The sequence below is a fragment of the Lissotriton helveticus genome, chromosome 1_1 (assembly GCF_964261635.1).
Source record: "Lissotriton helveticus chromosome 1_1, aLisHel1.1, whole genome shotgun sequence".
NCBI lineage: Eukaryota > Metazoa > Chordata > Amphibia > Caudata > Salamandridae > Lissotriton > Lissotriton helveticus.
The window spans coordinates 655,058,815-655,125,386 of record NC_136057.1 but is presented as its reverse complement, the minus strand read 5'-3'; the positions used below and the strand labels follow the sequence as shown (position 1 = coordinate 655,125,386).

General features: G+C 45.9%; 1 protein-coding gene across 1 annotated transcript; it reads right to left on the bottom strand.

The window, feature by feature from the left end:
- Positions 1–14,351: 14,351 nt before the first annotated feature.
- Positions 14,352–62,027, bottom strand: LOC144762614 (uncharacterized). Its single transcript, XM_078647845.1, has 7 exons — positions 61,865–62,027; positions 31,110–31,208; positions 30,242–30,397; positions 29,250–29,637; positions 14,945–15,023; positions 14,476–14,684; positions 14,352–14,388 (listed from the first exon to the last, which is right to left on the bottom strand). The coding sequence occupies exons 1-7, from the start codon at positions 62,025–62,027 to the stop codon at positions 14,352–14,354; spliced, it is 1,131 nt and encodes a 376-aa protein (XP_078503971.1).
- Between the last annotated feature and the right edge of the window lie 4,545 nt (positions 62,028–66,572).

Here is a 66,572-nt window from a genome sequence, read left to right as displayed (position 1 = left end):
TACTGTTCTTCCATTTGTGTTGCATGGTGCCCCTGCAAACTTTCGATGGTCCATGAATCTTTTCTGAAACAATCACCATGAATACTCCTCTGATTACTTAGATGACATTATCATATTTAGCACAACATGGGAGGAACACCTTGTATACCTCCAAGTAGTTCTCTGGGAGCTAGAAAAGGCTAACTTACAGATCAAAACAAAGAAATCCTGGGTTGACTATAGCAAGGTGCAATACTTGGGCTTTGTTTTAGGAAATGGGTATTGTGCTCAAATTGAGAAAGTTAGGGTAATTACTGAGACACCTTTTCCCTGAAGCAAGAGAGAGAGGTTAGTGTATTCCTTGGCCTATTGGTGGATTCCAGCAGATGTATTCCTCACTACTCAAACATAACTGGCCCTTTAACTGATTTTCTCAAAAAGAACACAGTAGTAGAGAATTACAGCAACCATCTACTGGGGTTCTGTAGGTCTTCAGGTGACTAAAACAGGCCATAACTTCTAGCCCGGTATTGAACTTGCCCAATTTTTTAAACCTTTATTGTCCAAACTGACACCTCAGATATAGGCATAGGCGCAGTCATGTAACAATGCAATGATGAGGGAGTGGAGTTACGTGTCTTGTTCATCAGTTGTAAGCTGTTTCCCAGAGAACAAGCTTATGCATTTATTGCGAAAGAGTGTCTGACCATCAAACTGGCCATTGACAAGCTACAGTATTACCTCAAGGGACGCCCCTTTGTTCTCTATACCAATCAAGCACTACTAACCAGGATGAGTAAAAATAAGAGTAATAATCCCCTGAGCTGAGGTAGTTCCCCTACCTTCAACCCTTCCAATTTGAGATGCATCAGTGAAAAGGAAAAGATCAATGTAACACAGATTTCTTTCCCATTTTCCTATTTTCCCCGATCAGAGAAAACCTGGGTTGGGGATGTGTCATGACAAGGGGTGTGCAGGAGAGGTTAATGAGGAGTTACCGGAATATCCCCACTGGTCACTTGTCCGCACTGCACCTGGAATGATAAACATAGACACAGTTTTCATCTTACTGGCTTTTAAACCAGAGATGGAAATAAAAGAAGGACAAGGTCAGTCATATGAGAGAGACATAAAGGGAAATGATGCAGACCTCAGGTATGAGACCCAGAAGGAAGAGATTTCATTCAGCGTCGGAGATGAGCGCTCATGCGAGAACACTGTGGTGAACCCCAGAAGTCCAGTGCCCTAAACCCACCGGCGGACCATGGTTACAGGATGACCAACAAGAGGCTGAGCGTATTCCACTGGTCCTGGGTAGAAGCCAGTGGGACACTTCTCTCTGCCGCGCTCCAAGAGCAGTGTGGCTAGCACAAGTGCTGGACCGATTACAGTCCTAGTAGGGGAGGTAGGAGGGAACCACAGGTGGACTAGGCTGGGAGCTGTGATAGCCTTGGGCCATATCACTCTCCCACTAGAGTGTTGCTTTTGAGAAAGTCAGTAAGAGAGAGTGAAAGAGAGAGATTTGGATTTTATTTTATTGGTATATGCACTCTTGGAAACTGCTTCCATATTTCCATGTTTTCCACCCGAGGAACCCATATAAAATACAATTGCTGGCAGTCGTTATGTTCTAGACCTTCTCAGAGAGAGAGCGAGGAGATATAATTTTGCCTAGTTCTTTTAGGGTGGGTTACCCTTTTTTAAATCTATATTTTCCGTGAGGTCTGGGATGTTGATCTTGGCCCTCTTTGCAGGGTCATCCCTAAACTTTTTGCCTTTCTCCTAGTCTTTCTTTCTGACATGGTGTTGGTGGTTTTAGGACTCTAGGCACTTTAGCACTGCTGTCCAGTGTAAAGTGGGTGTGCTCTCTATGTTAAATATGGTAAGATTGGTCTACACCTGTTTGGCCTATTTAATTTACCTGTCAGTCCCTTGTAAAGTGGTATCCCATATACCCAGGGCTGGTAAATTAACTGCTACTGATGAGCTTACAGCGCTGATTCAGCCACCCACCGAAGTAGCCTTTCAAAACTTTCCCAGGCCTCTGCCATTGCAGGGCCTGTGGTCGCAGTGTTACTGCCGCTGTGACGTGGCACCTACAGTGTGTGCCATGTCCATGACCCCCCTTTTATTACATGTCACCCTAAGGTAGGCCTTAGCTAGCCCTAAGGGCAGGGTGCATTGTAGGAAAAAGATAGGACATGTATTTTAAGTGTGTGACATGTTCTGGCAGTGACAAAGAGCCATTTTGGTTTCTCACTACTGTGGGGATGTCCTCCCATAGGAATGGATTGGGGATTCCTGGATACGTTTTTCAGTGGTAATTCCTGATATGAGAGGAGCAGCGTGGTCACCTTTGATATGTTTGAAATAGTAAATTATTTATTTATTTTTATTTATTCAATTTATAGAGCGCACTATCACCTTGCAGGCATCCTGGCGCTAAGCAGCTCAAAGGCAGAGGTGATACAGAGAACAGCGACCGGTCAGCTAATTCTTGGGGAATAGACAGGTTTTTACGCGCCTCCTGAAGGGGAGAAGTTCCCTGATTTGCCTGATCTCCCAGGGAAGACTGTTCCACAGTCTAGCTGCTGCCACTCCGAAGGATCTACCCCCTGACCTGACTTTCCTAAATCTAGGCACCTTCACCAGTCTAGCCGAAGACGAGCGGAGCGGTCTAGAAGGGGTGTACCAATCAAATTTTATACGCAAGATCATAGGACCAATCCCATGAAGGGCTTTAAAGACCAGGCAAAGAGATTTAAAATGCACTCTCTGTCTCAATGGGAGCCAGTGAAGTTTTGCCAGAGCTGCCGAAGCGGAGGACCTTCTAGGCAGCCCTAAAAGTAGCCTGGCTGCTGCTGACTGGATCCTTTGTAGTCTATCCAACAGGAAGTTGGGGGAATCCAGCAGGAGGGCGTTGCAGTTGTCAAGCCTACTGAGGATGGTAGATCTTGCCACTTGAGCGCGCGCCTGAGAAGGTAGTAACGGGAAAATTTAACGAGGGACCTAATAATCGCGAAACAGGAAGCTGTTGTTTTTGTCACCTGGGCTTCCAAGGTAAGCTTGCTATCAAACATGATACCCAGATTACGGACAGTTTTTTGCGGCCGGACTGAGGTAATAAATCCTGGATGCCAGAAATTGCCAGGCAGGAGATAAGGGATCCTTTTGCAGCACACACAATCACCTCTGTCTTGCCTGTGTTAAATTATAAGGAGTTGACCTGGAGCCAGCAGGCAGTGTCCTGCAGGCAATTGTGAAATGCCCCCACAGACGTTGAGTCCTCACCATCAAAGGAAAGGATCATCTGAGTATCGTCTGCGTAATTCACAATATCAATATTATGAGACTTAATGACCGCAATCAGAGGTTTTAAGTAAATATTAAATAAAATAGGACTGATTACCGATCCCTGAGGTACATCATGCAACGCAGTAGAAAAGGCGGATTGGAACGGAGGAAGGGACACTGCCTGCTGTCTATCCTGCAAAAAAGAGCAAAACCAACTTAGGGCACAGCCTCTCACCCCGGCCTCACTAAGTCTCTCTAATAGGATTTCGTGGTTTACCGTATCAAAGGCGGCAGACAGGTCGAGCAGGATCAGAGCTGCTGCCTGCCCCCTGTCTGCCCGCCTCTGAAGCTCGTCCATAACGGTAACCAAGGCAGTCTCCGTCCCATGAGCCGGCCTAAAGCCAAACTGAGCCTCTTCTAGCCAATTGTGTTTTTCTAGGTGCGTGGAAAGTATGATGGCAATAACACGTTCCACAATGTTAGATGGGAACGTCAGTAGGGAAATTGGTCTGTAGTTTATGGAACATTCAGGGTCAAGAGATATTTTTTTCAATAAAGGGGACACTAGGGCTTGTTTCCATTGTCTGGGAACTACACCACTCACTAGAGACTGATTACAGATCAGGCAAAGGGTGGGGAAGAGTTCATCCTCATACTCCTTCCAGATCTTATGTGGTACTGGATCCTAGGGTGAACCGGAGGAGATACCCTGTGTCAGGCGACTGAAGTCCTCCACCGATAACGGCAAGAACTCCGACAGAGTTTCAGAGTCCTGCCATCCCTGGCCGTTATCCACCCCCTTCGACTCCTCCCTCGCAGGGGCACTCATTCTCCTAACCTCAGAGCCGGTATTCCCGGCTGCCAGCTGACTACATGCAGGATCATCAATAATCCGCTGGATCTTTTCCTGGAAGAAGCTAGCCAAGTCCTTATAACGTTCTTGAGAAGGAGCTATTTCATTCCTGGAGCAGTCAGGGCTGGTGAGACTGTTCAGAATATTAAAGATGCATCTGGAACTATTAGATGCGTTACAAATTGTGGAGGTGAAATAGTCATCTTTGGCCCTTCTGTTCTCATTTTAATACTCTACTATTTTTTGTTTCCACAGCAGCTTGTCTGTCTCCTTATACCCCCGCCTCCATCTCCTCTCAGCCTGTTTGCACGCGAGTTTCAGTTTTTTTAATACGGTATTAAACTAAGGGGCAGAAACTTTACCTTTGCCTCTATGTTTTTTTAAAAGGGGCACAGGAGTCCAAGATCGAAGTGATCCTTAGACACAGTGAGGCATAGTTCTCCTCAACCAACTTATCAGGGGAGAAACTTTCAGTGACTGTGAACATAGAACCACCGCTCCTTAGGCGTACAAGAGCCTTCCAGTTTCCATTAATGTATTCAGTCGCCGAACGCAGGGCCTGGGTTTGAGTGGTCTTAGATGTGACAGAGAATTTCACCAGAAAGTGGTCCGTCCAGTCCATTGTTAAGATTTCACTAATATGCAGAAGATGGTAGGTAGGTCAAGGAGGTGGCCGACCTTATGGGTGGCCTTATAGACCTGCTGATAAAGGCCAAGACCTTCGCAGGATTGGAGCAGGTTGTGAAGGCCTAAGTCAAGAGAGCCATTACACCACAAGTTGAAGTTCCCCAGGAGAATCAACCTATGGTGGGTGGCCGCCAGGATGGTAAGGGTGTCAAGCAATGAGTGTTGTTGCTGAACGCTAAAAGCCCCGGGAGGCCTGCAGCAGATAATCCCTGTGCAAACGAGGCCCAACTCATTTTTTATAGTCACGCCAAGTAGTTCCAGGCCGATAACCGCATCAATGTTAAAGACCCCAATCTTCCAGGAGTCTCTGTAGATAATTCCAACCCCGCCCCCCCTTCCGTTAGACCTGGGTTGGTGAAAAATGTTATATATAGTGGAGAAGCGTGGCTCAGTGGTTAGAGGCGGCAGACCTGGAAGCTGAGATCAGCCGTGGACCATGGTTCGATTCCCCGCCTCGGCGGGTCTCGGGCTCAAAAATTCCACGGACTCGATAATTCTCGTTCCGGTGCCTACTCAACTCACAGGGTCACACTCTGCGACTCTGGGCAATAGCTTGCTTAATCTCCACTACGGCCCCTCGCGGCGGGATGCCTGGCTTTCACCTTGTGGACACCCTGCCGGGGTATCTCACAGGGGAATACCAGGACGGGTTCCCTAAGCAAGCGCCGAGATGCCTACGGGTAGTCGTGCGCTATACAAGAGTGTAATCAATCAATAACCTGGTGGACAAGCCCAACCCAGGTTGACCTCGCAGTCGGGGCTGGTTCAGGTTTCAATCATAAACAAAACATCGAGCTCGTGCAGTTGCACAAGCAACTGGATTTCGACACTGTGTTTAGGCAGAGACCTTACATTGAGGAGCCCACACATCAGCAGGCCTTCATTAAGGAAATCTCCTAAGGGAGAAGCTGAGTCAGAGTCAGTAATAATAAATGCTACGCAATGGTGTGCGCAGATTTATTATAACTATTTTAGAAATGCCACTTTTAGAAGCTCCGTCCATCACCACCCCTTTTGTACTGCTGTGGCTGCCATAAGTGTGACAGGGTATGCTCAGACGTGAGTCCCTTGCTCACTTTGCCACTGGATTCAAGCAAGCCGGGCTGAAGACGGCTGTAATGCCAGAAACCGGTCCTCGGAAGCTTGTTTCCGGTCTAGGGAAGGCATGGCTTGGCAGTTCGGGCTGGACTGTTCCCATGAGGCACAGGGTCAGACTGATTTGCATATAGCCATGTCTGAACTGGGGTGACAGAGTGGGCTAAAGAACGGTGATGTATCAAACCCAGATCTTTTGACTGGGTGTGAGTGCTTGATTGGTTCAGATGGTCCGTCCATCACCACCCCCTTTTGTACCACTTTTAGAAGTTGGCATTTCTGTGTGCTATGGGTCTGCCTGCCTGATGTTAATTGCATGTCTGGCTTTTGAGTGACAGGGGCTGGTGAGGTGTGTGGGGCTGCAGGAGGGGCAGGGTGAGTCAGCACTGGGCCGAAAGGTACATATGCATTTGGAGTGGTGGGAGGAGAAGTCCCTGGTCCCTGAATAGGATTCTGCCTGCCTTGTACAATGCTGGCTCTGCCCCCTGTGGTGTGTTTGATCACCGAGCCCCCACCTGACAAAAGGGAAGAGGAGCCTGGTAAACAGAGTGCTCCAATTCCCCCCTGAACCAGTTTAGGCTGGTTCCCCCAAACCCTGTGCTGCAGACAAAGAGAAAATGTCATAAAAATATAGGGGCTGTGACCCCATGAGTGTTGTTCCTGTGCTTCTTCTGACGCTGGGGGCTGATGCTGCTGGGCTCCAGGAGGAACCGCCATGAGGGCCTGCCTCCTTGCTAGAGGGCCCTGTGTACTGGCCTGCCTGAGCCCAGCCTTGTGCCCCCTGAACTTTACCCAGGACCTAGCACCTCGTGTAGCGCTTCTATGGTGGATTTGCAGCCCTGGGCTGTGACCTGGAGCTTCCCCTGCACAGCGTGGGGAGCGGTGGTGCCCACCCTGCGTTTTTGCCTGGTTCTAGCGGGAGACCACCCCACTGTTTGGTGCCGCCGTGAAGAGTGGCTGCCCACCCTGCGTTTGTGCGTGTCTCTGGGCGGGAGCTCACCCCACCTTTATGCTGTTGCAGGAGCCTACCCCTTGGATTGATGCTTAAAAACCAAGCAGGAGCCCACCCCGCATTGGTGCCTTTAGAGCGGGTGCCCACCCCTCATTGTGTGCTTCGCGGGAGCCCACGCGCACTTTGAAATTTCTTTAAGAGCCGACGCTACAGGAGTGATCCGGAAGCCAGGCGGCCGTGCCTTGTTGTGGGCTGGTCTGTGAACCAAAAGCAGGAAGTCCGGAGCCTCGCGGGCTCAGCATCGAAGTCCCGGGTCCCAAGAGGGGGCCCAGGTGAAGTGAGGAGAGGCCCAGAGCAGAGGACGGCAGGCGAGCAGATACTGGATGTTCAGCGGGCTCCCATGTCTGGAGAGAGCCCCGAAGAGAGGGAGAGGTGGTGCCCGGCCGGAGCTTTCAGGTCTCCCAGTACAGAGAGACTTTCCCCCCATGAGTGGAGAGCCCCAGTGAGTGGGGGCTCAGATTGGGCCCTGTCCCTGTTGGCCTCCGGCCATGTGGGAGCAGAGTGGTGTTTAGGAGTCGACCCACCGGATTTAAAGAAATACCGACCCATCTGCCTCCTGCCCTTCGACGCCAAAGTCTCAGAAAGAATCGTCAAGTCCCAGCTGAACACGATCATCGAAGAAAACTGCTTCCTGGACCCGTCCCAATCCAGCTTCCGGAGCAACCACAGCACCGAGACGGCCATGATCGCCGCCACTGATGACATCCGCATGCTACTAGATCAGGGAGACGCCGCAGCCCTCATCCTCCTGGACTTATCTGCAGCTTTCAACACCGTTTCACACTGCACCCCAACCATCAGACTAACTCCACACCGCCGGGATCCATGGCAACGCCCTCAAATGGATCCGCTCCTTCCTCTCCGGAAGAACTCAGAAAATCAGACTCCCTCCCAATCTCTCCGAACCGACAGACATCATCTGCGGAGTTCCCCAGGGTTCCTCGCTGAGCCCCACCCTCTTCAACATCTACATGGCACCCCTCGCCAACATCGTCAGGAAACACGGACTTATCATATGCTACGCCGACGACACTCAACTCATCCTCTCCCTCACCAGGAACTCAGAAGACACCAGACTCCAGGAGGCAATGAAGGACGTCGCATCGTGGATGAAGGACAGCTGCCTCAAACTCAACTCTGACAAAACCAAAGTCCTCATCTTCGGCACCCGCCCCTCCGCCTGGAGCAACGCATGGTGACCATCAGCCCTCGGTCCGTCCCCCACCCCTACGGACCACGCAAGAAACCGTGGCGTAATCCTGGACTCCTCCCTCTCCATGAATCGCCAAATCAACGCCGTCTCCTCCACCAGTTTCAATTGCCTCCAGATCCTGCGTAAGACTTTCAAATGGATCCCACCCAACTGCAGAAAGACGGTCACCCACGCCCTCATCGCTAGCAGGCTTGACTACGGAAATGCCCTCTATGCAGGAATCAACAAATCATCCAGAACGCTGCCGCAAGGCTCATACTAGGAACACCACACCACAAGCACATGACCCCGCTCCTGCGCAGACTCCACTGGCTCCCCGTCGAGAAGAGAGTCACTTACAAACTACTCACAAATGCCTACAAATCACTCAACAACATCGGGCCCAAGTACTCAAGGACAGATTGAGTTTCCACTCACCAGTGAGGAATCTCCGCTCGGCCGACCTCGCACTGGCAGAAGTCTCCCGCATCCGCCGTAGCAAATCCGGAGGCAGGGCCTTTTCCTACACCGCGGCCACGGCCTGGAACTCTCTCCCGTTGGAAATACGACGTACACCAACCCTGCCGGCATTCAGGAGTGCACTCAAGACTTGGCTTTTAAACTGACCTGAGCTGACCTACCCCCCTCTCCTCAGTGCCTTGAGACCCTCACGGTGAGTAGTGCGCTCTACCAACACCTGATTGATTGTTTAATTGAGTGCCGGATTGGGGCTCCAAGGGCACAGTGGTGCCCAGGCTAAGTCTGCATTAAACTGCCCCGCTTGACAGAGGACAGCTGCAACGTTGGGGGGAATCTTGGCTCCACCGAGGCACATTGTCGGTGTCTGGAGCCGCGTTGGTGCTGCCAGGTGGCCCGTAGTGCCAGTGCTTGTTTTGTTTCCTTAGCTGCGCCGCCGTAGCGGGCAGCTGAAATGTGGGGCAAAGTTTTATTTTCCAAGTCTCAGAGTGGGGCTCAGTAGTGCCAGTGCCCTTTTCGGTTTGGGGCCTTTTGTTTTTAATGAGAAGAAAGGAGTGAGATACACTCCCACGCATCTGCGCAATTGCGCGCTTAGCTTACACAGCCAGGGGCAGTTTAGCACCCTGACATTTCTAGACAGAGGGCATTTTGAGCCCCAGAGTGAGGCCAGTTAGCCTGGGGTCATTGCAGATACCTGTGTGTTGATAGGGCGCAAGGCCCTAAGGTAATGCCTGCAGCGGTGGCATCATGTGGTTAGGCTTATATGACGATTGCATATATGCTTTATGCCTAATGTGATTGCGTTATGTGATTTATGCTTGTGATGCCTATGACATAATGTGTTTATGTTTAGGATGTTTAGACGTAATGTGATTTATGCTGGTAAGACCTATTGCGTAATGTGTTTATGCTAATGAGGTTTGGGCCTAATGTGATCTATTGCCTAATGTCATGCTATGATATTTCAGGATGGTGTCTAATGCTAATGTGATAATGCTTAGGTCATTATTTTACCAGTAATATCTGGATGTGGTTTGAATTTACTCACCTGTTCTCATGGTTCTGACCGTGGCCCGATTGGCCTGGTCCTGTATATAATCCCCTGTGATTATTGCCCTTGCCAGTTGGCACAGTGTAAATGTGTGACTATGTTTCTAATGTGTTTATGATAATACAAAGGCTATTTTTGATGTAACCTGATGTGGAGTTTCTTTTGTGTTGTACCTAGTGTGTTGCTGCTGTGTGTGTGTGTGTGTGTATGTGTGTTGTACAAACGCTTTATACATTGCCTCTGGGATAAGCCGGACTGCTCGTACCGAGCAACCAAGGGGGTGAGCAGGGGTTATCTTCAGCTTGTAACTCCCTTGCCCTGGCTAGAGTGGTGGTTTTGGTCTGGCTTAGGCGCAAGCCCTAGCAAACCAGATATCCCATTTCTAAAACGGGTCATATGTGATCTCCTATTAAGGCTAACTCCTTTCTGAGAAGTGTAAAGGTGTCCCAAAGGGAGGGGGGGATGACTCAAAATAAGGTAACCTGAAAGAAAGCAGACACTATATCAGCATCAGGAAAGACTTTATTTATTCAAATGGAATAGGACTTACTTGTGTTTCTCCTTCTATTGAGGGTGCTGGCGGGTAGAGCCTCAGACGAACCTGTGAGAGAGAAGAAGAGAAAAGAATTAACAACAAAGACTTAGGAAAACCCTGTAATCCTAAGTACAGAAACAAAACTACATAGATCAAATACTACCACAGAAGTCTGCGTGTTCTGTGCCAAAAGACACCCCTGTTTATGCATGGGTTGAAATGGTTTAACACATCAAATAATTATCGGATGCGTTAAATTACTCAACCTTCATTACATTTCGGCAGGTCAAACCTGTTGAAAGTTAACAGTGGAAATTGTACTGTATTTACCTTACTATGGTGTTTGCTTGCTTTCCAACATAAAACAACACAATGCGAGTCACCCAAAACCACCTTACATGCATCCTCTTATCGACCGTGGAGCAAACTCAGTTTGGAACACTAAGAAACACAACAAACATCTAATACAGATCTAGACACAATAAGTTCTATTTAACAACTTTATGAGTCACTACAGGAAGCTTCTAATATCCTTATACCACTAAAAACTACAAAACAGAACAAAAGAAAACAGGTACTATGGAGAAGTATAGAGATAAAAGAGATAAAACATCAAATCAGAAAGCTGCAATGTGCCTGACTCAAAACAAACACCAATCAAGACAAACTTTGCCTAGAGAAACTTAACAGATTATACAAGTCTACTATCAAACAAGCTAACAAAGGGAATTTTGTAAACCAAATTGCCTAGAAGGGGCTCATCCTATTACTCGAGTTTTCGCAGACAAACTGGCAAATCATTACACGGCCAAAGTAGACAAGTTTGACTCATATTTAAAACAAAGCACCAGCACTGACCGTTTCCTAACTCAAAAATCCAAAAATACTTTAACCCAGCCTCTCTGTTCCTTCCGACAAATTTCCAACGATGAATTTATGGACCTGGTCAAAGCAAGCAGGCTTGCCGGCAGCCCTTCCGGGCCAGTGTCTACGACAAACCTTCAAGACAATTCTTCTAACAACCTCTGCTGCCACGCCATAAAGAAGTATCATCAACAATTCCTTAACTACTAAAAACTTCCAGATGAACTCAAAAAGTCATACATACACCAATTACTGAGGAAAACAAACCTGGACCCACTGAACCGCGACAACTACAGACCGATTACAAATGAACATTTCCTAGGCAAACTGATAGAAAGAGCAGCATTCGCCCAGATGTCTCAATTCATTGAAAATAATGCCATACTTTCTGACTTTCAAATGAGATTCTGCCCAGAAAGAGGCAGAGAATCTAACCTCACTGCCATCTGGGATGACTTGAAGAACACAATTGACTGCAATGGGGTTGCTGTGCTACTTCGTTTGGACCTCTCGACTGCCTTCGACATGGTTGACCATGACACTCTAAAACAAAGATTCTACGAAGCAATCATACAGGGAGCTGCTCTAGACTAAATCACATCCTTCCTTCACAACAGAACTAATGTCATCCATACCCCCCTTTCACGTCCAAACCACAATTCGCAAAAGCAGGGGTCCCTCAAGGCTCTATCATCTTGCCCATGCTTTTCAAAATCTACATGAATTTATTACCTGCACTGATCAATCAATTTCACCTCACATGCTATAACTATGCAGATGACAAGCGAATACTCCTTCAGCTGGAATGCCCGAAAGACATTGGAAACTCACCAATTTTCAGTTGTCTCAGAGCTGTGGATAAATGGATGACGTGGAGCCATTTCAAATTGAATGCTTCCAAAACAATAATACTCACATGAAAAGAAATCCAGTATTTGTAAAGCAGGCAGTTCAGTTACTCGAGGGTGTCAAGGCGCTGGGGGCCGTCGGGAAGATTAGGCAAGCATTGCCCACAGTCACATGGTGCTGGACTAACCTGCCACCAGCAATCGAACCGTCAACCCTCTGGTCCAGAGTCAGGTGCCCTGTCTGCTGCGCCACACCTCTGCCTCACAAGTGGTGATTGGAAAAATGATGAGCCTGATGATCTGGGAACACTGCCTAAAGTAGTGAAGAAAGTAAGAAAACTCTGAATGCCCATGAACTCCAAGCTATCAATGAATGCCCAAATGGACAAAATAGCAAGATCAAGCTTTGTTACTATAAAAACTTGGCGTAAAATCTTCCTCCATCTGGTATCTCCACACAAGGTTCAGGCTACCATCTCTCTTGTTCAGTCCAAATTTGATTGCGCCAATAGCCTCTACCACAGATCACCTATAATGACCATGAAAAGACATACAATGATTCAGAACTCTGCTACCAGACTACTCTTATGTATAAAGCCACAAGCTCACATCTCCTTGAAAGCCCCACATTTGATAGTGATTGCCATAAAATCCACGTTTAAGCTGCATTGTATCATCCACAAAGCGATACATGGAACAGGGCTGCTCTTCATAAGGAATAAAATCACAAAATACATTCAACAAAGGAACCTCTGCTATAGAGTGGCACCTCACCTCAAAATCCTATAGTACAAAAAGAATAATGGGAGGCACATCCTTCTTTGTTCCAGCAGCCACACTATGGAACTCTTTACCTTGGAAGTTTATTTCCTGCATTCTGTTTCAAAGACTTACTTGCGGCTGCAGTTTTCGGTGGCGGTGCAGGGCTGGTGACGAGGGGGAGCAGCTGAGGACATTGTGGCTGGTGGTGCGGCACGTTTGGGTCGGGGGTACGCGACCAATCAACCCCAGCCTCGGCCAGTCTGGAGGGAAATGAAGGGCTCATCGCCCCCCCTACCCCCGACGGCTGCCGTAAGGAGTGTGGAAAAAAAAGTAAAACAGGATTTAGGCGAGAAGATCCGGCTGGCAAAAGGAGGTGAGGAGGCGAGGAGGGTTTGACTTTGGGTGTTATCTGCAACATAGCGACAAAGAGCAAATAAAGCAGACTTAAGTAAAATTGAAGGTAATTGAAGAAGATAAGGATACGTGGACAAAGAGCAAGAAGACTTTTTTTACAGGTTGTGCAACAAGGAGTAAGGGGAGGAAAAGATGGGTAAATCTCAGAAAGACGAAAGTATTGTTGGTAAACCCAGCAAAACTGAAGTGGCGGCCCATCTTAAAGTAAAAACACATCAAGCCTTGGTGAAGAAAGCTGCACGTCAGGCTGCTAAGAATAAGGATAAGAGCAGGGGGGATAACTCCACTTACCCGGGTTTGGACACTACAGTGGAGAGTCCGGAGGATGAGCTTCCCCTCACCTCTACTTCCTTACAATGTGAAGGACAGGTTGAAGTTACAGAATCAGGGGTCGAACAGGTGAAGAACACATCAGAATTGTTGGATGCCACGGCGGTTTCAAGAAGTCCGGTTCAAGATGGCCCGAAGAAAACTACGAGAAAACAACGGATAACTGTGGGTCAGAAAAAGGAACAATTACTGTGCGTATGTGGCTATCAGGAGTGTGTATACAGTGAAAACAAACTCAAGGACAATCACCCTTTGTGAAAGTATGTCCATCAGTTACGAATTCTGTACCTCCCAGTACATCATTTGGTCTACTCCACAGTAGGTAGTCCTTCTAGTGCCTCCACAGAGGGTAGTTGTTAGGTAACGATGTCTGGTGATTGTTGGTTTGGTCGTAACTTAGAGCAGTGCAATAGTGATAAGTGAAAATTAAATATGTGTTCATCTAAAATTTGGATAATGCAAGCAATGTAACTTTATTCTGGAGACAAGCACATCCAATGTTAAAATCAATCAAGTGCAAAAATGAGGTCATATGGTTCAAACAAATAACCACTGACTGGGTAGTTTGGTCGACATGTTTCTGCGGACGACTAGAGGTCACTCTGTGCCTGCCGCTTCCTCAGGACCCATTCACTATTTTTGCTACTGCTTAAACGTGATGTACAAAAAATTATATATACGAAAAGGAACATACATGAACAGAAATATTACATTTCACCTGTTCATCTCTGGTTTTCTTCCTGGACAGTGTCAAAGAGCCCCAGATTATAGCCGCCACATTACAAACACATAGACAAGAAAGAGAAAAGGAAAAATATGGATAACACACCTTCATTAGTATGAGCTACCACATTGCTTTCATTAAGCACTTCGCACACAGGTATAATAACCCTTTTGTGTCTCCCATCTGAAACTTAAACATGGGCTCACCTTATTTTTAAGGAGAGAAAGCCTCGCCTCACCTGGAAAACAGCTCAGGAATACGGAGCACCGCTCTGTAGTACAGAGAGAAAAAGTAGAAAAAATATATACAGATAGTAGTGAACATCAGCCCTAAGAAAACTACCCCAAAATCCCTATACCTGCAATCCTCCTCCTTGATTTCAGGTATAGTCTCCAAGCCGTCTAATGTTTCATTTCCAGACGTAGGACAGGTCTCAACAGCATTAATATCTTCCAGAGACTCGGGATTAATTCTGAAATGAACTGTCCGGGGGTTCAGCAGCAGCAGACGGACCAGATTCAAGCACAGTTTCAAATACAAGTTTCGGTAACACCTCTCATAGCCTCCCTGAATGATGCAGCAGAAAATTGAATATCTAATCTGGATTCCCCTTCAGTGCAAGATATAGCCGATAAAAGCAGGGAGACCATGACAGAGACTTCAGTGAATCTGGTGGCATTACAACCAGTGGTATTACAACCCCTTATAGCTTCAAAAACTTCAGATAAGACCTCAAGAAGACTACCACCAGAGGCCCCATCGGTCTTATTAATTCCATCGGTACAGCTGGAATCCAAGGGGGGAAGTAAGAGTGTTAACACCGATACCTTGTTTGAAAACTCCAGCCAAAGTTTAGAAACCGAGGGGAGGTACCAGCTAGACATCTGGGATATGCTGAATTTGATCCTAGAAGAAATACAGGAAATGAAAAAAGCACAGCAAGTGCAGATCGTTGCCCTGCATTTGAGATTGGAAAAGTTCGAAGAAACAATGTCTGGGATGCTGAGTAGACTACAGGAGGCTGAGGCTAGAATTTCCGTGTTAGAGGACCAAATGAATATGGCTATGGGTGAGGCCAAAAAGGCGGCAAATAGAAGAATTTTCTTGGGAATAAATTGGAGGAACTCCAGTAACATTCGTGGAGTCTCTGAAGGTATAGAAGGTTCCCATCCTCTTCAGTGGGTCAACTCATTTATTCAATAGAATGTACTGCCAGAGTTCGAGGGCGACCTCACTATCACAAGGGCTCTACGAGTTCCTGCCCAGCGCTTTCCCAATTCTACCATTCCCAGGACTATCTTGCTGAATTTTGCGGATTTCCGGATCAAGGAGAGGATTCTGTCAAAATCCATTCAGCAGAGACAGTTCTCTGTGACAGAGACAAGCAAATGTCATATATTTTCGGACATGACTGCCGCTGCTGCACGGAGGAGGAAAGAATTTGTTAAAATTCTCCATTTATTTACATCTCATGGTGCACAAGCTTCAATTGCTCAGCAGTCCAAGCTGAGAGTTTTGGTGAGAGGGAAATTTTTGTTTTCAGATCTAGAAGAAGCACAATCCATCTTGAAGGAGATCTCAGCAGGGGCTAGTATCTGAATAAACATATATGGATAGTTTCAATAATAGTAATAGTTCAGGATTCCCTCCTCCAATATGCAAGCTGGTCTGAATGCTCCTTAGATTGGTCTTATGATACCGAAGAGGATCTTTAGCCCGGCAGATTTATTATTTGGTAGCTCGTGTGCTTTTTTTTTTCCTCAATATTTGTAGTGCCTGCTAGTAAATTAAACAACTAATAGTGATAACCTTGCGGGGGGTTAGGGATTATTGAGGACACTTGGGTGTGACTTCATGACACCCAGAGGGGAGGGGCGAAATGTGGTCTGCGTGGCTGACAGGGGTTTTTCCATATTTCGGAAGGGCAGGCTTTCTTGTTAGCGGTAGGACGGGTGGGACAGGGTTCATAGCAGTAAAAAGAGTAAGAGCAAAAGGTTCATTTATTATTCAATCAGAAGTTTGAGGCTATTTACAAATAGAAACCTTGATGGAAATTAACAAATGTAAAATCTTATCAGTCAACGCTAATGGTATTTTAAATAAACAAAAATACGGTGCCCTTATAAAATGGCTGATATCTTTTAATCCCCAAGTGGTGTTCTTTCAAGAGACACAAATTAAAATCAAACTCTCCTAAAGTATTTTTATCCAGGTTTTTTTCTCATGTATTTTTTGCATCGGCTGGTTTGGCCTAAGCATGGGCGTAAAATCCGTTACGCTCGCGGATTTTTTGTATTTTCGGAGAATCCGCAATCCGCGAACTCTCGCGGATGCGGCGAGAATACGCAAAATCCGCGCGAAGCGGATTTTTTGTTTGTGTTCGCACTGCTCGCGCTGCTCGCGGTCCGCGGCGCGGGCAGGAACAATCTCGCACTAGCGAAAGTACAAAAATTAGTAAAGGAAGTGGCCCAGTCTCCAACTTCCTGTTCCTGTCCAGCAAGCTCCTCCCATAGGGGTGGGGTGAAGGAAGTGCCCCAGTCTCCAACTTCCTGTTCCTGTCCAGTAAGCTCCTCCATTTCCTGGCCACTTTGATTTCGATCTTGACTGGGAAGGATTACTTTTTGTGGTTGCTGCTGGATATTTGGATTTGAGGCCTTTTGGATTACTTTTGGATTCGAAATTTGATTTCACAAAGAAGTAAGTTGATGTTGTTTGTTTGTGGTGATTTTTGTGTGTGTTGCTTTTTTTTCGACTTTTTGGGGGGAAAATCTGCAAGTTCGCGAGCTGAGGATGTTTTTGCTTGTGTTCGCACTGCTCGTGTCCCGCGCAGCAACAATCTCGCACTCGCGAAATTGTAAAAATTACAATTCTGCTGCACATGAATAGAAAACCACCAGGCTTATTTATGGGTGCATGCATGATACAACTGTTTTGTTGTTTTTTTTTTTAACATGATTCTGGCCAGGGCATGGATGGCATTGGATTGTGCTGATTTTTGAGTGTTTTAGGACTTTTTGGGGTGGTGTTGGGGGCTTGCTATGTGGGTGGGGGCCATTTTATTGTCTGGTCCCGTGTGGGTGGGGGTCTAGGGGCCATTTGTAAGCCAGTTTGTGTGCTTTGTGCCATAGGCCTGCACCCACTGTGCTCTGATGTCATCCATTATGCCCAGGGGGGCCCAGAATCGGTCTGTTCGCGGTTTTTGCGGGTTTTTGCCACGTTCGCACCGTGAAGCAACAATCTCGCACTCGCGAAATTGTAAAAATTGCAATTTTGCACCGGAAAACCACCAGCAGGCAGCATAAGCCTTCTGAAAATGGATGGATGGCATTGGATTGTGGTGATTTGATTTGTGTTGTGTTTTTTGACTTTTTGGAGTAGGGGTTGGGTGCTGGCTATGTTGGTGGTGGCCATTTTGAGGCATGGTATTTGCCATACTCTCTCTCACCCTTGAGGCGGAAAGCCGGGGGCCCTTCAGCGCTCTTGCTGTCTATTTCGAAATACTGATATTGTGCGAACTGCTGGCTAATGATTTAAGACTACCTGCAATTTGTACTAACTGTTGGTTAATGATTTGAGATTACCCGTTTTTAAAATCTGTATATATTTTAACCGGATAGATTTTACTTATCCAGTTAGCCTACCTGGTGTGAGACTTAAGTCGCCCAGGGCGGCCTCCTTCCCCCTCCTCAGCCGATCAGAGCGCCGCTATTACCAGGCGCTGGGCGCTGAACTCACTTTGGGCGCCATCTTGGGTAGGGGAAGGATCGCGGTCTAGATGATCGTCGATCCCGCCCTCCCAGGTTACTAAAGGAGTGCAGCCCCGCCTATTCGAGGTATTTGCCATACTCTCTCTCACCCTTGAGGCGGAAAGCCGGGGGCCCTTCAGCGCTCTTGCTGTCTATTTCGAAATACTGATATTGTGCGAACTGCTGGCTAATGATTTAAGACTACCTGCAATTTGTACTAACTGTTGGTTAATGATTTGAGATTACCCGTTTTTAAAATCTGTATATATTTTAACCGGATAGATTTTACTTATCCAGTTAGCCTACCTGGTGTGAGACTTAAGTCGCCCAGGGCGGCCTCCTTCCCCCTCCTCAGCCGATCAGAGCGCCGCTATTACCAGGCGCTGGGCGCTGAACTCACTTTGGGCGCCATCTTGGGTAGGGGAAGGATCGCGGTCTAGATGATCGTCGATCCCGCCCTCCCAGGTTACTAAAGGAGTGCAGCCCCGCCTATTCGAGGTATTTGCCATACTCTCTCTCACCCTTGAGGCGGAAAGCCGGGGGCCCTTCAGCGCTCTTGCTGTCTATTTCGAAATACTGATATTGTGCGAACTGCTGGCTAATGATTTAAGACTACCTGCAATTTGTACTAACTGTTGGTTAATGATTTGAGATTACCCGTTTTTAAAATCTGTATATATTTTAACCGGATAGATTTTACTTATCCAGTTAGCCTACCTGGTGTGAGACTTAAGTCGCCCAGGGCGGCCTCCTTCCCCCTCCTCAGCCGATCAGAGCGCCGCTATTACCAGGCGCTGGGCGCTGAACTCACTTTGGGCGCCATCTTGGGTAGGGGAAGGATCGCGGTCTAGATGATCGTCGATCCCGCCCTCCCAGGTTACTAAAGGAGTGCAGCCCCGCCTATTCGAGGTATTTGCCATACTCTCTCTCACCCTTGAGGCGGAAAGCCGGGGGCCCTTCAGCGCTCTTGCTGTCTATTTCGAAATACTGATATTGTGCGAACTGCTGGCTAATGATTTAAGACTACCTGCAATTTGTACTAACTGTTGGTTAATGATTTGAGATTACCCGTTTTTAAAATCTGTATATATTTTAACCGGATAGATTTTACTTATCCAGTTAGCCTACCTGGTGTGAGACTTAAGTCGCCCAGGGCGGCCTCCTTCCCCCTCCTCAGCCGATCAGAGCGCCGCTATTACCAGGCGCTGGGCGCTGAACTCACTTTGGGCGCCATCTTGGGTAGGGGAAGGATCGCGGTCTAGATGATCGTCGATCCCACCCTCCTCCCGCCCCTTACAGTGGATATAAACACCAGACACACCCGTCCGCGCAGCGGGCGGGCGCAGCGGGCGCGCCCGTGGCGCGCCGAAGGCGCACCAAAGGCAAGCCCGTCTGCGCCCGTCCGCAACCGGACGGGACCAGGGGCCACCCCCCCTGTGCAGCGTGGACCAGAGGGCAGTCAACCGATACGGTATGATACAGCCACATTAAAAAGTTTTATGTGGCCCATTAGTGATGCCTGCCGGCATTCCATTCATCCTAAATCCACCACGGGAATCTGTTCCCACTGTAAATTTACACTTTCTAGTCAGGAGGGTCAACTCCACCCTGCTAAAACCTACAAAATGTTTCTTTTAAATTGCCGCTCATTAACCAAACATGCCCTGCAAATGTCCCTCCTGTTAGAGGAGAATGACCCTGATGTAATGTTTTTAACAGAGACATGGTTGAAAGATGCCTCTGACATGGATATTACCTCTATTTTAAAAATGAGATACATGTTGCAAAGGCAAGATAGACCAGAAGGCAGAGGAGGTGGCTTAGCCATTCTTTCTAAAAACCACTACCTCTGTAGGGCTTCATCGGCCGTCATATCTAACTGTGAAAGTTTGCTCTTTACTTTGGACTTTTCACCCACAGTCTCATTCTCTGGTGCTCTTATTTACCGTCCCCCCAACCAAATAGGTGAATTTATTGACTCACTCCAATCTAAGATAGCCGACTTAGTGGTTAGTAGATCCTATTTCTCGATATTAGGGGACATAAATATTCATTTAGATGACCCTAACAACTCTACGGCCAGGGCATTTCTGGACAGTCTGGCAGCTCTTCAGATTGTACAGAAGGGCTTTGAACCCACTCATGAAAAGGGCCACCTCCTTGATGGGGTGCTTAGTAATGATCACAGATTGGAAGTAGGGAGTCCGCTGCCTCTTACATGGACAGACCACTACCTAATACCTATACAGTGGACACCAGCTATGCCACTACAGCCCTCGCCCCGCGCTATCCCACAAGGGAGGGACTGGTCCAAAATTTCCTCTGATCAATGGGCCAACTTGCTCTCCTCTGCTCTCCCTCCAAATGAGACAGACCCTGCATTGCAATACGAGAACTACAACAACTGGCTGTGTACAGCCCTGGACTCTATTGCACCTATCAAAGCCCTCAGAGAAAAGACTAAATCCAAGGATTCGCCTTGGTATACCCCCCAACTTAAAGAACTAAAGAGAGTGTGCAGGAAACTTGAAAGAAATTGGAGGATCTCCCATAGCAATATAGACAAAACCACGCATCTTGAGGCTATCAGACTATACAAAGCAGAAATTAGATGCACTAAAACATCATATTTTGAGGAAAAAATTAAGATCGCCTCCAACTCTTCTAGAGAAATTTTTCGGATAGCTAAATTTATGATTGATACCCCTTTGACCCCACCTGACCCTAGTAAAGCTCAGGCTCGCTGTGATAGTCAAGCTGAATACTTTCACAGCAAAATACAGAAAATTGCCTCTGCTTTTGAACCACCTAACTTATGTCAGGACATAGGAACCAACTCACCTAACACCAGCACTCCAAAATTAGAAGAATTTCCACTGTTGGATACTAACTCACTTGGGGTCATCATGTCAAAAATAAAATCCGGATCTCCTGCGGATCCTGCTCCCCCCTGCCATTTAATAACAATTGAAAATACCATCAAACCAGTTATCCTTAATATTTTAAATGCCTCCATTACCACAGGCCTAGTGCCCACAGCGTGGAAATGTGCCCAAGTTAAGGCTCTACTGAAAAAGCCCACCCTAGATTCTGAGGATATGGCTAACTACCGGCCTATTTCTCTCCTTCCATGGGTCAGTAAACTTTTGGAAAGACATATTAACATGTCTATCACCCAATTTTTAGAAGATTATCATCTTCTCCATGACTCCCAAGCCGGCTTTCGTCCCAAATTGGGAACTGAGGCGGCTCTTTTGGCGGTAACTGAATTGGCCAGGAAACAAATGGATCAAGGCGGCACTACAGCAATTATGCTGCTCGATCTTAGTGCCGCTTTCGACACTGTCAACACCAGCATTCTTCTTCACCGCCTCTATAAAATGGGAATCTCAGGGAAGGCCATGGACTGGCTCCAGTCTTTTCTGGAGAATCGCTCATTTAAGGTTGTCGAGGGTACCACCCATTCAAAATGCTGGCCCTTGGATCAAGGTGTGCCCCAGGGCTCTGCCTTGAGTCCAACACTTTTTAATATTTATATGCAGCCTTTGGCTGATATAGTGCACTCGTTCGGCCTTGACATAGTGACATACGCCGATGATACGCAATTAGTCGTATCTATGAATCAGGCGGACTCCTCTTCTTCAAACTTAAGCAACTGTCTAGTAGCGGTTGCTCACTGGATGGCTATCTCGCACTTAAAATTAAATGGCGAGAAAACGGAGCTCCTGATGTTAGGTAACTCAGCCATTCCCAGCCTTCTCACGGATTGGCCCCTGTGTATGGGGCCCCCGCCACAACCCAAGCCCCATATAAAGAGCCTAGGCATTTGGCTGGACACTAACCTTAACTTCCTGCAGCAAGCTACTACTCTGTCCGTCATATGCTTTGGGCTCATGCGTATGCTGAGAAAGGTGTTACCACTTCTCCCTTTCGAAGCCCGCAGAATAATGGTACAAGCCATTATTCTGTCCCGCCTGGACTACGGGAACTCCTTATACTTAGGGGCTCCTACCTCCACAATAAGGAAGTTGCAGGTGACTCAAAATGCTGCAGCCCGCCTTCTATTGGGCCTCAACAAACGGCAATCAGGTACCATGGCCCTGAGGAAACTGCACTGGCTTCCTATAAAAGCCAGAGTGCTGTTTAAATCCCTGTGTCTTATGCACAAAGCCATGCGGAAGACCGCCCCCACTATGATCTGCTCTCTAGCGGAATCCTACCTCCCTCACAGATCTCTGCGTTCAAGCACTGCCTTTCTAGCTACTGTCAATAAGATCAGACGCACTAGATGGGGTGGACGCTCCTTTTCCTGGAATGCTGCTAGGGAATGGAACTCTTTGCCCACTCTCCTTCGCAGTGAACCGAACCTTTTAAAATTTCGGAAGAATCTGAAAACCTATCTGTTCATCTAATTCTCCTCCTCTCTCTTTAGTATGACGGTACTTAGCGCTACGAGGCCTCCGGGTTGTTTGCGCTTTATAAAACCCGGTTAATAATAATAATAAATAATAATAATAATGGTCCTGGCCATGTGGATGGGGGGGTCAAGCGGCCATTTTGAAGGCAGGCAGTGAGCTTTGAGACATAGGCCTGCACCCATTGTGCCTTGCTTTCACCCATTGTGCCCAGGCGGAGTCAGGGGTACATGAAAGTACAACCCTCTGTGTGTTTGCTCTCTTGGATCAATGTTAAATTCCTGTTTCCCAAAAATGTAGCAAATCCTAATTTTGAAATTTCCATATTGTGTGGTGGTGTGCAGTGTGCACGTGTGTATTCATAAATGCCTACTTGCAAACTGTTTATTCAAGCGCTACATATGCAACATTTATATTTACTGATGTTCCTCTGTCTTCGTTTGCGTTTAGGTGCACAAAACTCCGCATCATCGTTGAGCATCAGTGCCAGGAAGAAGTGCTGCTGCGGCCTGTTGTTCCGACATCTGAAGAAGATGGCTCCAAAAAGAGGTGCCCGTAGGTCCTCTTGCAATAAAGATGTCTCTACTAAGGAGAAGAAGAAGCAAGTGGCACCACTTACCAAGGAGACTGGTGGCTCAACCAATACATTTTTTGGGCAACAACAACAAAAAAAACAAAGGCCACCATGAGTGCTGCACAGGTAGCCTGTTTAGTTGTTGAATCACCAACGACCAGTGATGTTGGTTCCTCGCAAGAAAGTAGCAGCACACCATCAACACAGGTTGTAACTCATCTCACAAGTACTATTCAACAACCAAAGCCGCAACAACAACTGCATGGGCTACTAGTACAAGCAGAAGTACATGCGCAAGGAGCTGTCCAAGAAGGAGCTGTCCGAGAAGGAGCTGTCCGAGAAGGAGCTGTCCGAGAAGGAGCTGTCCGAGAAGGAGCTATCCGAGAAGGAGCTGTCCGAGAAGGAGAAGGCCGAGAAGGAGAAGGCCGAGAAGGAGAAGGCCGAGAAGGAGCTGGCCGAGAAGGAGAAGGCCGAGAAGGAGAAGGCCGAGAAGGAGAAGGCCGAGAAGGAGAAGGCCGAGAAGGAGAAGGCCGAGAAGGAGAGGTCCATGGAGACTTGCAAGTAGAGGTCAGAGAAGATGCCCATGTAGCGGCGCATGGAGCGGTGCAAGTGCCCACAATGGTTGTTCTTCCAGAAGTAGGGGCACAGGAGGAAATTGACTTTGGAGCCGGGGTATCATGTCAGGAAGACGAAGCCACTCCTCCTGATGATTCATTTTCTCCCAGCTCCCCAGCAAGGAAAAGATCAAGGAGGGTGTGTAGAAGTTCCTCTTCAAGCCCCGCTCCATCAGATGATGATCTGGATCTAGATTGGCAACCATCTCTGACGTCTGAGAGGGAGGCACACCATGAGCTGCGAAAGGTATCACATGTTAAAAGGAAGGGCCCCGGAAAGCTCATACTTATGGATCCGAACGTCCGACTTGATGAAGTGGTGCATTCTGATGTTGTTGAAGAGGATGACAGCAATGATCTATTCATCACACATGTCAGTCCAGCCACACCGGCCATGCAGCAGACAGACATTTACACCCTATCCCGACGTCATGCTGAGCGTGACCCTGGCGACGTGCCACTGGTAGCACCACCAACGCAGTCAAGTAGTACCACAAGTTCAACAAAACCTACAGCTCCCATATTTTCTCCCCAGAGGGGGACTCCATCCAGCTCGACTCCCTCAAGTAAGGTTGCTGCAATAATTGCACAACCCAGTAGATGTCTGCAAGGCTCATCCACCACTGCTTCATCTGGCATTGGCAGCAGTATCACCTCGTGCGGCAAAACCAGAAGTTTCCAGTCCCCAGTTTGGAACTTTTTTAGTGTCCATGAAAAATATGATAACATAGCCGTTTGTTGCATTTGTAAGACTAGCGTTAGCCGTGGTAAGACTGGTACCAACTATGGAACCGGAGGCCAGATAGCTCATCTTGAAAGAAAGCACGCTGTCGAATGGTTTCCGCACCTAGCAAACGTCAAGGGAAAGCGATCCCAAAGGGCAAGTGGCCAAAATATACCCATAGTAGGTGTTTCATCTGAAGATGATGGGGAGGTAGAAGAAGCGTCAGACATGTGTCCGGTTGCACCCAGTACCCCTGGCAGCACCACACCCTCCGTAACACATAGCAGGCACACTGAGAGTCTGGGAGACACACCAATGCGGAAAATGTCAACACTGATCAGAAGTGGGTCGAAGAAGGCATCAGCATCATCCCGTAAATTTGTCCAGCGCACCATTTCAGCCATGTTCTCCTCAGATGCGCAATTTCAACGCAACCACCCAACTGTACGCCTCTATAACACTAAGCTGGCAAAAATGCTAGCGGTGGACCTTCTCCCTTTTTCGTTTGTCGAAGGTGTGGGTTTCCTTGAACTCGTGGCAACATTGGCCCCTAAATGGAAGGTTCCTAGCCGGTACTATTTTGCCAGGGTTGCTGTTCCAGCACTACACAAAGAGGTGCTTGAGTTGGTGGGGGCAGCTTTGCAGAAGAGTGCTGTTCACACTATACACCTGACAACAGACATGTGGACCAGTTGCCAAGCCCTTGATTACATGTGCATCACTGCACACTGGGTCTCTTTTTCAGGGGTTATAAAACAGATAAATGCAGGTGGTGACTTGATCGAGATTTTTAAGGGTGCTCGTAAACATGCAACATTAGCCATGTTTGGCATGGAGAAAAGTCATACTGCAGTCAACATTTTGGCTGACTTTAACAAAAAGGTCTTGCAATGGCTGCGCCCAAGACATTGCAAGGTTGGTTATGTTTCTACAGATAATGGCAGTAATGTAGTTAAGGCCATGGCGGACGGTTTCTATTTCAGAGTGCCGTGTTTGGCGCACTGTATCAACCTTGTTGTGCAAAATTTTTTGAAAAAAGAACTTGCAGTCGACAAAACACTGACCATCTGCAGAAGAATATGCACACATTTCAACCATTCTTTTAAGGCCCGGAAGGAGCTGAGGCGCAAGCAAAATGAACGTAGAATGCCAGTGAAAGCACTTATCCAGGAGGTGGCAACACGTTGGAACTCAACCTTCTACATGCTTGAGCGTCTGCATGAGCTGTTTCCAGTAGTCAATGAGTATTTCTACAACCTGGGTGGTGATACGACAGAAATGATGCTAGCGGTGGAGCAATGGCAGCTAGTTAAAAGCCTGACAGACATGCTTCGGCCTTTTGAGGTCTTCACGCGTGACGTCAGCAGGGAGGACTGTTCTTTGAGCAAAGCTATCCCACTGTTGCTGAAGCTCGAGCACCAAGTCAAGGTGGTGTCTTCACAATTAGAGGACGTTGGAAAGAACGAAGCACATGAGTTGGCCCAGAGATTATTACAACGCCTAGTTAGCAATGAACGGCTTGTAAATATCAAGAAACAACAGCACTACATTTGTGCTACTATTCTGGATCCACGTTACAAAAAGCCATTGTTTGGCAAAGTAATAATTCCTTTTGAAACATCGGATGTTACAAAGTACAAAGGTTGGCTAGCTCAGTCAGCCATTCGTTTTGAAAGAGAGCGGAAGGAAACTGTAGGAGAAGACAGTACTACTAGTGAATCAGCAGGCCATCAGGCGTCCCAAAAAAGCCCTTCTGCATCTGTGCCTGTGGCAGAAGTGAGTGACTTTCCCTCTGAGCCGTTAACCACACCAGCAACTGTATCATCTGCACCAGGCGCATGCGATATGTCAGAAGCGAGTTGGCTAACTCAGCTAGGGTTTCCTGGTCCTAGAAAAGACACAGAAGTGCAAAGTACAGGAATCCGGGAGGACATTCTTTCAATGGTGCAGGCCTATCTGGATGACTCAACAGAGGTCAATATTACTGAGGACCCATTGGCGTATTGGCATGGGAAAAGAAAAATATGGCGAGAGCTCACCAACCTGGCTATCAATTACTTGTCTTGCCCACTCGCAAGCGTGTCCTCAGAACGTGTTTTTAGTTCTGCTGGTGGCATTGTGACTTCCAAAAGGTCCCGCCTCTTGCCCGCAAATGTGGAGCGGCTCACCTTGATAAAGATGAACCAGCACTTCATACCACCAGATTACAGAGTACGAGAATGCACGCAGGAAGAAGAGGACACCGCCCTACCTGAGGAAAGTTCTCCTCAGTTACCAGAAGTAACCCCGACTGATGATTTAGCAGAGTATGAGGACGAGTTCTGCTTCCCTGACAGCGAGTTCTGAAAATGACTCAATCATTCATTAATTGTAAATAGTCCTCCTTATTCACTTTTATTCCTGTGTGTCTGTCTTTCTTTAGCAAGTGCTTCATCACATTCCCAACAAAACTGTAATCAACCAATAAAACAACAAGCCCAGCAACAGAACTGTCTTGATTTTGATGCCGCAGCATTCCTCAGGTTCACAACAGTTAGTTGACAAGAACTCAGTCCTGGTCGTCTATCCTGAGTCCTCCTCCTCCTCCAGACTCACCCTATCCATTACCCATAATGCTGATGCCTGGATTCTGCACAATGAAGAAACGTACTTAACGTTGATGAGTCCCCCACTGTGAATTCCAGGTGGAGCCAGCCCTCAAACACAAATTACAGGTAAGATAAGCGTTTGGATGGGAGGTAGTATAATGGAGTATTCGGAGAGGCGAGAGAGTGACAGTGGTACTAGCAGCAAAGTCCTAGGGCTCAAGAATTATCAAACTCTGTGACAGGCATTTACTTAGGAAAACATTTGGCCTATTGCACGTGAACGTGTAGGCGTTATTATTGCTCGCTTGCCTGTCTCAGGGGTGCTGTCTGTGGGGCTTCTAGGTTTTAGGGTTGTGTGAGCACCGCTGCCACATTTCTAATGTTGATTGCTTTTGATTTGCAGAAAATCCACGCCGGGAAACTCCAGTTGTGGCCCTGCTGCAGAACGCTTTAGGACTCTGTGAATTCCAGGTGGAGCCAGCCCTCAAACACAAATTACAGGTAAGATAAGCGTTTGGATGGGAGGTAGTATAATGGAGTATTCGGAGAGGCGAGAGAGTGACAGTGGTACTAGCAGCAAAGTCCTAGGGCTCAAGAATTATCAAACTCTGTGACAGGCATTTACTTAGGAAAACATTTGGCCTTTTGCACGTGAACGTGTAGGCGTTATTATTGCTCGCTTGCCTGTCTCAGGGGTGCTGTCTGTGGGGCTTCTAGGTTTTAGGGTTGTGTGAGCACCGCTGCCACATTTCTAATGTTGATTGCTTTTGATTTGCAGAAAATCCACGCCGGGAAACTCCAGTTGTGGCCCTCCTGCAGAACGCTTTAGGACTCTGTGAATTCCAGGTGGAGCCAGCCCTCAAACACAAATTACAGGTAAGATAAGCGTTTGGATGGGAGGTAGTATAATGGAGTATTCGGAGAGGCGAGAGAGTGACAGTGGTACTAGCAGCAAAGTCCTAGGGCTCAAGAATTATCAAACTCTGTGACAGGCATTTACTTAGGAAAACATTTGGCCTATTGCACGTGAACGTGTAGGCGTTATTATTGCTCGCTTGCCTGTCTCAGGGGTGCTGTCTGTGGGGCTTCTAGGTTTTAGGGTTGTGTGAGCACCGCTGCCACATTTCTAATGTTGATTGCTTTTGATTTGCAGAAAATCCACGCCGGGAAACTCCAGTTGTGGCCCTGCTGCAGAACGCTTTAGGACTCTGTGAATTCCAGGTGGAGCCAGCCCTCAAACACAAATTACAGGTAAGATAAGCGTTTGGATGGGAGGTAGTATAATGGAGTATTCGGAGAGGCGAGAGAGTGACAGTGGTACTAGCAGCAAAGTCCTAGGGCTCAAGAATTATCAAACTCTGTGACAGGCATTTACTTAGGAAAACATTTGGCCTATTGCACGTGAATGTGTAGGCGTTATTATTGCTCGCTTGCCTGTCTCAGGGGTGCTGTCTGTGGGGCTTCTAGGTTTTAGGGTTGTGTGAGCACCGCTGCCACATTTCTAATGTTGATTGCTTTTGATTTGCAGAAAATCCACGCCGGGAAACTCCAGTTGTGGCCCTGCTGCAGAACGCTTTAGGACTCTGTGAATTCCAGGTGGAGCCAGCCCTCAAACACAAATTACAGGTAAGATAAGTGTTTGGATGGGAGGTAGTATAATGGAGTATTCGGAGAGGCGAGAGAGTGACAGTGGTACTAGCAGCAAAGTCCTAGGGCTCAAGAATTATCAAACTCTGTGACAGGCATTTACTTAGGAAAACATTTGGCCTATTGCACGTGAACGTGTAGGCGTTATTATTGCTCGCTTGCCTGTCTCAGGGGTGCTGTCTGTGGGGCTTCTAGGTTTTAGGGTTGTGTGAGCACCGCTGCCACATTTCTAATGTTGATTGCTTTTGATTTGCAGAAAATCCACGCCGGGAAACTCCAGTTGTGGCCCTGCTGCAGAACGCTTTAGGAGTGGGACTCTGTGAATTCCAGGTGGAGCCAGCCCTCAAACACAAATTACAGGTAAGATAAGCGTTTGGATGGGAGGTAGTATAATGGAGTATTCGGAGAGGCGAGAGAGTGACAGTGGTACTAGCAGCAAAGTCCTAGGGCTCAAGAATTATCAAACTCTGTGACAGGCATTTACTTTGGAAAACATTTGGCCTATTGCACGTGAACCAACACGATGACAGTGTTCAGTTAAATGAAATTACTGCAAAACCACCACCCACCCAGCTCAAAAGTAGTAAAAAAAAGGTATGCTCAGATAAAGTTTGAAAAAGTATATTTATATCCCTAACAAAATAATCTCCCGCAAGACCCTCCCTAACCCCAACAAATAAATAGTCCTCAAAAGTCCCCAAAAAACCCAACTCCCAATTCCCACCCCCCAAAAGTCTCAAAAAAAGGGGCAAGGGACACTCTAGGGATGCAAGCTGTTAAGTTTGGCCTCCAGGGCATCATGCTTTAGGGCCAGGGCATCATACTTTTCTTGGAGGATGGCTTGATCTAGGCGGAGGCCCTCCACCACATTCTGATATTTGTGCCATTTCTGGACCTCCGCCTCTAGGTCGGACACTCTGCGGAGTGCACGGCGCAAGCGACCTTTAACAGTGCTGCGAGGTGCAGCTTTTGCTGCTCGGCGGTGGCGTCTTCCGGCACGGCTCCGGTTCGCTGGAGCACTGTGCTTACCGGCAGAACGTGGGGTAACAGAGGAGGATGTAGATGATGTTAGGTTTGATGCACTGGAGTGCGTGTCGTCCCCCTCCAGTTCCACCAGTCGCCGATATTCGGCAACAGTTGCTTCCAGCCTCCGTTGCCGGGCCAGTACAGCCAGCATACTCCTCGTTGGTTTGGAGGTTTTAGTATTGCCAACTATATGAAGAAAGAAAGACATAATCTGTAACCAATGCTCTTTAAGAATATGATTAACACAAAATGATTCAGCAGGAAGTTGTGTCACAGTACAACTAGCAACTAGCCAGGGCAGTACAAAACTATTCAGGCCAGTATCATGGGCGTCCGCAGGGAGGGGCGCTTGAATCACCATTTCCCTTCCCACAACTCACTTGTATCCTTGGTTTGGTGCTCTTTCATATGAAAGAGATCTGGCAGAAGTGAGTGATTTTTCCTCTGAGCCGTTAACCACACCAGCAACCATATCATCTGCACCAGGCCCAGGCGATATGTCTGTTTCCCTCCCTCTCTCTCTCTCTCTCTCTCTCTCTGTCTCCCTCTTTCTGTCTCCCTTTGTCTCCCTCTACCTCGCTGTCTCTCTCTCTCTGTCTCACTCCCTCACCCTCCCTCTGGCTCCCTCCCTCTCTCTCCTTCTGTCTTCCTCTCTCTCTGTCTCTGCCTCGATCTGTCTGTCGGTCCCAGCCTGCTGTAATTACCATATTGTAATTTGTCACTGGGCCACCACTGAATACACATCATATCCTATCTAAGAGTCAGATAGTACCTCCATGATCCAGCTTACCTGTACTCGCCACCGCCACCGTCTCCTTCCTCACAGTCTGTACTTCTTGCTCTTGGTCCGACTCCTCTAGCGCCGCCTCCTCCCCAGATTGACCCTCGGACTCCGAGTCAATGATGACCACCACATCCGAGCTGGCCCCGCCACCAGATGTTCCACCTACAAAGTAGATTTAAGAATGTTAGATTACACCACTCCACTAGTATTTGGTCTATAAATGAAAAAATGTGAAAACAACAGAAAAATTAATTGACTGTCTACTCTAGTCTAAAGTAAAAATGTCCCTCCTTCCAGGGAAAGCTGTTGTCTTGCTTCATTTTTTTGTCACAATTGTTGAATGCTTGCTTAATTTTAACACACACTATTTTTCTCTGAACAGACAGAAACTGGACTTCTAAGGACAAGAGGAACATCAACTTCAAACCAGGTGAAAGCTCGGCTCGACCACAAGAAATGTGTACCAATCCAGTACTCATCAACTCAGCACCAAGCACTTTTCCATTTCCAACTAACTTTATTTTAATATATGTGTTTACTTAAACTTTTAATAAAGCTTTTAAACTTGAATTGACTCTGTGGTTTTTAGTCCTCCAGAGAGTCCAGACTAGAGTGACTGAGCGAAAAGTTTTGCAATTTTTGCAAGGAGGAATCTGTGCTGCTGACACTACCAGGTTTATTTATACAGTGTGCCAAACACGCCACTCTGAAATATTATTACTCTGGTCTTTGGTGTCCATAGTTCGGTTTGTGGAGAATTGTCCCTGCAACAGTAGGATTATTGATTTTGCTCCTATCTAAACACTATTTCGAAACAATTAAATTAGGAATGCTTGGACAACAATAGGTCCTCTATATTTAAATGAAAACTTACTGGGGCCAGCAAAGGAGCACTCGCCGCCCTGGCCTGCATCCTCCTCCTTTGGAGCCACTGCTGCATCAGATTTTTCGGTCCGCTTGCCCCTGGGCGGACCTGACGTACAACATGAAAGAAATAACAGAAAACATTGATGATTGCTGCTTGCCGATGTCCTTGTCAACCAAATCAAACATTTAGAAAGAACAAGAACCTACTATTTCATCCAAAAAGAGGGCTACAAAGGAAGGACTGCACCTGAGCCTCTACTCTAGGGGCAGATTTACAAGCCCCTTGCAGCTCTTTTGCTCCATTCTTGCGTCAATTTTGTGACGCAGCGCCACAACAAGAGAGGCGCCATGGTGTGGCGTATATTAACAACGTGACGCATATGGGAGATGCATCCCATTCTAAAACCCTGCGCCATTAGGGAGCATTCCATCGCAAGGGAGGGCGTTCCTGCGCAGGAACGCATGCTAAAAGTGGTTATGGGGAATATATAAAATTTCAATCAGTCATTTAGGACAATGATGCGTCACTAAAACCCTGCGCCTGCATGAAGCAGACTTACGGCTTGACGCAACATTGCTGGAGCTGCGCCATCGTTGCAACGCAACTCCATCAATGAGCCGCCTTTACGGCACCGATGCGTAACGCTTCGGTGACGTTTTGGGACCATGGTGTGCCGCATTGTAAATACGGCGCACCATGGGTGGTGCTGGCGTGCCGCACACTTTGCAGGGATGTGCAGGTAATTGCTAATCTGACACTTAGGGGCATACTTACGAGTTCTGAGCTGGACACCTCCAGATGTGCACCAGAACAAATGCGTAACGCAAAACTAACCTTGCGTCACGGCAGATGCGCCGCTATTACAATGCGGCAAACCCTGGCGCAAGGGTAGGCAGATGCGTGACGCATCTCGTGACGAAATAGGGGCGCATCTCTAGAGTCGCGTCGCGGGCGCGATGCAACTATAGCAGTGCTCAGGGCTGCCCAATAATACTCAACATACCGCATCAGTCCTTACGCCTGCTTCAAGCAAGCAGGCATAAAGAATTGACATAGCAGCGTCGCGGAAGTGCCTGCGTTAAATCTTGTAGATTTCACGCAGGCACTTTTGCGAGGCACACATCTGCCTGACCGGCACCCCCCACCCCCCACCCCCCCCCTGCGTGGGAACGCACCCATTGTGGCGCAGGCCCAGGCCTTCACGTGGCGCATCTCCTTAGATGCATCACGTTGTACATGACTCGCAGGGATGCGCCACGTTTACGTCGCTGTGCGTCAGGTAAGGCAGTGTAAACGTGGAACAAGGGGCTTGTAAATCTGCCCCTTTGTGTCTAGCATTACGCAGTTCTGTAAAATACACTCATACATTACTCAGCCCAATTAAATGAACACAAAATAGAAAACAAATAAGCAGTGGCACCGGCACAGAGAAGGAGAACAGTGCACCTGAAATGCACAGAAGATTTTGAAATAGTAATTTACCTCTCCTATCAATGTAATCACCAGCAGCATTATTGCTCTTTGTAAAAAAGTTAAAGCAAACATTTGCAATATAACACAGCCACATAGAGCAGGAGAAAAAACAGAGTAGTGAGTAATGAAAAAATTGCTACTACTACTCACCAAGCCCGGGGACCTCCACTCCCAGCACGTCTAGCAGGTCACGCTCTCGGTCCAGGATGTCGGTCCAGCGGTGGGTGACTTGATTGTAGGTGCGCTGGACCCCCGTGATCTTAAAAAGGGCCCGGCACACCTGCCCCCACCGCTTCCGTCGCTCCTGGCTGTTGGTGTAACCAGCAGCGATCCTGCCGCCTGCCGCGATGGTCCTGGGGAGACGGCGCTGCACATAAAAAACAAGTGCGCCCACCTCCTCAGGGCTGAAGATCTCCCGGGGCACCACCATTTCCGCCCTCAAGCGACCACACGGGAGCCGGGCACGGGCTGCGGTGCCCGTCTTGGGCAGCTTGACAGCTGTCTTGACCATGTTCTGGGCAGGTGTTAGCAGTAAAGAAGAGAAAAAATGAAAAAGAATAAGAGTAGGGAAGAAGGAAATAAAAGTTTAAAAAAGTAGTTCAAAAGTAAACAAAAGTAGCCTAAAACACAAAAATATAGATCTAGAAAAATAGAGGGATAGAAAATAAGTTAAATAGATCAACAAAATATTAAAACAAGCAAAGGATGGCAGAGATATACAGAGGATAGAAACACCATACCCAGACACATAGGAATGAATGAAAAACAAGATGGCGGCCCGATCACGTGCGCGTAAGTAAGTTCGCACGCGATTTCTCTCGCGAACTCGTGCGAACTTGTATTCGCAAGGCGCGAGTCGCGCGAGATTACACATAGCGGGCGGAAACGGAAATACGTCACGCAAACAAAATGGCGGCGCCCATACTCAACCTTGAGGTAACTCGCACGAGTTCGCGGCCTCCACGGGCCAGTTCGCACTACGACGCGCCCCGCGAATAGGGCGAAATTACCGAAAAACGAGTTTTGCAAAAGCAAAACGAACGAGCAGGTGCAAAAGTTCGAGCTCATCATTTGTAACCATTTACCTGTAGTGCTTCCTGAAGGGGCCCTCCAGAATCCGGTTGCCTACTTGCAACTATTGTGTGACCCTGCTCTGACAGTCACAGAATAGTTACAAGTATGCCATTGCATCCTGTTAAAAAAAATTATTTACATTGCATTTGCAACAAAAAGGAAAGGGAGCAGACAAGCAGGTGCCAGCCTTCATTAATGTCAGTTGGGGCAGGGCAGGTGTTGTTGTTTGCAAAACTTAAAGCACTTAGCAAGTGTTTGTTCACTCAGTGGTCAATCAGAGGGTGTTGTGATGACACTGAGGGTGGCATGGGTGTGCCAGCCAGAGGGTGGCATGGGTGAACCAGAGTGCCAGTGTTGACAGAGGATGGCAGTGCTTTGCTTTGCCCCAATAATGTACACTGGTGAACTAGAGGGTGATGTGATGACACAGAGGGTGACATGGGGGAGCCAGAGGGTGGCATGGGTGACCAAAGAGAGTGCCAGTGGTGACAGAGGGTGGCAGTGATGAAGAAATCTTAGCAAACAGGCTGGGCACGTAGAAACAACAAGTTCGCAAAACTGGCGACCCGACAAGTAAGTTCGCAATTTGCGAAATTGTACAAAACCCTCGCGAACTTGCAGAAACCCGTGCGAACACACACACCCCCCAAAAATACGCAAATCCGCGAGAATTCGCGGATTTCGCGTATTTTCGCAATCCGCGAATACGCAAATCCGCAAATTCGCGGATTGCGAATCCGCAAAATCCGCCCATGCTTAGTTTGGCCCTTAGCGGAGTTGCCATTTATTTCTCCCGAAAACTATGTTGGGAATTTCTACAAGTCCAGAGAGATCCACAGTGGAGATAGCTATGGGTAATGGCTAAGTTACAAATTATGAATTTTATAAATTACTATGGTCCGGTCTCAGATGACACTTCTAGTTTGAATAGAATAATGAGCTTTTGAGGGGAGTCCTGGGGCAGCCTATAGTAGGAGGGGATTTTAATTTCATACAGGATTTGAAAAAAGACACTTCAAATAAAAATAAGAAATAATTGAAACCGAACACCAAAAGAATTATGGAAGCCTTTAAGTTAGAATACCAATTAGTAGATCCCTGGCGAAATAGCAATCCAGATAAAACAAAGTTTACCTGTTATTCACATAGTTTTCGAGCTGCATCTCGAATTGATTTTTTTCTCATACCAAGATCTCGCCGGTTCTCTAAAATAGATGGCGGGTGTAATCCCCTCTCAGATCATGCTAAAGTTGAGCTTGAAATTGTATTTGGTGGGGAAAACAGGGAGCAGCCCAGGTGGCAGCTGGACCGCACTCTGCTCCAAGACCAGGATTGGGTTGAGGGCTTTAGAGAATGGATTTCTGAATATTTTAAGATCAATTAAAATACTGCGGAGCCCTTTTCTGTATGGGGCGGATTCAAAGTGGCAGCTCGTGGTCAGATCATTGCCTATACGGCTGCCCAGGCAAATGACAGGAGGGTTAAAATAGCTAAGTTACAATCTGCAGCTGAAAAAGAATACGCCCTTCAGCTTCAGCAGTATCCTAATCACCTTGAACAGGCAAGAGCGGCCCTGAGAGACTTTTTTATATTGAAGGAAATCCGCAGTTTAAAAATGTATTAGCAAAACGTGTATGTAGATAGCCAGCTAGTAGGGAAACTTTTGGCAAACACAAAAAGAAAAAAACAGGAGTCGGCAATAATATTAAAGATACTGGATCCCCAGACTGGCCGGGAAGAGGTTAATTTTTTGCATTTAAAAGATTTTTTTAGAACATTTCCACTGTATTTATTCCACAGAGTATCTAGTGGGGGAAGAACTGATCCAGGAATATTTTTCTAATATAGATATTCCTAAACTTTTGGACAACCGGATCAGTCAAATGGGATCTGATATAAATTCCGCCGAAATATTGACTTCTATCAGAGCAACAGCTGGGGCAAAAGCAATGTGACAGGATGGCTTCCCCATCGAATTTTATGAAACATTTTTAAATGAATTGCTGACACCTTTGAAAAAACTATTTAATTATATTAAGCAGGGAGGTTCGGTTCCTGCAATTTTTAAAGATGCAATAATTGTGTCATTTGTTAAAAAAGATAAAAGACCTGAGGATGTAAATTCCTATAGGCCCATCAGTCTTTTAAATTCGGACTATAAGATTTTAATGAAAGTATGGGCTGAACGTTTTTTATTTGCTGCCCAAGAAGTAATCCATAGAGACCAGACAGGTTTTATAGCAGGAAGATCTATGGCAGCTAAGTTTTTAATACAAGCTTTGGATTATTTTAACATCAACTTAACCCCGGCATGTATTATAATGGTAGATGCTGAGAAAGCATTTGACCTGGTTAATTGGACTACCCTGTTTTTTTCCCTTGGCCTTCGTCAATTTTGCTTCCTAGCTCAGGTTATCGATATGTTACATAATATTTATCAGGGGGCCTCGGCACAGGTTTTAATCAACACAAAACGAGCAGCATCGATAAAAATAAACTGGGGGACTAGACAGGATTGTCCACTTTCGTGCTGCTTTTTACTTTTTTTATACAACCATTAGTAATTAAAATCAGAAACAATGCTGCTATCCAATCCCCTATTCCCCGAATGGCCAAACTGAAACTTTTTGCGGACAACATTATTTTATATCTGATGCCCAATACAGAAAATATGGAAAGTGTATTGAGGGAATTCAGAGATTTTCAGCAAATTGGGGGTTAATCAAGATCCAATTACATATCTCGGGATATTTGTAACTAGTCAGTACCATCAGTTATATCATCTGAATTATATAAGAATCAAAAATAAAATCAAGAGACTCTTGGATCAGTCGCTTTTACTCCCTCTCTCGATAGTTGGCAGAGTTTCACTGATTAATATGTCGATATTACCGCTGCTTATATTTCTGTTTAGCAATGTCCCTGTCAAAATAAATGTGTCCTTTTTTAAAGAAATGGAGAGGATGCTTAGAAGCTTTGGGGCATATTACCAAGCAATAGCGATAATTATCGCTATTGCTTGGTTAGCGGGAAAAAAATATCGCCGAGCACCGAGGATTTTTACCGCTGAGATACCTTGATATTATCAAGGTTTATCTCAAAAGCGGTAAAAATCCTGCGAAATGCATGAATATCGCTGAAAAATCAGGGATATTCATGCATTATCGTGACAATGCTCTTAGCCATGTTATCCATCTTCCATTGGATAACATGGCTAAGAACTGCTTTTAGCAGGCGCTAACTTTTGGAGATATTCGCGCTTAGCGCGAATATTTCCAAAAGTTGTTAATAGGAGTTAGAGATGTTAGCGACTGTTTTTAGTCGCTAACATCTTGGCACGCCCACTTTGCATGTCATTAGCAATAATTATCGCTGACATGAAAAGTGGGCCCCTAAATGCCCGCTATCCCCTACAAGCTGTAGCTAACTGGTGTTAGCGACAGCTTGGCAATAGGGCGATAAAATTATCGCCGCATTAGCGGGAAAAAGTCCCGCTAATGCGGCAATAATGCCCTTGGTAATATGCCCCTCTGTTTGGGGGAAAAAACATCAAGCTGTCTGTAGGGCAATTATCTATTGCCCAGGGGGGCCTAGCTTTACCGCATTTAAAAACATATTATGAGGCTGCTTTTTTGGCTACAGTGGTGGGACTGATGGGATCCAAATTTATTCGAGATAGCTTCCTCTGGGATAAAATGTTACAAGAAATTGGTTCTCAATCTCAAGTGCTTTTAAAAACCTCCAAACTCCCCCCAAAAAAGTAGATATAAGACCTTAAAGGAATATTCTTTTTAGACTTCAGTCCTTTTTTAAAAAGACCGGCTCCTCGGGTATGCAATATCTGAGTTTGAGGGAGTGTTCCAGCCTGGGCCTTCAATTTAGAATAAGCCATCTAAAAAATTGGGAAAATTGTGGGCTAAGGGAGCTAAGACATTTTGTTATTCAAAATAGGGTGGTTTCTTGGCAAGAGGTGATGGCAAGGGCTGACAACCCTAGGAGACCTGTCTTTTTTGAATACTTGCAAACTGTTCATTTTTAAGGAATATTAATGGCCTTTTTGACTCTCCAAACGAACTGGTGGTGGCCCTTTATGGGGATAAAATTATTGGCATAGGACACTGGTATAGGTTGCTACACCGCCAGGGTCAAATGTCATTGGTAGAAAGTCATCTGGGTAAAATAGGCCAGGAGACGCAATGTGTTTTCTCATGTAATGATTGGGAAACCCTATGCCATCTAGGTAGTAAATCCCTACGCACGGCCAATTTCAAAAGGATGGCATTTTTATCACGTTGGCTTGCCTATTTGACTCCGGAGGCCTTGGGGAAAAGATATCCTGAGGTTGAAAATAAGTGTTTTAGATGTCAAGCCAATTGTCAGGGCGGGTGGCACCACATTTTTTTTACTTGTCCACGATTAGAACCCTTCTGGGAGGCAATTTTTGCAGATATTGAGCTGACAATCAGGAAGAAAATTCAGCCTGAGGCTGAGCCGCCTTATTTGGTATATGCAAAGATATATTGATGTTAACTAAGGCTGAGGAAGTATTTTTGTTTATCTCTTTTACAGTAGCCCGTTCCTTAATCCTGCAAAATTGGAAATCCGGCGATGTTCCCTCACAATTGAAGTGGTTCAATAAAATGAAAAGGACTCGTAATTTTGAAAAAGCATACGCAAGTCGGGTGGGAGCCATTAAGAAATTTGAAAAAAATTGTAAGTGTTTTAGAAACTTAGAAAAGTTAAAGGGGGGTGATTAATAATTGATATTGATATTGAGGCTGAAATTGTAGCAGATTCTGCAATTAAGAGCACTAGCATTAGCACTTTGTGTGGCTGTTGCACTTTATAATATTTGCACTTTTTCTTGCAGTTGCACTTTATTGCAGGTTTTTGCACATTGTCTTTTTTTAAACTACTGATGATGTCATTGATTGCTACGGTTTTATCTTTTATAAATCTTGTTATGGAAGGAAGAAGCTATTTAATGTTTGAAAAAGGTTTTTCTCTTTGTTTTCTTTGATTGCAAAATGTATATTGTGTACCTAATGCTCGGCTCATTAAAAAAATTTTTTTTAAATAAAAATGGAATTGGAATATAGATATGTACCTACATATGTGTATTGCTTTATATAAACGTATATAATAATTATTATGTTTTTAAAAATATAGCTATTTGTTAGTTCTGCTTAACAAATGTACATATTACTTATAGTTAAAATCTATTAAGTTACATTTTAACATGTATATAAGTGACTACATGAATAAGTACATTTTTATTGTCACTATTTGTCTACAATTACTTCACTATTGAATTACAAACAATTTAAACAAATACATTAATGGAAAGTACAACAACACTTAAATGCCTAAGTTTATTTAATGCATCTTTAATCTACATGTATTACCTTCCTTATGCATATATATATATATATATACCTTCCAAATATTTATGTATTTATATTTTAATTACTTTGCTTCCAATTCAGCATATCCAATGCACTACACTATTTTTCATCCTATACCTCTCTTATTATGTCCCAGCTGCAGCCTATGGAGGGAGTTCCGTGGGGCGGAGAGGCAGTGCGGAGGAGGGGCAGGGTGGGTGGTACTGAACACCGGAACGTGGATAATTGGAGGTAAGTAAACAATTTAATAAATAAAACGAATTTCGTAGCGCGCTCTGCACCGCATTTTGCAATGCAGGGCGTGCTACGAAATACGTTTTATTTATTAAATTGTTTACTTACCTCCTATTATCCATATTCCGGTGTTTAGTACCCCCCAGTCTACCCCTCTCCCGCCCCGCCTCTCTGCCCCACGGAACTCCCTCCACTGGCCGCGGATGTTATGTCCTCTACCTCAAGAGTCTGACTCATCTTTACCTGGCATTTCTTGAGGCTATTAAAATGCACCTCTTCCCTCCGCTATAGGCCCTGTTTCTTTTAGCCTCCAAAAATCTGCTATCAGCGTTGGGACACCCCTTCGCCGGGGCAGCTCTGTGCTTTATACAATTATATAACATAACATTACATCTCAAACCTCATTTTATTACTCTTTCGAATGCACTACCCTATCTTTCACCCTATACCTTAATCAATAAATCCTGTACCTCCACTTGCTCATACATCCCAAAACCCATACCACTACTATAATCTCCAAAATATCCCTTTCTAGACTCTTCCCTACTCTACCCCCTCCTTGTATCATCTCATACCTCTTTTACTATTAAGATCTCAGAAACAAGCCTTTCTAAACCCTTAACTCTGACTCTTCCCCCTCCAGCTCACCTTCACTCATTCCAAACCCCTCTTACTGCTGTGAACCTCACAAATAACAATTCTAGACCCTTCCCTCTCCTATCCATCCACTATTCCTTTTCAATCCAAATAACAGATCAATATGTCAACCACTCAAATCAATTGCCAATTTCCCTATATTAATTCCCACTTATCCTGTTTGGGTTCCAGAGTAGCATGCTACTCACCTAAAAGAGCTTCAACATCTCATCAGGGGTAGCAAGTGCTATATGATGCAAACCTTTTCCCTCTCCTATCCCTCCACTATTCTCCTCAATCCAAATAACAGACTAACATATCCACCGCTCAAATTACTGAATATTTTACTTTACTAATTAACAACTAATCCTTTATGGGTTCTGGAGTAGCGTGCTACTCGCCAAAAAAGTGCTTCAACGCCTCATATGGGGTAGTAAGCACAATATAAATGCAATTACAATCAATCCAATACTGTAAAAAAAACCTGTAAACTTCGTACTTGTATAGCGCACTTATACCCTGAGGCCTCTAGGCGCTGTACGCATACCGCTGTGGAACCCTTCCTGGCTTTTCCCTGTGAAGTGTCCATTCCTGGGCACCCCCAAGGTGAAGCCAGGGATCCTAGTGTTGTTGGGGCCGTTGTGGAGATTAAGCAGGCTATTGCCCAGAGTTGCAGAGTGGGACCCATGATTAGATTAGGCACCGAGGCGATAATTATCAGGTCCGAGGAAATTGAGCCCAAGACCCACCGAGGCAGGAATTGAACCCTGGTTCCCAGGCCAGACCTCTGCATCAGGGTCTGCCGCTCTAACCATTGAGCCACACTTCTCCTGAAAATGGTCTTCCCGGCTCAAATTCGACTGGAATTTGGGCTCCAAAAACAGTCCCTTGAACGCATGGGAGCATTTGTGAAATGTTGGCACAAAATTAAAGGCGATGAAAAGGGAAGCCTGAACGACCAACTTTGGACGGAGCTTTGCCGCCCAGAAAAATCACCAACAAGCGCTTACCTTGAGGAATCTATTAAACACCTAGGTATAAGAGAGCTGTGGGACGTTCAGGTAAACCATCCAACATTCAAAAAAACGGTGACAAAGTTAACCAGTTTACTATCCGCAATTGAGGACAAGAAAACATTAGCAAAACGATCACACGGCTGGATGGTCCTGCATACATACAACAAATTAAAACCCCAGTTTTACCTGAACATGGGATTAAAAATAATATCGAGGAAAAATTCCTAAGACTTCGACTGGGGGTCGGCCCCTTTAAACAATTCCTGCCGCCTTGGGAGAGAAAGGAAGGAGCTCAGCAGTGTTGTTTATGCGGCAGCGGTGTTGAGGACGCAATTCATGTTATATGCATCTGCAACAGGTTAAAAGATATAAGGGTTACTCTGCTAAAGCCAACATTCAAACAGTACGGAGCCAGAACATGCAGACAAGCGCTAATACTGTGCTTCAACCCCGATCTGGTTCAGCTAAATTGCCGGCTAATTAAATTCCTTGATATAACCGCAAAAAGAATAAAACACGGGAAAGAGCCGCAAAAAGACTAATATTTACATGAACTGACTGGAATGCAACAAGAATAGCTAAATTCAAAATAATATTAGTAATGCGCAAGGCTAATGTACAGAATGTTTTAACAATTTGTGTTATTTTAATATGACGTAAAACCTTTTTTTATATAACAATTTTTAACACAAGAAATGTTATCCTTTGTATGCAATGGTTTTAATTAATCAAGCATAATAAAATAAACTTCAAACTTCAAACTACTCCACTCTAATTCCACTGCCTTACACTCTGCACAAATGTACTCTAAGACACTCTACTGTACACTACTCCACTTTTTCCACTCAATTCTACCCCACTTCACTTTACCCCACGTTAATGTACCCCACTTCACTCTATGCCACTCTACGGCACACTACTGTACACCACTTTACTCAAGGCCACTCTACTCTATTCTACTGTACTCTACCCCACTCCAAACCACTGCACTCCATACCATTCTATGCCTCTACTCCACTCACTGCACTACTCTATGCCACTGTACTCTACTCTACCCCCATTCACCCTATGCGACTGTACTGTATGCCACGCCACACAAATGTACTCAACCGTACTTCACTCTTTCCCACTTCATTCTTTCCCACTTCACTCTTTCCCACTTCACTCTACCCCACTTATCTCTACACCACTCTATTGATTGCCACTCTATACTCTATGGCACTCTAATCTATGCCACCCTACTGTACACCACTCAACTCTGTACTGTACGCCACTCCAACCCACTGTAATCAAGTCCATTCATCATAACTCTACTCCACTGAACTCTACTCCAACACCTATACACTACTACCCTCTATGCCACTGTCCTCTACTCAGCTTCTCTGTTCTCTACACCACTGTACTCTATGCCACCCTACTTCACTGTACCTCACTTCATTTTACCCTACTTTACTCTACCCAACTTCACTCTACGCCACTATACTGAATGCCACTATACTTTATGCCACTCTACTCTACCCTACTTCACTCTACTACACACCTCTGTACTCTATGGCACTATATGCACACCACTCCAAATCACTATAATCCACTCCATTCTGTGCAACTCTACACCACTGCACTCTACTGAACTCTACTCTACTCCACTCTACTCCACTGCACTCTATGTCACTGCACTCTACTCTGCACAACTGTACTCTACGACCCTCGTCTGTATGGTACTGTATGCTACTCTACCGTACATGCCTTCAATGTTCCCCACTTCACTATACCCCATTTCATTATGTTCCACTCTACTGTATGCCTCCCTAATGTACACCACTCTATGTATGCCACTCTTTTCTGCACCACTGTAGTTTACGCCACTCCAAGCCACTGTCCTCCACTCCCCTCTACACCACTCTACACCACTCCATGTCACTTCACTCTATGCCGCTGTACTCTACGACACTCCACTCTACGCCACTCTACTCTATCCCACTTCACTCTACCCTACTTCATTATACTACACTTCATGCACACCACTCTACTCTATGCCATTTTACTCTATACTACTGTACTCTACACCACCTCTTTATGCCACTCTATTCTACACTACTTCACTGTACACCACTCTTCTCTATGTTACTCTAAGCTACTCTACTCCAATCCACACCACTCTACTCTACTCCACTGTATGCCACTCTACATCACTGAATGCCACTGTACTCATACCACTGTACTCTACACCACTGCATTATATGCACTCCATGCTACTCTGAACCACTCTATTGTATGCCACAGCACTCTAAGCCACTGCATTCTAAGCCACTCTGCTCTACTCTGCTGCACTCTACTCTATACCACTGCACTCCCCTCCACTCTAAGGCATTATACGCCACTCCGGTGTACATGACTGTAGTCCACTCTACTGTACTCCAACCGACAACACTGCACTCTACCCCATGGTACTCTACTTTGCACCACTGCACTCTCCACTTCTCCACTCAATGCCACTCTACTCTATAATACTCTTTGCTCTGCTACATCACTCTACCCCCACTTCACTCTACACCATTCTACTGTATCCCACTCTACTCTATGCCACTGCCATACACACCACTGTCCTCTACACCACTCTACTCTATGCCACTTAAACTCACTGTACTCCAATCTATGCCACTCTACTCTGCTCTGCACCACTCTACTCTACTGTACTCTACTCTGCAACACTCTATGCAACTGCACTCTACAGCACTGTACCATATGCCACTCTACTGTACACGCCCTCTATGCTACCCCATTTCACTCTCTGCCACTCTACTCTACCCCACTTTACTCTAAGCCATACTACTATACACCACTCCACTCAACCCCACTTCACTCTCCCCCACTTCACTCTACCCCACATCATTCTGTCCCACTCTCCTCTATGCTACAATAACCTATACCACTCCACTCCATTGTGCTTTATGCCAAAGTACAAATTCAAATGTAATATCAAAGTGCATAGTTAATTGAAATCACTACACCAAAACATAAGAGAAAGAGTGATGAAAATGATAGTTCTGTAAAAATATCAATGATTAAATGGGATATAATTGCTTATTCGTTTTAATTTAAGAAGTTCTAATAGGAAAAACAGGAATTCCTTAAACATTGGATGTATGAGAAAGGTGAAATTATATTTTAAAAACACATCAGGTGCATTTCTTAGGAATTAAAATGCGTCAAGAATGTTCATGGGCTTAGTCGAGCAGGAGGTTATAAAGTGTCAGTGCATGGTTGAGGGCTTCAAGGAGCTTTGCCGGTACTGGAAAGGCATGGTGAGCAAATAAACGATGGATATAGGCCCAGATCTTTGTACTGGGGTGAACGTATGACATTGTTCTGCATTCTGTGCATTAATTGTTCTTTTTGCATTTGTCACCCAAGTGGGCCGGGTATGCCCAGACATGGGTCCCGTGCTCTCCATGCCACTGGAGTCCAGCTATCCTGGCAGATGAGGGCTGAAAGGCCAAAACCGGTCCTAGGATGCTTGTTTCCATTCCAGGGAGGACCTGGCCTGGCAGTTCGGGCGGGACTGTTCCCAATGGGCGCAAGTCAAGACTGATTTGCATATGGCTGGGTCCAAACTGAAAAGGCATAGTGAGCAAAAAAAGTATAGATTTAGCCCCAGATCCCTGTACTGGGGTGAATGTATGTTATTGTTCTGCATTCTGTGCATCAATTGTTCTTTTTGCATTTGTCACCCCTAGTGGGATGGGTAAGTCCAGACGTGGGTCCCGTGCTCTCCATGCCACTGGAGTCAAGCTATCCTGGCAGTTCAAGGTAAAAACTTACTTGAATATTTACTGGGGTATTTCACCAAAGTTAGTACACATTAGTGCTGTAAATCTCTAGACACATGTTTCAGGATATCACCCATCATCAGTAGAGATAAAAACAAATTTAAGTAGGGGTTGCTTGAGAAGCCTGCCACAGTCCTCTCAGGTCTCAGTACCTCTCATTGGCACGCAAGTGCATCACCAAAAACTCAGCTCAATGACTAAAGGGAGTCTTTTCAAAATGAAGGGGGTTGGGAGCACACCGCTTCACCACCTCTCTTTTTGTGGTAGTGTGGGCAAGAAGTTAGGCTTATCAGAGGACAGTGTTAAGCATTCGTCGTGCTCATATAGGCAATAAATGAAACACACACTCAAGAATAAATCCAAGACCAATATTGTGTAAAAATACCAAGATTCTTGATATATTTTTTGAGAAGCAACACCTCAAATTGGAAATATTTCTTATGCGGTTTCAATATTCGGATAAATACTTTGTATACTTGTGGTGATCGAAATAATTGCAGTGCAGTTCGAGGTATGCAGTACTTTCAGTATCTAAGTGGTCGATATCGTCAAATATTTACCATTGCTATCTACGGAGACTGCACTGGAAATGTATAGGTGTAACAGAGTTCAGTCAGCCACTGACACGGTTACCATTGTGGTCGCCGGCAGCAGGTCACTGAAAGCAAATAGATCCGTAACACCACCAACCCAGCAGTTGCAGTCACTGTTACTGGAGGATGGTGTGTATTCTTAGTAGAGGAGGTGTTGGAAATGGCCCTTTTTGCAGGGTTATCCACAAACTTTTCCTCCTTTATTTTTCCTGACCTTTTGGTTGTTGGCAATAGGACTCTGGGCACTTTATCACTGCTGATCAGTGCTAAAGTGCAAATGCTCTCTGTAGAAATTGTTATTGTAATTGGTTATCAATGATTGGCATGTTTGTGTTACCAGGAATTCTCTAGTAAAGTGCACTAAGTGTGCCAGGGCAGGTGATTCAAATGCTACTAGTGGCCTGCAGCACTGGTTGTGCCACCCACACAAGTAGTCCTAAGATGGTGTGAAAGGTAGAGCATGTACTGGTGTGTGTGACCTGCTGGTAGTGAATTACAGCCATTTTCGTTTTTCACTATTGAGAGGGCTATCTTGCCCATAGGCTATAATGGGGAATGCGATTTATAATTTTAACTGCATATCTTCACATAGGAGCAAGATAGAAAATTAAAGTCTGGTATCCCTGAACTCAGAATTTAATAACACATCTTTTAGGAAGGATGTTTTTTTAAATCCTGTGTTTGAGAACAGCACTTTTAGAAAGTGGTTGTTCTCTTCTCTGACCTTTCTGTGTATCTTGGCTTGTTTGTGAATTGACTGTCTGGTTTGTGAGTGACAGGGGCTGGGGAGCCCCCAGGAGGCTGGATGAGTCAGCCCTAGGCTGAATAGCTGCATCTGCTTCTTGAGTGGTGGGAGGGGATAGCACCTGGGCCCGAATAGGGCTGTGCCTGACTTCCACAATGCTGGCTCCACCTCCTGCTGGGCGGCTGACGACCCTGCCCCTCTCTCTGAAAGGAAGGGAGAAGTGAGAAAAATAAAGTACTCAGGAACTGACCTGAACTGGTTTTGACTAAGCCAATGCCTCTCTGCCTCTGGAGAACAAAGGAAAGACGTATAAAAAGGGCTACCCAAACTACAGAAAATTAGATCATCCTGGAATCAAGAAGGAACATCTGCCAAGGAGAAGTCTGGAAGACTGAAGAAGAAGGACTGACCTGCTGTAAGGCTGACCTGCAGTTGCTTTGTTGCCAAGGAGAGGGGAAGGACTTTACTGTTGCTTTGTCCCCTTGCTTGAAGAGATCTCCAAGGGCCTGAGAAGACCTGGACTCCTGTTAAGAAGTGTGGTAAATAAATAATTACCCTGGCAGAATTTCTAGGCATTAACAAAGTATCATGCATCAAGTGAGAAGCAGAGTCCGTGGTATCTGAGTTAAAATGGGCTTTATTCCAATAACTCGAGTCAAAGGGAGAATCAGTTCCATCACCACAGAGGTTCAGGAAGGGAACTTCTAACATTTAATAACAAAACATTATATTATATACTTTTTACTCCTTGTACATAGGAGCAGGCGCAAGACAGAAAATGAGATAAGAACATGTGGGTGTACATGAGGGTGTGTACTTTGATGAGTCATAGCGAGGTGATAGGTAGGTGTCATAGGTGGGTGGGTACTTAGAGGAGGAGTTGGCATGACCAGCTCGAACTGTGCCCTAATTGTGCAATTTGAGCATGACGTGCAATTGACGTGTAACTGGGAGGAGGCTGACTTTCAACCTAGCAGAGAGATCTCTTATGTCAAGGCGACCAGCACATCTAGTACAACTGATATCTAGAGTCAGGGGATGTATTATCTGAAGAAAAGGTTGTTCGTCACTAAAAGACAGAGAGGGCATATTTATTCGTTCATTGCATGAGCTTTCTATGGGTGCAAGCACTGTAATTCACTTCAATGGAGACAGAATGGCTATCGGACGGGTTCTGTTTACTTTTCCTCACCGGGCAGGGATGCCACTCTGTACAGCAGACGGATAACTGTTATTCATAATACTGTCTTGGCAGACTTCTTGCTGACGTGACTGCAGCTCAGTATGCCAAGAGTCATGAAAACATTAATTCAGAAAGTGGTTTCAGGCTCAACCAGTACGATATTTATTTAAAAGAGCACAATGCAAAATGCAAATACATGGGCCTTCATTTTAGCTTAACGTTTGGGAGACTTGATGACTTGACTTGCAGGACATGTTTGCAGAGGCCTAGTGATTCAGGCCACTACGGGAAATATGCATGGGTGACATGCACATGACATGTAACATAGGGTATATGTAGTGGACATATTTGGTCAGGCAAAATATCATTTTCCTCATTCCCTCCTTGTCCCCTACATAACCCTTTAGGATACATCTATATTCATGAGACCGTATAGTTCATCATACAGAATCATTTGTTCATCTTTAACTCTTTGTTTACGTGGATGGGGAACACAGGCAGTGGCACACAGGCCGCAAATCGCCGGACCACACTGCAGACAGAGACAGCAACCAAATACCATAAGTAGGGCCATTCCTAGGAAGGACATAACTTTCCATCCCCATGCAGATATTACACCCCAGAACCAACTGGACCAAGTCCATGTGCCTGGATCTTGATGTATGGCATGAGCAATCTTGTGGAGCCTTGTTATTGCTTCGTACACAGATGGTGCATTATCTGGGATGAAAATGCAACAACTAGATCGGATGACTCTACAAGCTCCGCCCCTATCCGCCAAGATGACGTCTAGAACGAGGCGGTTTTGAAGAACGACAAGTCTAATAGCAGACTGTTCCTGGGTCAAGTTCGCCAGGGCAGATGCAGTTACATTTACAACTGTTTCAAGAGTCCTTGTTAACCTGCGTATCAGTTTACTGTTTTGGACGGGACCTATGAAGAAAAAGAATCCTCTGTTGAAATCTGTATATTGCTCCCAAGCTGTTTCAGTCTGATCGATCCCTGCAGAATCTGTCTCTCTCTTTTGTCTAACATGTTCTAGTCGTGAATCTCTATGATAATTTGATGGGGCTAGAAAAACGGGTGGCAATAAGAATGCTATATAACAAGTCCCACCTCAGTCTAAGGGCAGATGTACGTAGGCTGTCTGACCGCAAATGAAATAGGTATGGCGTGATGTTTTGAAAGAAGAAAGTCCGTTATCATCAAACTCTACTACAGTGTTACACTCGCTATGTCCCATATGTACTGAGCCTTTCTTACTAACACATAAATCACCTTTAGCTGGCAGGACTGATATAAACGGTGGACCTGTGTTTTGCTTGGGCTGAACGTTTAACATTATAAAATTAACAGATGCATTTCCCTGTTCGTACTCATCATTCTCTAAATCGGTTCCCTTTCTTTGGGGGAATCCGTCTTTGTCTGGAAAGCATGCTTCATTCATTACTTTATTCAGGTTTCCATATATCCAGCCACCTGGATAAGCTATGTACCTTCTATCTATTGATGTCATTAGAGCAAACCATGCTGCACACGAACCATTGTGTGAGAACGGTAAAGGGTAGAATGGCAGAACTCCCTTCGTTTCTTGATAAGGTGGCATTTGGCCACATACCCAGCAATCGGTCGCATTGCTGGTCTGATGAGAATGGTGTAACATTCGAATAAATGTATTGTTACGTAGTGCAAGTCGATATGACAATTCATGGGGAGGCAGGTCACTAAATGTATGCTCTATGGTACTGTTACTGGAAGAGTGCATATGTGAGGAAATGGGAAAGAAAACATGTAGCAATAAACTAACACCAATTATAACAATGCACAGAATAAAAAGGATGATCAAAGTAACTATACATCTACTGCGTATTATCTTGCAGTACTTTTCCTTCTTATCTCTCTTCTTGCTATTCTCATATGTGATCTTATACATGTCAGAATCGAGTCTAACCGATTCACCACCGGGTGGGCTTAAACAATTAAACTACGTCTGACTTACTAGATCTTACTCTAAACTTATACTCTTGCTGAGGGGTATTTTCTAGCAAAGGTCAGTGTTCTTTATAAAAGTTCCAAAGTTCCAAAGTTCCAAATAGTGATGAAGGTGAGTTTGGCCTTTACGTCCTTCCACCAACTTCGGCGTCTTCCAACGTGGCTCAAGGGGACTTGAATGATCAAAAATCCGGACACAAGTATAGAATCCTCTGGTGCTATGGCATGTTCCTTGACCTGGGTGTTGTCAGGGAAGGCGGCAGCAACCTGTGAACAACAAGAGAGTAGTGCAGAAATCAAGGAAGCCAGGTAATCTGTCAGCATGTTACTGTCAACATCAGTTATTTTCTTTGGCATAGGCGTACCCCACATATTTGGCGGTCTAACAAAAACCACTTCATATGGAGATAGGCCTGTTCTGGAATGAGCTACCATACGCATGTAAAAGAGGGCAACCGGCAAGGCCACCATCCAATCCACGCCTTTTTCTGTACAGATCTTAGCAACTTTTGTCTTAATTGTCTGATTATGTCTTTCTACAAGGCCTGCGGCTTCTGGGTGTCTGACACAATGGAATTTCCATGTATAACCTAACAGAAGGGACACTTGTTTCATTAATTCAGAGGAGAATGGCTGATCGTTATCAGAATAGATGACATGAGGTAGATCACATGAGGTGATTCATAGCTGGGGAAGCACTGCGCACTAATTGTCTGGCTGTTGTAACAGCAGTATAATCTGGAACTGGATATGCTTCTGTCCATCTAGACAGTGCACACACAACTACTAGGACATACTTGTTAAACCTCTACATCTGTCCATTTGCATATAATCCATCTGGAGAACTTCAAAAGGGTGGTCAGGAGGATGAAATCCGCCTTGTTCCACCGGAATGCCTTTACCTGGATTGAACTGGTAATAGATCATACATGTTCGCTGCTTGTTAAACCAAATGTTCTGTAAGCTGTCTATCATTGCCTTCTCTCCTAAGTGTGCGGGACTATGTGCTGAGAAGAAAACAATGTACCTTTTCCCCTAGTCATCTAACCTTGGTTAATCTGGACCCCTCCTTGTTCAGTCCATTTTTTTATCTCATCTGTGGTGGCATGTGTCTGTATGTCGAGTACATCTTGAGTAGGGTCCCTGACTGTCATACATGTTGTCAGTAATGGTACCTCTGTCCTTGTCGTGTCTGTTGGTGTCTGGGCTGTCTGAGCTGTTCGGTCTGCCAGGTCATTACCCTGGGTAATGGTGTCTGTAACTTTGGTATGAGCTTTATATTTCAGGATAGAAATGGCTTTAGGTAAATGTATGGCCTCTAACAGGGCCTGAATAAGCTGGCCGTGCTGAATCTTGGTCCCATGGGAGGTCTCAAGAAACCTCTCTCTTCCTCCTCAGAACCCCGAAATCATGAACAACGTCAAAAGCGTATTGTGAGTCAGTATAAATGTTTACTTTCAAGTGCTTACTCTTATGCAGGCTTGTGTCAGAGCAATGAGCTCTGATGCTTGTGCAGACAGGGTGTCTATTTTCTGTGTCTCTATGACTTAACAGGTCTTGTCTTGGTTTTGTCACTATATTCACAACCTCCACACAGTCATGTGGCGGTGCATTTACTGTACTTGAGGGAAAAAATGTCGCAGGATTCAGAATGTTACAACGTCTGACCTCTATGTGTGGTTGAAATAATGTCCTGTGTAAATAATTAAATAAAACTTTTACTGTAACATGGCATTTGACATAAAGCTAAGGTATGTTCTTATGTCCAGGGAGGACAGTCAAAATGGCTGCCTCCTGTGTAGTTAACTGTTTGAGTGGTTTGGCTAGATATGCATACTGGGGAATCCATTGCCTACAGTAAGAAGTAAGGCCAATAAATGGTTATGTTAGCTGTATACCTGGTGTACCCTCCTTTGGAAAGCAAGTGTTGTACACCACTTGCTTTACACAGAAAGTGCAAGACTGTCAGAGATGCAATGCCACAGTCTGGTTCTGATCTTGCTGTAATTAGAATGTCGTTTATGTACTGTATCAGTGCTGTGTTGGTAGGCATGTAAACACTGTCCAGCCGTTCCTTTAGTGTCTGACTGTAAATGCTAGGGCTCACTGTCATCAATCTAGCAAAAATAAATGACATAGAAATAAATAAATAAAGAAAAATGAATTTTCAATTCAAAAGCTCTGCAGTTTACAAAAAAAAAAAAATCCTACTCTAGATCTTGGTAACAGTATGACCATACTACCTACAATATGTTCTCTAAATGTATTTGAATAAAACCAAATTATTCTTGTCATAGACAGAAGGCCTAGAAGCCTCGATACTCCTCACTCCTTTGAGAAACAGCCCCTCCCTCTAGAATTATGTTCGCGCTCGGAGCTTTGAATCAACTCCAAGCCGGGCTACACTGAGATCTACAATTGAATGACTGCCAGATGCAGAACTCATTGCAAGAGCAAGACTCCTGCCAATTATTCTGTTTACACTACTGGGGGAATAACTATCCATTTGCAAGCATGACTTTATCCGAAGTCAATGAAGCTTTTAGTGTTGACCGTTTCAGAGGAGCAACTTGGCCCCCCTTTACATAAACATTGTCTCCGTGGCTCGTCAAGTATTTTTATTCTGTGCGCGAAGGAAGCCTGACTTAGCTGGAGAACAGCCAATAATCGTCCGCGGAAAGGAATTGGAGGATGGCCAATATCAACAAGACAGGCACTCCAAGAGAGAAAAAGCCCTCCCTTTACATAAACATCATCATATACTGGGAACCAGGCCATCTCGGACGGACTGTGTCTCAAGGTTGAAAAACACTTTCTAAGTTATTCAAAACATAACTGTTCCCAGGACAGAGAGCTTAACCCACGTTCTCTAACTTAACTGAAGCAAACTTTAAAACGTGTTAAAGAGTAAATTAATAAAGACATTTATTTTTCTGTAACTGAGTGACATGCTAGCATTTTAAATAATTCTGTACTGCTACTAGCTGCAAGGGAAACAATAAACAGAACAAAACAATCATGGCATGTAAACACACCATATTTTACTTTTTTGAAAATAACATGTCGAACTCCTTAATTCTGCATTGCATAACCAATATTTTCATAAGTAAGTGTGCAAGCTTTTCTATTCTACCTATTAAAAGGGCCAGATTCATACTTTTTCAAAAGGCCATCTTTTCTAATTTTAGTGGGGACTGTTCTCTGCACATATCAATTGAAGCAGCCTGTCATCACGCCATACCTATTTTCCAAGTCTTGTTTAATGAACACTGCTTTTACCGTGCAACATTATACCTTTCTATCAGCAGCCTGTCAAAGTACATAGGTGAGCCTTGAAACTAAATGAATGCAAATCAAACTAATGTAGGGGACTCTTAGCAATGCACTAAGATGGTAGTGTATTGTAGCTATCAAAAAGGGCCACGTTCATTAATTTACAAATAGCCACTTTCCTAAGTGAGTGGGATAACTGTCACACGCTATTCTAAAGGGCAGCTTGCATTGGGAAAAATATTCTGTTGAAACATTCCTATTAAAACAAAAAACACTGTTGCATTACACTAATTAAAAGCACATTCTAAGATGGGTCTGTTTCATATTTTCTTTCCAACCGTGAAAACATTGAAGTACTCTTCGTGGTGCAAACCCTTATCTCACATTTCAGAAATACGCCCATTGGATAACATGGCAAATCGCACCTCCACACAAAACATGCTTTTTTCACCACTTCCACAGCTCAGATCCTTTTCAAATTTGGCATCACAGTAGTCCAAGCTATTTCCTAAATCCTCACCAAAAAGCAACTAAATCCCTCCACTGGAACGGGTACGAATTTCCGCTCAAAAACACGCCCCCCCCCCGCAAACACCAAAAACGCCAAAATCCCTCAACACCTTGTTGATCAGTATGTTAAAACAAATACTGCCTACTCAGTACAAGATATTAACTCTTTGGCAGCTGAAGCACAATCATTCCCCAATGACTGCAGTACATGGGAAAGTCATGAACTCATCTCTCCACGTTATCACATAACACATACGCACATCTTCAAAACATTTTCTCTAAGCACTTGAAAGAGATCCAGCTCTCTCCTGACTAACGTAATGGCTAGGGACCTGATGATAACATGCTCTGCACAAGCCATAACTACATGGCGCTATTCACAAGCCATATTTACAAGAAACTCAACAAGTCACAAAAATGACACGCTATTCACAAGGCATATTTACAAGGAGCTATACTTAGGAAAATTCAACATACTACTCACAAGTCTTAATCACAAGGCGCTATTCACAAATAAACCAACTAGTTACTCACAAGGCACTTTCGCAGTCCAGAAGGGACTTGTCTAGATACAAGGAAATGAACGCTTCAGATGCTGTCGGCTTTAATTCTACATACTCTAAAGGGTACAGGTGGTGGCGTTCTCTACCTACTGGGTCTTTCTGAGGTGGTCACTTTAGCTAGTTTTTCTGACAGAACGGGATAAATACCAGTTAACAACGGCATTTCTTGGCTTGTTTAGTTCTCTCTGCTTTATTGAATTCTTTCTCTGTTCTCCTATGTGACTCCTTGCGCCATAACTCAATGGCATCTTTCTGAGAGGGTCTTGACTTCTTTCTCCAAATGGCGTTTAGCCCATGCTTATTATACATAAAATGACCACGTGTGTCTCTAGGCCGGATATTAACTGTCTATTCTAGTATACCCTTTCTGGTCCCTATCTGACGTAACTTTGAAAACAGTGGCATGTTGAAATCAACACAATGGAAACACAATACACAAAAATAGACTGTAACAATCAACAATCATTCACACTAAACAATTTAAACACTGAAACAGATACAGATACAACCTAAACTGATACAGAGAGTTAAACATGTACTTGAAAAACAGTTTGTGCACTGAAAATACAGTACAACCATACCGGTCCCAAAAATTGAGACACGTCTTTACCGGGCTCACGTTTAACCGTGGACCCGTCTTGACCGTTCCCACGTTTTACCGTGGGCCCGTCTTGACCGTTCCCATTTAAAATGAGCCCGTCTTGAAACTTGATACATTTCCCATAGTGGTACTCACCGGGAAAGCAGAACTTGAAACTAGAAGGCCTCGGAAACTTGACTTGACTACGCTTGCGCCTTGGAACAGGTGGACCTCTGGAGACCTCGGACCTTGCTCTCTCACGGGCTGGGCCTCTGGTTGAGACGACCCGCGTTCCTCACCGCCTCACATGGATGCCTGGTCGCAGTCCGTCCTCCTCCGTGGGCCTGAGGGAGTGGCAGGAAGTCCTGCTGGAGCGCTTTGAAGTCCGTCACGGCTGTAGAAGGGGGCAAAGACTAGACCGACAACTCCGGCGAGTGGGGAAAGGGATATGTCCCTGTAAGGGCGCCAAATTATGTGGTAAATAAATAATTACCCTGGCAGAATTTCTAGGCATTAACAAAGTATCATGCATCAAGTGAGAAGCAGAGTCCGTGGTATCTGAGTTAAAATGGGCTTTATTCCAATAACTCGAGTCAAAGGGAGAATCAGTTCCATCACCACAGAGGTTCAGGAAGGGAACTTCTAACATTTAATAACAAAACATTATATTATATACTTTTTACTCCTTGTACATAGGAGCAGGCGCATGACAGAAAATGAGATAAGAACATGTGGGTGTACATGAGGGTGTGTACTTTGATGAGTCATAGCGAGGTGATAGGTAGGTGTCATAGGTGGGTGGGTACTTAGAGGAGGAGTTGGCATGACCAGCTCGAACTGTGCCCTAATTGTGCAATTTGAGCATGACGTGCAATTGACGTGTAACTGGGAGGAGGCTGACTTTCAACCTAGCAGAGAGATCTCTTATGTCAAGGCGACCAGCACATCTAGTACAACTGATATCTAGAGTCAGGGGATGTATTATCTGAAGAAAAGGTTGTTCGTCACTAAAAGACAGAGAGGGCATATTTATTCGTTCATTGCATGAGCTTTCTATGGGTGCAAGCACTGTAATTCATTTAAATGGAGACAGAATGGCTATCGGACGGGTTCTGTTTACTTTTCCTCACCGGGCAGGGATGCCACTCTGTACAGCAGACGGATAACTGTTATTCATAATACTGTCTTGGCAGACTTCTTGCTGACGTGACTGCAGCTCAGTATGCCAAGAGTCATGAAAACATTAATTCAGAAAGTGGTTTCAGGCTCAACCAGTACAATATTTATTTAAAAGAGCACAATGCAAAATGCAAATACATGGGCCTTCATTTTAGCTTAACGTTTGGGAGACTTGATGACTTGACTTGCAGGACATGTTTGCAGAGGCCTAGTGATTCAGGCCACTACGGGAAATATGCATGGGTGACATGCACATGACATGTAACATAGGGTATATGTAGTGGACATATTTGGTCAGGCAAAATATCATTTTCCTCAGAAGTCCCCGGAACAAAAGGACTTCACCCCCAGCTTCCCCCTGAACTCTGCTGTATGAGTTCTGCCCTTCCTAGAGTGTATGATCCAATTGTGGGGCCTCTGGAAGTTGTGCCTGCTGTTTGGGGAGCTGGACAAAAAGAAAAGAAGAAGATCTGCAATTTTCACGCATCGCTCGCTTGCGGAGCGCATCATCGACTGTGCGGGAAAATTCCCATTGCCGCGAAGATCGTTGCAGCGCCTGCTGCAAGAACCGACGCATCGTTTGCTTGAGGAGCACATCACCCCAGTGCGGGAAGATTCCTGTTGCTGTGAGTATTGTCGCAGAATCTGTCGTCGCTGGGTGCACCGCTTGCTTGCGGACCGCATCACGTCGCTGCGAACATCGTCGCAGAGCCATCGCATCGAGGGGCCACGAGAGGAGAAGATCGATGCTGCGCCGCGCATCGCCACCGCACCTGACATCGTCGCCGTCCCGAAGATCGTCGCATGGTGTCCGTGCGAGACGCTTCCTACCGAACCTGCGCACCGGAATCCATACAAGGTATCACCTCCCACCCATACAGACCGGATTTGTCGCAACACACCCGCTGCGTCCAGCGGGGCTGTCGCATCGCCTCCTCAGGAGTGACGCATCGCTTGTTTTTCAATGCTGCAGCTTCCATTTGGAACTTTTGTCGCATCTACAGGTAGTTTGGGCTAAACATGACGCAACTGTGGATTATTTTGACGCAAACCCTAGAACTCTTTTAAAATCATATTCTTGAGCTGTGTATGTTTGATTTTTGGCGTTTTGGTCTTGTGTAGTTTAGATAAAGATAATGTATTTTTCTAAACTGGTGTGGAGTCCATTTGGGGTGTTTTCCCTGTGTTACTGCGAGTGTTGGTACAAATACTTTACACATTCCCTCTGATAAGTCTGTCTGCTCGTGCCAATCTACCAAGGGGTTATCTAAAGAATATATCCCCCTTACCCTGACTAGATGCAAGGGTCCCTATTTGGACATTGGTACCTACCTCTGCCAACTAGAGACCCCCAGATCTAACAGGAGGACTGCCCACTCATCTACTGTCAAGGTCACTGGAAGGAGGACTCTGCCAAGGAGTTTCGGATAACCACAGTCTCTTGGAAGGCCATAGCCTGGCTTCGCCAGAGGGATGAAGGTCATTAGGACTCCAGTACAGCAGGCAGTCAGAATGTACCTGGATCAGAATGTACCTGGATCAGAAGTACCGGTTGTCATAGGTGCTGGTTACAGGGGTCTTTGGCAGCAGTCAGGCCTCCGTGGTGGCCACAGCATGGCAGACCACCAAGGAGGAGGTGATCATGCCAACATTGCTGCTTTACATCGTCGGCACCACTAGGAGTCTGGTAAGATCTTTTATAGCTGTTTATTGCTGTTATATTCTATCGTATCGCTCTGGGATTTCCCGCAGTTAACTTCATTGTGTAATGTATTTTAGTGAAACGCTGTGCTGTTGAATATCAGACTGAACGGATCTGCGTAACGGGAAGGTTGGTTTTGACCATGCTGGTTGCAGTGGACTCATTTTGACTCTGCAATTTATCGTATTGATTATATTTCCCCTGGGGCCTATTAGAATAAATAGTGGCATTTGTCTTATAGTGACACTCCAAACTCCTCGTCATCATGAAGGATAAAAGTCTATTGTTGACACTCTATTGAATATTGGGGAGTCACATGTTTTTTTTAGGTATGGTACTAAGGTTCTGTAGTGCACGACAGTGTTTGGAAACAGGTGCATCATTTTGTTTGTGTTACTGGATCTCAGCACATGTGCATTTTTGCCACACAGAGGACAGCATGCTCACACGCCCGTCTGCTTATCCACCTTCTTTTTCTTTTGTTTCACTCTTGAGTGCAAATCCTATCCACCTAATGCATTGTTTTAAAACACACACCTGAATGGTTAAGACATAATGTGTGATACACTTATAATTGTTGTGTTGTAGATTCCCGAGGAGGACATACCAAACCCTACACAGTTATTTTGTGATGATATTTATCCCCTGAAGAAGGGTTCAGACTGAACCTGAAATGCATGAGGATTGTCTTTGTTAATGTATTGTAGACAGGGACTGCCATTTGTAACTCACTGTATATATGTGAAGTTAAATTCAATTATTGCGCTTTTTTGTTAAAATGATGAAAACCTACATTTCTTAAAATACAGTATTCTGATTTTGCTGAAATCAACTGTACAAATTCATTAATTGCACTGATGAAATGCATTACTGACTAAGTTTCTTTAATAGAGTATATTTGAGCATATAATTGTTTGTGTAATTTCTTGAGACATTTTTGTCCTTAGCTGTGTTCCACGTAGGTTGTGGTTGTCCATAGCCTCCTTTTGTTCTATGAGTATTGAGAGGGATTAGGGCTGCATCCCCCACTAACGTGGATGCATGCATAATTTGAGTACATTTGTTTAATTATTAGTTCACTTATTTAATTCATTCCTTTGAAATAGGTGTGCTGGCTCACTCCAGGTATTGGTCATCTCAGATATTGCCATAACTATTCCCGTTTCTCTCAAGTGGCAGCCCTTCTCACTCAGTCTCATCCCCATAGAGGCCTTGCAAGTCAGGCTGTCTTGCTGAAAGGTTCTGGGTCAGGAGGCTGCTGCAGTCTTGATAGGTCCCTATGACTGTGGTAGTCAATGGCTCTTCTTCTTACCGTGTAGAATAATATTTTCGCAGGTTTTGGGACCATACCTCCTCACTTATATTAGCTCCAAAAAATGCAGTGTTGTAATTGTTTAGCCCGTGGATTATTATCCGGAATGCTTTAGAGTCTCTGGAGTTGTATTAATGGAGGGTCGTTGCCCAGAATATGGCTGAGTGCTGTTTCTTGACCAACAATATTGCCGTTTTGTATTCTTTGCGCAATTTCTTGACTTTGTATTGTTGGTATTGCATTGTTGGTATTTTCTTGACTTTGTATTGTTAAAACACAATCAGCTGATTGTGTTTCAACAGGGGGTATTACCGATTTAATGCCCTGGTTACCGAGATGATATTTTTTAATCCACAGGCTGGTCTTCTGTTTAATAATATGTTTGTTTGTTTGTATAGTTATATAGCACAGCGTATCACCCGTGAGGGTATCCACGCTGTCCGTGGGAACAGGGAGATTAAATAATTTGCCCGAATCACAGGATGGGTCGCCGACGCCGAAACTTGAACCCAGATCCCCAACTCCTGAGTCGACAGCTCTGACTGCGGCGGGGGAGATTTTCTTTTTAGCATGCCTTGTTATCATAATCCTGCAGTACTGCTCCCAGTCGCTGATGGCGTCGACCATTGTGATAGAATGTTCAGTTCAGTTCAAAGCTTTTATTCGATTTGTGCATACAAATCATACAAGCAGGAACACAATTAAAACATTAAAATCACAAAATAATCTTTCCTAAAGAAGGGTAAAGCTGAGCGAGACAAAGTTGATAGAATGTTCATCTCATAAAGTCATGCAGTCTGTTCCTGCTTTTGTGCTCGTCCGTGCAGCTGCTTCAAATTTTCCTACTTAAGGCCACAGGTTTTGGCTGAAGCGTAAGCAGCAGGTTGGGAGTTACTGCTATTTTCTGTGGATTATGGTCAGTTTCCTAACGCTCTTTGATTTTAAAATCGATGGTGTATTCAAAAAAGCCAATGAGACTGCCCTGTAATCTATGAAGGTGAAATACCTTTTTGAGGTGTATGCCCAGGCTGTGGGTATGTCCCCTGTGAATCTCCTATTAAGAATCCATAGTAGATGCTGTAAGGATTGAGGCTAGCCGTGTGCCCTGGAGGTCACTATGTCTGAATGGAGGCATTGTCTGTCGTGGAATGTTCCATATTTCATTTTGTGCCTGGAGATTGTCTTCATAGTCGATAGGAGTTAGTAGATTGGCATTGAAGTCCCCAAAGATTATGTGCATCATGGACTGATTTCAAGTTCATGAATAAAGGCTGATAGGTAGTAGTGTTCCCTATGAGGGAATTAACCGCACATCAATAAGGTAAACGTATCTTTAACTAACAATCATTAATGTTGCTATATTTGCAACAGGGTGCTAAGGTAGCTTCAAACACCTACTACCTAGAGGTGCTATCAGCACATTACAAAATAACATTCATATCAATACACAAATATAGAAGCAATTACAGCACACCTATACCATGTGTACAAATCCAAAAACATTGTTGGACAAGTGTTAAATCCAACCTAAAGTCTAATTTGTTACTATGCACATGAGGATAATACAATGAGAAACTTAAAGTGTAAATCATTCAAATAGTCCAAAACGTCATCAGTTGATAATTCCTTGTCTCTTTATTAGTTTCTTAAAAATTCCCAGCACACGATTTAACCGACACGTGTTTCGTCTGTGCTCAGACTTTTACATGGCAAGATGGGAATATTAACGAAATATAGTCCAATATGGATCTATCCATGCAGTACGTTCAATTCCGTGATTCAATGTCTACAAAGTTAATGCGTTGTATCAGATGGTCTGACAAAATAAACAACTGGGTATGTCAAATGACACATTAATGAGTCACGAGTTCCGTTTAGGGAACTATATGCTGCTGTGGTCTTGTACTGAATCCCTGTAAGTATTGCGATATGTATTTCCAAGTAGAAAATATAATGATGTAGACCATGTATAGCATTTTCAAACGCGAGGCACAACCCTGGTAAGTATGCGACCCTGTAGACGATAGTCTCAAGAGGATGTATGACGTTACAACGCATACTTTTACAACGCCTACCTTTACAACACATTTTTTACAACGCAACATCCATTACAACGCATTCCATTATAACGCATGCATTTACAACGAATTTTTTAAAACTACCTTTACAACGCATTCCATTACATCGCATACTACCTTTACAACGCATACTATTACAACGCATAACATTACTTTGAATGTAAGGTAAGTATTGGATAGTGTAGGGGTAATAATTACTATTCTAACTCCGGGGGGTGCAACAGTAGGGTAAGTGGTGGATAGTGTAGGGGTAAAAATTACTATTCTAACTCCAGGGGGTGCAACAGTAGGGTAAGTGTTGGATAGTGTAGGGGTAAAAATTACTATTCTAACTCCAGGGGGTGCAACAGTAGGGTAAGTGTTGGATAGTGTAGGGGTACTATGTGTTGTAATGCTATGTGTTGTAATGGTATGCAATGTAATGACTGCGGTGTAATGACATGCGTTGTAGTGGTGTGCGTTGTAGTGTCATGCATTGTAATGGTTGCGTTGTAAAAACATGCGTTGTAATGGATGTTGCGTTGTAAAAGTTTTGTTGTAATGGTAGTGCATTGTAAAAGTTGCGTTGTACGGGTTGTTCCCCTCTCAAGACAGCACAAGCATGTGTGAAGGCTCGTAGTGTAAGTCAAGTTCATAATTGTTTTTTCCAAAATAGGGACTGCTGCCAGCTTTGATGCCCGATCTAGTTTAATATAGACATTCAATAATATTAATGTATGTTTCACCTTGTGCGCCCAGCCCTCTATTTTGACTGCCTGAAGCCAGCTCTATTAGTTGCAGTGAGAGATATAGTGCCAGACCCTCTTTTGCAAGACCCTTGCTGCTAAGTCTTGTGACGATCTTCCAAATTTCCATGTACCCCCAGCAAGGTCACCGAGTTTTTAGCCCGTGTCTCTTGCAACTATATCAATTAGAACTGCCTGAGGCATTCAATCACATCTGGGTTTTTGGTATTGTTCTTAATTTCAGATATATTCCACGAGCATATTTAGAATGGAGTTGCCGTCGAATGTTATTGGTAGCCTGCTTCTTAGTTGCATGTGGTTGGGCTGCTTTCCCCATTCATAATTCCCTCTTTTCCGGCAATGCCGAGGGGAGCTAGGAAAAGTCAGAGTTCATCAATGCGCTTACTGTCTGGGGCACCACACGTATCCCTACATCCGCAGGCCAAGCGTGGCCTGCGGGGAATCAATAAATGAGCACGTCACTTCCGACAGAGAGTCTGGTGTGGGCTGATTCACTGCCTGCTGCACGCTCCTACCCCCGCGCTAGCCCACGCACCAGTTTGGGGGCCGATAGTGGTCCCAACACCCACGCACCACATTGGTGACGAGCGAAGGGGGCCCAACCCTCGCTCGTGCACCGCGCTGCCCCGGAGCGCACCTGCCTCCTGTACGCGGAAGCGCAGCGAAACCGATCTGGTCGCTCTCCCGCCTGATGCCGCTGCAGGCCTGCGGTGGTTCTGCCTGGGCCCTGCGGCTGCATCCACGGAAGCTGGAGGCCCTGGAGATTGCCTCCTGTGAGTAATCGGAGCACACGATGACATCGCGCCTCATACGCGAGGCACCTGCAGGCCCGAGAGTCGGCCGCGCTCCCCCTGCATCCTGCTCAGGGAGGAAAGAAGCACAACACCCCACGTGCTGAGGCCCTGTTGCCGAGAGGCCTGTCTGCCCCTGATCCTGATCCCTACAACTACGGTGGACACCAACGCTGATGGTGCACCACTCCATATGGCTGCCTCACAGCAAATGTGTGATAGAGCACTGGCCACCCTGTGCTGCCCAGAGAAATAGGTGCCAGGATGCTTGTTTCCGGTCCAGGGAACACATGGCTTTGGCAGTATCAGATGGACTGTTCCCAAGAGACACAGGGTCAGACTGATTTGCATATGGCCATGTCTGAACTGGGGTGGTGGAGTGAGCTAAAGAATGGTGATGGATTAAACCCAGATCAGTTGACTGGGGGTGAGTGTTTGATTTGCTCAAGCGCTCCGTCCATCATCCCCTTTTGTATCGCTTTGTTCGCCCTAAGTTGGCAGGGTATGCTCAGACGTGAGTCCCTTGCTCACTTTGGCACTGGATTCAAGCTAGCCTGGCTGATGACGGCTGAAATGCCAGAAACCGGTCCCAGGATGCTTGTTTCTGGTCCAGGGAAGACATGGCTTTGGCAGTTCCGGCTGGACTGTTCCCATGAGGCACAGGGTCAGACTGATTTGCATATGGCCATGTCTGAACTGGAGTGGCGGAGTGAGCTAAAGAATGGTGATGGATTAAACCCAGATCAGTTGACTGGGGGTGAGTGTTTGATTTGCTCAAGCGCTCCATCCATCATCCCCTTTTGTATCGCTCTGCCCAGAGAAACAAGCACTGGTAATACCCAGAAAGAAAAAAAAACTTTTAAAGAAGAAGGAGAGTGGAATGCCACAAAGGCAGGAAGGTCATTCCAGAGCACAAAGTAAGAAGAGTGGAAGGGGGGGAGCCTACTCATGCTGGGGGGCCCCGAGGACAGGAACAAGCGTCACCACAACACCATCTAGGACACACGCCACCATATTCATCTCCAATGGCTGACTTGGTATTCCTGAAACACCCCTAGCCAAGCAACATGGGGGACGACGACGACGCTGCCGCGCCTATCCGCATCCCATTCCAGCACGCAGCGTCAGGAGTCCTACCCCCATTTAGTGAACTGGAAGACCCAGCGACAGCCTCCCCCAGGTGGAAGATGTGGATAGAGCGCCTAGACAATTTCGTCGCGACCCGAGAGATGGACAAGGCGGTAAAGAGATCCCTGCTACTCCACTATGCCGGAGATGAAATATTCAAATTATTCAAGCATCTACCCAACACAGGGGTGGTGGATGACTATGACGCAGCTGTGACGGCGCTCAGCGGCCACTTTGACCCGCAGCTGAACCCGGATTTTGAGGTCTTCACGCTAGGACAAGCACGCCAGAGAGAAGGAGAGTCCATGGACTTGTTCTATGCCCGCCTCAGGGAACTGGCCAGCACATGCACAGATGAAGACCAGCCAAAAGCAATCAGGAGGCAACTTATTCAAGGATGCCGCGAGAAGACGCTACGTGGCCTCATACTGCGAAAACCGAGGATCACGTTAGAAGATATCCTGATACTAGCCAGGTCGCACGACCTGTCCGCAGCAAGAGCAACGGCAATGGACCAAGCGCTGACAGAGTCCCAAGGGAAGATAGTGTCCATCAAAACAGAGCGGGCAGATGCGGTAAGGACAAAACCGAGAGGAGACCAACTCAGAGGACCGCGAGGAAACGCACCCAGAGCGAAATGTGGGTATTGTGGACACGAGCCTCATGCCGCTAAGGACTGTCCTGCCCAAGGAAAGACCTGTGCCAACTGCGGAATCCCCAATTACTTTGCATCTGTCTGTAGACGGCGCAACAACACCCGGAACTTCTGAGGGCAGAAACCCCCAAAGCGAGCTGTCCGGCAGCTATCGGTGGCAGACGCCACGCCACCCGACCACACCCAGAAGAGGCCTGTGAAACACCAACCAACCGTGTAAGACTCATCAGACGATGACGATGAGGAGGCCTACATAGTATCCTTCTCTAAGGAAGTAGAGCAACGCCGCAGACCCCAACACACCTGCGTAGTCCAAGTTGAAGGGACTGATGTCAAAGGGGTTATCGACACGGGAGCAACAGTCAACGTCATGGGTCTACAACAGTACCAGAGCCTGCGCCCTCACCCTCCCGTAGTGCCATCCAAGACCCGGATATACGCATATGGAGCCGACACGCCCCTGCCTTTAAAAGGAAAGATGTTAGTACCCATTAAAGCAGATGACCTCGAGGTAATGGCTACGATCCATGTCATTGACAGGGAGGCGGACACCCTCCTGAGCAGCCATACCACCGAAGACCTGAAGTTGATCGCGTTTTCCAGGAGGATCCGGACGCTCCAGGTAGAAGAAGTCCTGGGGCGATTCCCCGAACTGTTCAAAGGCCTCGGGTGCATCAAGTGTGAACCCATCCAGTTGCATATCGATAAGTTAGTTGCCCCGGTCGCCCTGCGGCATCGGCAGATCCTATTCCACCTGCGACCACTCGTAGAGAAAGAGTTGGAAAACCTGGAAGAGCAAGGGGTTATCGAGAAAGTATCCGGGCCGATGCCCTGGGTATCCCCAATGGTCATCACGGAAGAACTCAAACAATCAGGAGCCATCCGTCTATGCATTGACATGCGGCTGCCTAACAAGGCAATTAAGAGGGAACGCCACATCACACCAACTATGGATGACATCATCGCAGTTGTCAACGGATCCAAGTGGTTCTCAAAAATCGATCTGAATGCAGGGCATCACCAACTGCCCCTGTCAGAAGAGAGCTAGTTCATCACTACCTTCAGCACCCACCTAGGGCTTAGGAGATACAAACAACTGAACTTTGGAATATCCTCGGCGGCCGAAGTGTTCCAGAACACCATACGGGAACTGCTGTCCGGGCTAACAGGGGTGTTGAACGTGAGTGATGACATCCTCATCCACTCAGCGACGGCCGCCGATCATCACAAACACCTCCGCGACACCCTAAAGCGTCTAAGCGCCCACGGAGCAACTCTTCACAAAGAGAAGTGCCAGTTCTTCCAACCTTCCCTTGAGTTCTTTGGCTATGTGTTCAATCAGGAAGGCATTCAGGTGGACCCGAGAAAATCACAGACCATCAAAGACACCCCTGCTCCAACAACACCAACGGAAGTAAGAAGTTTCTTGGGCATGGCCACCTACTGCGGGCCGTTCATACCAGGCCTAGCCACCCGGAGTGAACCACTCCGAGCCCTCCCAAAAGTAGACGCCACCTGGCACTGGGGCCTGAAAGAGGAGGAAGCATTCCAAGGGATAAAGGGTGCTCTCCTAGGTGAGGCCACGCTGGCATACTTCGACCATGCGAAGCAGACAAAAGTACTGGTAGATGCAAGCCCTGTCGCCCTCAGTGCAGTACTGGCTCAGGAACGCGAACCAGGTCAGTGGGCCGCCCTGGCATTCGCCAACAAAGCCCTCACCCGACAGAAGCCAGATATGCCCAGATTGAGCAACCACTTCCATCTATTCCTCCGGGGCCACCCGTTCACCATGGTCACCGACCATCAACCGCTAGTCCCCCTCTTCAAAGGTACCACGTCCCATCCACCCCCACGTATTGAACGATGGGCGGTCCAACTGCAACCATATTAGATTGGAGGTAGTCTACCGTCCAGGATCCAAGAACCCCGTACACTTCCTCTGAAGACACCCCGCTCAGGCAGAAAGGCTCGAGGAAGACGAAGGCAGCGAAGAGTTTGCCCACTGAGTAGCCCTTACATCATGCCCCCAGAGCATGTCACTGGACGAAGTGAAGGAAGCAGCCGCCACCGATGCAGTGTACACCAAGACACTGGGAGCAGTACAGGAGGGCTCCTGGACCGACTATCTGCGCCAGGCCAACTTGTGGACTCCAGAAGACCGGGAACTCCTCACGAATCTGTGGCGAGTCCATCATGAGCTGAGCGCCACCGAAGATGGCATGCTGCTGAGAGGACCCCGGCTAGTCATCCCTCAGAGCCTCAAGCACCGGGCTGTCCAACTAGCCCATGGGGGACACCAGGGAACCACTAAGATGAAGTCGCAAATGAGGGAGAAAGTATGGTTCCCGAAGCGCGAAGACATGGTGGAGGAATATGTCAGGTGATGCTATTCATGCCAGCTGACGAGTGACCCGGAGAAGCCCCTTCCGGTCATCACTGAAGAAGCCTGTTCCACCCCATGGTCCAAAGTAAGTGTGGACTTCGGAAGCTTCCCAGGGGGAAGAGACACACGGGTGTCACGCTCACTTTCGCCTAAGGATTACGGAGGGGGAACCTACCTGTTGCTGTTTATTGCCCCTGCTGCAGAGCTCCGCTCCCGCTGCCAGTCTGGTCTCCCTCCCGCCGCCGTAGTCAGCCATCCAAACGGCCGCCGAGTGGAGGGAGACTACAGCTACCAGCCTGCTTTGCTGGACACCGGAAGCCACCACTGCTGGTCCCGCGCTTGGAGGCGCTTTAAATTTGTGACAGCCCCGGGCAAAGGGCGGGCCCTC

What these genes read in the sequence shown, in the direction of transcription:
- LOC144762614 (XM_078647845.1), bottom strand. Translation starts at nt 62,027, where the DNA reads ATGTCATCGTGTGCTCCGATTACTCACAGGAGGCAATCTCCAGGGCCT. An exon ending in GTGCTCCTTTGCTGGCCCCA is followed by an intron (nt 30,398 to 31,109) that starts GTAAGTTTTCAT and finishes TCTACTTTGTAG; the next exon opens with GTGGAACATCTGGTGGCGGG. An exon ending in GGTGGCGGTGGCGAGTACAG is followed by an intron (nt 29,638 to 30,241) that starts GTAAGCTGGATC and finishes TTCTTCATATAG; the next exon opens with TTGGCAATACTAAAACCTCC.